Here is a 72,089-nt window from a genome sequence, read left to right on the forward strand (position 1 = left end):
TTGATATCAGTTTTGAATAGCACGCCTCTCATTGCGGCATAGTCAATTAGGCCATTTTGGCCATTTTTGAAGGGCTCTAGCGCCTTAAAAAGCAAAAATATCAAAAAAAGCAAAACGGTCCGACACACGACAAAAAATCATTGCTCTAGCTTCAAAACCCACGGAGGAAACAGTCGAGTACGTTTGTATGGAGAAATGACCACTCCTGTTGGCTCTTAACTGGGTTTTCAACCTGTTCATTTCGAGTCCGACTTCAAGACTTGCCGTGCTAAGATCTTGTAGCATTTTCTGTAGATGGGGTGCAGTGTGGGAGAATAGCACAATGTCGTCGGTGAAACGTAGGTTTGTCAACCTTTTTTCGCCGACGTCAATGCCCATTGTTTCCCACTTGGTCGCCAGCTTCTGGAAGATTTCCTGTAGGCAAGAGGTAAATAACTTTGGAGATAGCGGATCACCTTGTTTGACTCCTTTTTGGATGCGGAATTTAGGGCCGGGAACATGCAGTTTGATACTTGCAGTACTATTGCGGTATATGGTCTCAATAAGCTCAACATAAGTGTTGTCGATTTGTTGTTCACGCATAGCAGAAAATACGGCAGAGTGTTTAACACTGTCAAACGCCTTACTGTAATCCACAAATGCAAGGTAGAGTGGTATTTTGAACTCATTGGACTTCTCTATTATTTGATTGACGGTTTGCAGGTGGTCAGTTGTCGAGAAGCTGGGTCGGAAGCCAGCTTGTTCTGGGGGTTGGTGTTTATCCAACAGTGAGGCGATGCGGTTTTCGATGACTTTGATAAATAATTTATAAATGTGTGAAATTAAACTAATTGGTCTATAGTTTCCGATGTCGGATTTGTCGCCTTTTTTATGGAGAAGGATAATATTAGAGTGACAGAAATCTTGAGGAAATTCGCCGGTGTGCAAAATGGAGTTGAATAGATTTGTCAAGTGGGGTATTAGGGTGTTTTTCCCCGTTTTCAGAGTTTCAGTCGTTACACCATCATCTCCTGGGCTTCTTTGGTATTTTAAGCTCTTGAGAGCAGCATTGACCTCATTACCTGTTATGGGAGGGATGGTGCTAGGACATAAATAGTTATCACTCGTGTACGAGGCAGATGGATTCGAATACAAAATAAATAACTGTGGTATATTTAAGTTTATGTATTTAGTCAAAACAATCAATTGACTAGGTATTTACAATAAAGGTGGCAACATTATTACTCTTTGCTCCCGTAAAATGAAGAAGATTATCAATAAGAAGAAGTTTACAGATTTATCTAAAGTTAGTTGGCTACACACAAAAGAAATTAAGTTGGATAAAGATAAAATGTTTTCTATTTTTAAGCGGTCTACGATGGAAGACGATTTCAATGAGTTGAAAATTGATAAAAGAATAAAGCGAGAACTGCAATACATAAAAGAATCTGATTTTTAGGGTTCCGTAGCCAAATGGCAAAAAACGGAACCCTTATAGATTCGTCATGTCTGTCTGTCTGTCTGTCTGTCTGTCCGTCTGTCCGTGTATGTCACAGTCACTTTTCTCCAAAACTATAAGAACTATACTGTTGAAACTTGGTAAGTAGATGTATTCTGTGAACCGCAGTAAGATTTTCACACAAAAATAGAAAAAAAAACAATAAATTTTTAGAGTTCCCTATACTTAGAACTGAAACTCAAAATTTTTTTTTCATCAAACCTATACGTGTGGGGTATCTATGGATAGGTCTTCAAAAATGATATTGAGGTTTCTAATATCATTTTTTCTAAACTGAATAGTTTGCGCGAGAGACACTTCCAAAGTGGTAAAATGTGTGTCCCCCCCCTGTAACTTCTAAAATAACAGAATGATAAAACTAAAAAAAATAAACTCCAAACTCATACACGAATGCCACGAACGACTAATGGAGGTATGTCAGAACAACAAGATCACCTTACAATGGATCAAGGGACACAGTGGATCCCGAGGTAACGATGCTGCGGACGAGCTTGCCAGACAAGGATCGGGTGCGGGGGCGATTGGCCCGGAACCGACTCTCCCGATACCGTTTAGCAAGGTACGCTCAATGCTGCTGGCACGCACAGGGAAACTACACACAGAACACTGGCTAAACCAGACTGGATGCAGACAGGCCAAACTAGCCATGCCTAGCATCAACGGTAAGCTCACAAGGGCACTCCTTCAACTAGGAAAAGTTCGTCTGAGTATGGTAACCAGTGTCATAACAGGTCATGGACTTTTTAACAAACATCTTTTTATAACAGGTGTCACAGACAGTCCCCTATGCCGTGGATGCATGGAGAAGGAAGAAACAGCCTCTCACGTGGTGCTGGAATGCAGCGGAGTGGCCCCATACAGGGCAAAACATCTCGGATCCCCGAGAGATCTCCCCGAGGTCCTACTCAACATCAAAGGTTTGATAGGATTCCTCGAGGAGCTGGGCTGGCAGGACTAGCCCCTATCACGCAAAATAGGCGCAGGACGTCGAGTTGCGGAAAATCGCCCGTACTACAATACAATACAATACTAAAAAAAATATATGATGTACATTACCGTGTAAACTTCCACCGAAAATTGGTTTGAACGAGATCTAGTAAGTAGTTTTTTTTTAATACGTCATAAATCGCCTAAATACGGAACCCTTCATGGGCGAGTCCGACTCGCACTTGGCCGCTTTTTGTTTATTGTGGCCTAATGGCAAACCGATTGCTCCAGCGAAATTAGTGGACTTACAATCCATGTACCACTACATACCTGAGGATTGCCTTCAATTTTATAGAACGCTTCAAAGTTCTGAAGAAGCTACTGATGATGTTGATGGGTTTGGTGGAGTTCCGGACTTCGAGATCATAGAATACGATGATGATTGAATGTTTAATATAAGTTTTTGATAACTTTTGGAACCATATCAGCAAATTTTTGACATAGGTTCTAAGCTCAAAATATCACGTCCTATTTTTTTTGTAATACATTTTCAAGTTTTTTTTTGTTGTTTTTGTATGTTCCTCATTGTTATTTATTATTTTACATATTAAATTTATTTTAGATATATTTATAAAAATAAATAATACACTTAAATTCGTTTTGGAACGTTTATGCACAATTGCTATTTAACAAGGTTCATACAAAATTAAATTTAGCAAAAACGTTTCAAACTCGTTTTACCTATTTATATGCCCCTTGTATTATGTATTTACAAAAAATATGCATATCATTCAATAACCAGTTTGGCATTCCACAGTAAAACCAATAGTATTTGCCTGAAATAATTACAGGGAAAAAGTGTACCGCTAAAACACAAAACTGCGTTTATCTCAAAATGGGGTCGCTGTGGGTTGGAACGTTTTCGCGTAACTACGTCCAATTATGTAAATTAATTCGCGAAGGATAAAGTATCACTGACATTAATGATTCATTGGTGTACTTAGGTTATCGTAAGAAGTTGGTTGGTGTTGTTCAAATAAGTATTTTTAAAAAGCGGCCAAGTGCGAGTCGGACTCGCCCATGAAGGGTTCCGTATTTAGGCGATTTATGACGTATAAAAAAAAAACTACTTACTAGATCTCGTTCAAACCAATTTTCGGTGGAAGTTTACATGGTAATGTACATCATATATTTTTTTTAGTTTTATCATTCTCTTATTTTAGAAGTTACAGGGGGGGGGGGACACACATTTTACCACTTTGGAAGTGTCTCTCGCGCAAACTATTCAGGTTAGAAAAAAATGATATTAGAAACCTCAATATCATTTTTGAAGACCTATCCATAGATACCCCACACGTATGGGTTTGATGAAAAAAAAATTTTGTATTTCAGTTCGAAGTATGGGGAACCCCAAAAATTTATCGTTTTTTTTCTATTTTTGTGTGAAAATCTTAATGCGGTTCACAGAATACATCTACTTACCAAGTTTCAACAGTATAGTTATTATAGTTTCGGAGGAAAGTGGCTGTGACATACGGACGGACAGACAGACGGACAGACGGACAGACGGACAGACAGACAGACATGACGAATCTATAAGGGTTCCGTTTTTTGCCATTTGGCTACGGAACCCTAAAAACGGTCGAGTGCGAGCGCATCAAAAAACCCGTACAAAATGTGAACCTTTTAAATTGTTCTTTTTTTTGTTTGAAAGAAAAGAAAATACTATAAACAATAAAAAATTCTTAACTGTAAAAAAAGTCTGTAGTTTCATAATGTGACGTGAGCAGGCTTAACCCTACACACAGAGTACATGTACACGTATTTTACCATTTTGAGTAAAACAACCAAACATTTTCCTATTTTAATTTCTGTTAAGTAAAACAACACTGCAAAGTCCGTGCAGAGTAAGCTTGGTCCGATTCTAGATAGTAGAATTCAGTATAATTTTCCAAATTTACTTTGTCCTGATGTCGCAACATTGACCTTAAAGCGGGCTGTTGTTTTAACGAAGTGTAATACGTAGGCGAACAACACGCGAACGCGAAGCGAAGCGATGCGGCGCGGGGTGAATCAATCCTTTGATGCCTATAGAAGTGTCCTACGTGAGCGATCTCGTTGGGAACGCGAACGCCGTGGCGTGGGCCCGACGTGGCGCGCGGCGCCGCTTCGCTTCGCGTTCGTGGGTTGTTCGCTTTACGTAAGACGCAGCGTAAATGCGATAAACGCGATGCGTTTGCCGGCCGCACACCCATTTTACATCAATGACACTAAGTACATTGTTTTAAGAGGTAATAGAATAGCATTGTAATTTTTCCTACATTCCGTTGACGCATGCGTTCAACGCTGCGTTTATTTTCAGGTCATGTTTGGCCAGTTCAGAAGACTTTATAAATCGGTACCTACTTTAAAGCTCTGATCCGAGAAATAGCTGTTTAAAGCTAGAGCTGTGATAAAGATAGTCTTCACCTTTCAAAGATAAGTTAAGTGACACTCTTTAGAGAGAAAATTGTTAACTACGGGACTTGAAAAAGAAAATAAATTACAAATAGCACGTGAATTCTAATTTAAAAAGAGACTAATTGAACAGAACACACTCTTTCTAAATTTATCACAATCAATCTCAAAAATATGCACTAGCAACATAAGTACAAATTGAGATAGAATTTATTTTAAAATTGCAATTTCTAATGGCCAATACGTTCTTTTAGAATTACAATATTCTAATTGCCTAAGTGACTCGTTGTTAGTCAATTAAGGAAACTTTAAACATTTCAAGTCTTAATTATTTTTATTGTTAATCAAATTTATCAACATTTTTTTTATTTTTTTAATTGTATATTGTTCCCCTGCGTACCACACCATAGCAGTATAATAATAGTATAATAGTATTTTATGCAACGGTTGTTTAAGAGGGGTCAAAAAAGGCGAGTGGCGTGAGTAACAATTTGAGGCGAAGCCGAAAATTGTTAATAAAGACGCCACGAGTATTTTTTGACTCAGTTAAACAACGTTGCATACAATACTTTTTCTACGACCAAACACTTACTTTGAAATAAAATTGTAAATTTAACAAATATATTTCATGTCATCTAGTGGACTTCTACCTACGGTAACTACCTGTTTTTAGTGATTCTTGTGCTATTACTGATATTTCTTCAGGCATAGACACTAAGTTTTTGTCTTCATCCATTTTAACTTGAAAGACACACTGTTTTTTAACACAAAAGTTAAGTTTTCATTCGACATGCACAATAGTATTCATATTCAAGATTCACAATATTCAAGAAGTAGCAAAAAATGGAGGGTACGAGCGGGAAAAGATTTAATGAAATTAAAAAAAAACATGCCTATGGTTCACTTATTTGTCAGATATGACATTCACACCCATAAGCGAGAGCGAGAAAGATATATTTCTTTCTCGCTCTCACTTATGGGTGCGACGAACCAAGGTCGCGTTGCGGTGCGACAGTGTGTTACGACTATAAGGTTGGCAACAATTTATTTTTTAAGTGGCCATTACACAAAGTATTGTAAAAGTGCCAAAAAGATACTACGTGTATGCACGAATTCTTTTTTGGGGAATAGACTAAAGACTAGTCTTGACAACTATAAGATAGGGCTTTAAAGGTGTGTGTACGACCCTTTAAATGACAAATAAAAGTGCGGGAGTAGAAAAAATAGATAACGATATATAAATAGCTATCAGGATAACGTAAAAACCCGCGCGATGACCAAATCTACCTTCGCAAGGTTCGCGCGGCGCCATAATAATACCTATCTTGTTTTGTGAGTGGGACTAAGTGAACTTTAATGGGATACAAACGCAATGTTGCCTTAAAAGCTCTTTAATAAAACAACGCAACTTCACTAAGTGTAGGCTTGTCTGTCAGTCAGTCGTATAACAGTCTGCGATAAAAAAGTATCTGAAGTAAAAAAAAATATTATTGCATTTCCTAAAATTAAAAAAAATAAGATAATGTGTATGTATTCTGATGCCCTCCGGGAAATAGGCGTGATTATAATTATGTATGTTATGTATGTATGTATTCTGATGCAGCGACTATCACGACCATGTACGGAATTTATCCTCCATTGGCAAACAAAGGGTTAGCGTGAGCTTGGAATGGGATTTACGGTCTTATAAAACAAACATAACCTTTTTACGCGTACGCGGAATAAAGCAAAAAAATCGTAATTTACATTTTATTATGTTTGGTTTGGTTTTAATCTTATTACAAAATAACAATTTTGTTTTATTTCCAGATACCTAACCTATCGTGTCGTAAATTTTTAACCTGGAAAAAATCCTTGTTTGTTTTTCTTCGATTTTTTTCGCAGAATTAATTCCCATTTCCTGCTTGCTGCAAATGAATTTCTCAAAACGCTATTTTTGGATATAATTTGATTGGCCTATTACTATTATTATAAGTGTTTGTGTATTTCAAAGCGAGCTAACATGGAACGAAGCAAGTAAATGAGCCAATTATGTTTAATTGGCTCATTTTTCCATCACATCTATATATAAAAACGGGTCCCTATTACTAAGACTCCACTGTCCGTCTGTCTGTGACCAGGCTGGATCTCATGAACCTTGATAGCTAGACAGTTGAAATTTTCACAGATAATGTATTTCTGTTGCCGCTATAACAACAAATACTAAAAAGTACAAAACCCTCGGTGGGCGAGTCCGACTCGCACTTGTTTATTATCTTTGTCACCTTCACATGCATCGTCAACGAAATATTAATTTGAAATATATAAATCTGATAACGATTACGACACGACAGCTAAACATACAGGCCAAATCAGCAACGAAATGATATCTAAATGACATTGTCATTTAGTTGTCGTGCATTTCGCTTGTACTTGTCCGTACATGTATTGGCGGGACGTACCTACTATAACTAAATGACACCATTTAGATTTCATTTTGATGTCATTGTAGTCGAATATGCCTGCTATCTAAACGGCAACGAAGCTCAAAGCAATAACAATTCTATTCCAGTTTTATCTCTATACGTTCGGTAGCGTGTTGTAGAGCCTATACATCTTAGAAATGTGTAAATTCGTTAAATGCAATTTGAAATTATTTGATCAGAAATGTAACATTGGAAAGCGCACAGTCACACATAAAGCTTTAGTAGTCCCAAAATGTAGATTAGAAGTGAATAAGAAAAGTTGCTACCACATGGCTGTCCGTATTTCCAATGCTCTCCCTATGTCATGGACAGAGTTACCAAGCAACAAATTTTTCTCTAAGTTAAGAACTTTTCTGATAACTGAATGTTTTTACAATATCAATGATTTTTTTCTCAAGACAGAACCTGGACAGAACTAAATCGAACGCTTGACATGTGAATGACACCTACCTAATGAATACTGACCTTAATAACAATGTAAATTATACTAAAGTCAATTTTTTTATTCGGTAGACTAAAATGACATTTCATACTATGAAATGACACATGATGTTCATACTATGAAATGTCATTTTAGTCTACCGAATAAAAAAAATAGACTTTAATATTGAATTGACTCTTAGTTTATTTGAATTTTGTATTTTTTCCATTTATTAAATTTTTAGTGTATTTTGAATTGTACTATATGTATTTTAGGAATAAGGAAATTGTATACCGTAAACCGATTGATTGTGACACTCAGTAATCTAATAATTTTGTAACACCTGTAAACTGACATGCACAATCTGACAATAAATGATTACTTACTTACTTACTTTAGAGAATAACCCCTTAATAATGTAGTTTAACTCATATTATGTTAGTGCTCAGTGCATTATAATTAAGATGAGTTAAAAACACGTGGAAACCTAGATGTGCAGCCACGCGAGACGGTAAAGTAAGTCTTTACAAATAAACGGCTAATGGGACCTAGACTTTGTTCACGGGATTAAATTAAATTAGTTACTTATGCTTTTATTAGTGCAGAGGTTAATGCTAAAGTGAGCGTATTGTTTATTATAATGGTGTTTTAAAACTCGTATTTAATTAATATACCTTTAACTTTTTGGGAAACAATAAAGACCCATATACCACGTCGGTGGTAAACAAACATACGGACGGCTTAATGATAACAGTCACCGTAATATCAGGATAGTCATTGCCATTTCACTTTAAATTAGCGGTCTTAATTAAATACCTGTTAAGACTAATCAAGCCTTAGAAATTGATCCCTTAATACCTATTAAGACCTATCAAGCTTCAGAAATTGATTTAGCAAATCAAGTGTTTCATAGCGTGCTTCAAGATATACATACGTAAGAGTAGTTATATACTACAAGGATACACATGTTAGTGTTACATTGCTAACTGAACAATTACTTACCTGTGAGAAGCCATTTACTTCGACAACAGATTAAACTGTGGCAATCCCTCGGCACAAAGGTAGATCCCTTACAGATACGGACATCTAAATCACATTAATCAAACCGACATAATAGCAGTATTTGCCGAGAGCGATGAAATAGTAATCTATTTGCGTCTTATTAGTCATGAATAACATAATAACCGCCGCGTAAGTAAGAGCCGACGGGTACCCATACTCGTATCCCATACAACTTATTATTTATTAAGTTACGGCACTGATGTATGGAGTACACACTCCAAGCTTACTTCTTTCTCTACGATATAAGTAATGCTAAAAACCAACAACGTTGAGTAACTAAAATGGAATTCCGGGAAAGCAAACGCATTTCCTCAATCAATCAGGAGAAAGCAATAAGTAGATAAAACATGCGTTTACATAAAAAAAGTTACTTTCGCCTAGTCTGATCTCGTTTTATTACATCACACCGAAAACGTGGATCCAAGCATAATGCTGTTCGCGATAAATGCTCTGTGTCAAAGTTTCCAAGTCGGCATAGAGAATTTGACGCCTGAATGAAGGGGATTTGGATAAAAGGCGCCAAACACCGCCTTTTGTAGTCAGCGTGAATGTCTTAAAAGACAAACTTATGGCGGAAAATCCTAATGTCCCAGATCCTAATGTCGTTCAAACTAAATTCACAATACCATTTTCAGACATTCTACACATGCCTTTCTCCTAATTCAAAAATAGAATGAAACGAGATTATCGCTACGTATTTGAGCTCTCATCTCAAACCTTTTGAGGAAGGCTTCCGTACAATGTAACATTTTTTAACACGCTTTTATTAGGTCGACCTGTATGTAACTAACATGTAATGGAATCTTGCAAGTTAAATTTGATCCACTTCCCGGTTTCCGATTGAGCTGAAATTTTGCATACACATGTAAGTCGGGTGACAATGCAATATTATGGTACCATCGAGCTGATCTGATGATGGAGACAGGAGGTGGCCATAGGAACTCTGTGATGAAACAACGCAACCTAATTGTGTTAGGGATTTTTAGAATTGTCTCGATGAGTATTAGTTGTCTGTCGTAAGAAAAGTACAGTCAGCGGAAAAACGTGTAACAAAAATGAAATTTTTGCCAAAAACTTATTTAAATACCACGTCAGTGGTAAAGAAGCATACGGCCCGCCTAATCATAAGCGTTCACCGTAGCCTATGGACGCCTACATGTCCCAGGGGTGTTGCGCGTTGCTGACCCTTTAATAACCTGTGCTATACTTATTAAATTCATTCATTTATATGGACGCCATCCTAGAAAAATTCTACAGGATATGTAGGTACCCTGAAGTTGCATCATTTTAAATTATCTATAAATAATAATCTTTGTTACTCAGGAGTCTGGACACTAACACTTTATGAAGGGCGGCACTACATCGCAAGGCGTTCTGAATCCGGATGTCAATTTCCTCCTCCCGAGTAGGTGGTGTCGGTGACGGTGCAGCCTATCTAAATTTGGCCACCCCTTTATATATAATATCTCCCACATTAAAATCTTCTCTTTTGACGAGTTAAACACACACACAGAGATTAAGACGAAGCTTTCGGCTTGTGTTTTTCCTCAGGCTGTTCTGCCTTAACATATGCAACTGCTAATACCTTTGTACGTGCAATCGATCAATAAATACATACTATTTAAAGACCGCCATTTAATAAACAGAAGAAATAGAAAACTCGCTTCCGTCTGTGCATTGGGCCACCGCAATTTTAGAGGTTAATAATTCAACGTCAAGAGCAACTCACATCGATATTTCGTCGATGTGCCTTCTTGACAGTTGGGACTTCTCTGTCCCCGCTATATCCGCTTTCTCTTTCATTCCTGATTGTATTTTTTTTGAAATGGCAGTGACGGTTTTTTGCAGTGATCGAATTTAGTTTATGATGATGACTACAATTTTCTGATACCTTACCTTAGGTACTTTAAAAGTTCCTAGGTAGGGACCAAGTAGATTTTTTAATGTTATTTTTTTACCACAAAAATAAATCAAATCTTACCTGTGAGATGTAAAAATAAGAAATGAAGTTGCCATGTTGGACGGTATTATTATCATCAATAGTTTATAAAGTTGAACACTAGGGTTGTTGTCAGTAGACCCTAGACAAAGATTAAAATAAAAACGAAATACATAAGTAGTATGTATAAATTGTGATAGACCAAAAGAGTAGGTACCTTATCTAAGTATTATGAAAACTCAGAGTGATGATTAGGTATGGTATTATTTCTATCCATAACGCCTAGTGTAAATTTCATTCGATAGCGTGACGTGGCGTACGCGTAATCTGCGTTAAGTGTCATTTTGTATGATATTGAGTTTCCAAAACGTCCCGCTTGGCGCGCTATTCAAAATCACATACAAAATAGACAACGCAACCGCTCGTCACGCTATCGAATAAAATTTACACTAGGGGTTCTGATTTCTGAAACAAAAGCATTAACTTGAAGTCACATTTCAAATATCAGCAACTCAACAAAGGCTAAAGTATAATCGGAAGGAACGGAACATAGGTACTTAACAGAGATGTACAAAATGGTTTTAAAAAAGCATTTAAATACAAAATGCAAAATACTTTTCAGATTTACTATTTCAAATGCAAAATACCAAATAGTTTTGCGTTTTGTATTTCAAATGCTAAATGCAAAATAGGTATTTTCAAAATACTTTTTCAAAATAAAATACCTTTTGACCAAATCTCAGATATTTTTATTTATTTTAGGTATATATTTATCATGAGAATAGCCATAGAATAGATAATGTTCGTCATTTTCGTTTCACATTGACACTAATCAGACATAATAGCGAGCCGAGCCGTGAGTCTAACCCCCAATTTAGACTCTCGCGCGAGCCACGAGACAAGCCGCGAGCCGCGCCACGAGACGCGAGTGTAAGCGGTGGGCTCGTGGCTCGTCTCGTGGCTCGCAAGCTCGTCGAGCTAATATAATTTAAACACTAACGGCACGGCATAAGGTTTATAACCGAATGACAAGCCGAACGAGAGTGTAAGAGCTCGTTCCCACTATGTCGGATGTCGTGGCGATTTTTAATCGTGTGTCGTTGCCGCTGTTCTCACATGTCGGATGTCGGATCCGGATTTCAATCGGGTGTCGGCGGTACTGTTCCCACTAGTCGTCTGTCGTGCACGATCGCAGCTGGCGTGTATTTTTCGAGTGGGTAGCGAGGCTTAGTACAAGATGAACGTCGACGAAATGTTTGTGGTTTTGTATTATTTGCGAAAGAAACGATTAGAGGCAGTTAAAAAAAGGAGATATTGGGTACACCCAATTCTCAGGGAAAGATTTACCTTAGGAATATTTCAGAATTTGATAGCTGAATTAAGAAGTGATGAAGTGAAATTTTTCAATTATTTTAGAATGTCTATAAGTACATTCAACGATCTACTATCTCGGATATCAGGATGCATAAACTACACAAAACGCGGGCGAAATCGTTCCGACATCCGACAAAATGTGAACAGCGCTATATTCACTCGTACGCGAGCGAGACACGACACGATTTTTTTCCGGGCTGGGAGGGCTGGCAAAACGCACGACATTTTATGTCGTATCCGACACAAAATCGTTGTCGGACGAGTGTGAACAGCTTCATATAAAATGTTCTGCCAGTGGAACGTACGATTAAAAATCGCCACGACATCCGACATAGTGGGAACGAGCTCTAAGCGGTGGACTCGCGTCTCGTGGCGCGGCTCGCGGCTCGTCTCGTGGCTCGCGCGAGAGTCTAATTCGCCTATAAACGGCTATAAGGCGCGCATGGCTAGCAGACGCCTCTATCGGTCAAATTCGGCAATACAAGCGTCATTCGTTCATTTCATTTTGTTTGACTGGTAATGTTGGCTAAACTTAATCACAAAGTATTTTGCATTTTGAAATGAATATTAAAAATGCAAAATACATCTCGAAAAGTATTTCAAATAAAATACAAAATGTTTTTTACTAAAAGGCATTTAAATGCAAAATACAAAATAGGTATTTTGCATTTTGTATTTGCATTTTAAATAGAAGTATTTCAAATAAATCGCATCTCTGGTACTTAAGTTACTTTCATCAGTTTTAAGCCTTACACGTGTACTTATATAAATTTTCCACTGATTCCTTTATCCCTCGCCGAACAACGGAATGGAGTAAAAGTACAATAACGTGGGCAATAAAATGTAAAGGATAACATATTTATCCATAAACTAGGGCTGTTACAATAATTCTTTTACGGAAATTGAGCTGTTTATGTTTATAATGGCAGGATTGAAATAAACAGATTTCATTGTGGGTTAAAGAGAGCCGCAGATGCATATTCTGTGATAAGATTATTACGAGTTACGAGTAATGTCTTATAACAAAAAATTTGCAAGGTATATTCGGGTAGGGGTAGTCCAAATGACATCCGAATGTCGTAAATCGCCCATAAATCATCATTATCATCAATCAAGATGTATTATATATATTAAAAGCCGTGTTATGACCGGGTCGTGAGTGACCCGCTTTTAATATATTTAATACGTCTGTGTCTCACGGAAGTTTTGTTATTAAAATCAAGATGTATGGTGAAGTCTCATACAGAATAGGTATCGCTTAACTACCATGTTAAGCAATAATGAGCGCTTAAGATCAGGAAGGCAGTACGCTTGTATACAACCGCTCGCTGTGTATCAAATGTTGATTCCTTGTTTTACTAAAATAGCCCCAGTATATTTTGTTGAAGTTTAAAACAAAATAAACTCGGGCTATTTGTTTTACTTTTTTCATTAACAAAACAACCTAACCACAAAGAGGCACTTTGGCTCTCTAACCTGTCCCAAGAGTGACATCACTAACTTAAGATGAAAAATTAAAATTTTACAACAGAAAAACTTTAGTCATACCAGACTTCGAAATCTCAAATCTCAAACAAAACCGTATATCTCATTCGACATTCCGACTTATTCATTATTAAAGTTAACTCCTTAACTTTCTTTAACGCCTGTCTCGATAATTCTCTTTAAAAGCTCTGCTTAGGCAGCGCGTACGTACAGATTTGACAACCCTAATTAAGCTTCCTATCACAGCCTAAAATAATTTCTAACAAAATATTGTTATACTGCCAATTCCGTCTAAACTTGGTTAATACCGTGGTTTTCTAGGGTTCCCAGTTGTGATTACAACAAGTATGAGCGTGGAAGGGTTGTCATTTGACGGTGACACAAAAGTTACAACATAAAACAAGGGATCGTTTTTCCCAGAGGCGCCATCTGTTCGCCCTCTAATGAATTAACTTTGAAAACAACACGGCTTGTAGGGATGAGAAAATGTAACCTGAGTTTTATGTTTACTAGGTATCATAGGGCTTGTTTAATGAAAATAGTAGGTGTGTTCTGTGTTTGAAATGTTCAATGTTTGCCAGCGGCGTAGCGTGAACTAATCTAGCCGTAGAAGAATTCGCATCTGCGAGGCCCTTTTTTTTCACTGTGCCCGAAGGGCCTTACGCGAGGCCCCCTTGGGGCGCGAGGCCGTGGGCGACGGCCCATCGCCCACGCCTAGCTACGCCACTGAATTTGCCTATATAATATAAAAAGAGCTCTAGTCGCAACGCGTACACAAGGTGCTTGTGAAAACAGGGCAGTTTTAGTCTAGGCCAATATTTAAATTATATGAAAATATTCCATGATAAATGAACGCGATACATGGATGTAATCACGACTATTGTTGGTCTGAGGTCGTACCGACGAATGAATGTTTACTAAACATGCCCTCCGTAGCGAACGAAACGCAACTGTCACTGTCACACTAATATGGAAGAGTGAAAGAGAGACACAAATCGATTCGATGGCGAAGCGCAAGCGATCGTCACCTAGAATAACTAATGCTGTTTCTGAAAAAAGAAAACAAGCGGTCCCAACATCTATAAGTAGTTTAGTCTTTTTTGGATTTTCTCACAAACAGTTTTTTTATCGATTTCCCCAACATATACAGAAACCCTATAAATAACATAAGAATAGTAACTGTGATGGATAATAACGCTGCGATTAATTTCAGTTCGTAGTACTCGGCCCAGCCCATGCCGGCCGCGGGCGCTCGCAGATGGCGCGCGCCGCCGTGCCGCAGCACGTGCTCCGTCCACCACACCGCGCGCTCCAGCGCAGACATCGGCTGGTCCGCCATTAACGTACGGAGTTTCAACACGTTTTGACGGTAGCTGAAAACGTAATGATTGTTCAAAGTTATTGTGATGGGAAATCTTGAGATCAAAGATCATAATGTGGAGATCTCCTCAGAACCTATCATCGATCGAAACGCACTAAGGGATTTGAGTAAATCTTGAAATGTTTAAGTTAGTCATGAGTTCATAACTGTCAAAAACATAATAGGTAAACGGGTAAGATATAAAATATTATTTTTCTGAAATATTATACTATTTACATTTATGTTAATCCGTTTGTTTTTCAGATGTAATCAATTCTTAAATTATATACAAACAACAATGTATATTTGCAAAACATTGTCGAAACGAAAAACTACAGTAGGTAATTTTAAACAAACTATCCCAGAGGACCCGTATTATAGTAACCGTGCTACTCCCACTTGGCAATAACATCAATGCAAATTCATGCAAGATGAAACTGTAGAATACAGATTTGCATTAAGGCATTAAGAATGAAATCCGATAAAAAACGGATTATATCTGGGCACTGGCTACTTATAATTATGATACATTTATGATGAAATATCAATACTGAGTTGAGACTGTAGTAGGTATGGTTCTGAGAACCCAGCCTAGAATACCTATACGCATTTCTGCGGTGGACTTAACTGGCCGCATGTATATTGTAAATATGTGCCTTACCATGACTTGTCAAACATATAGAACATGTACAGTATTATCTAAGTGGTTCCGTGTATAGCCCCGGCTAACTACTATTTCTGGGATAAGGTTCGACCAATTTTCGACCTTTTTTAAGCACAACGGGCTAGTTCAGATATGTATTCGTTCTTAGGCAAACACTATAGCGCTTATTATGATGTCATTAGAAATACCGAAATTATCATAAAAACGAGCAAAAATAGTGAAAGCATAGCAAAGCAACATTATTTGATTATTTATGTATTTAATATCATTGATTTTTGACAGGTAAATCCTTCTATTATATCAGATCATACATACGATAATGCGCCAATACTTATCATTATCACGAGTAGGCTTAATGAATTTTACTGGTGCATAATTTTTTATCAGTTTTTATAATTGGGTTGATTAAACTCTGATAATCCACTCCGTCTACCGGCGCTGTCATATACAAAATATCGTCGTTCCCGTCACGGGTTTTAAATCATACGCCGTAGGTACTTACATATAATTGTTGCAACAAATCTACAAAAGTCAGTTTCACTACGGCTAAGTTCGAAGCAATATGAGCATCACATCGATCTTGGATAACGATAATATTAATACAACCCTATTTTTAAAATACCTGGCATCTTCCACAACTTTCAATATGGTGTTATAAAACTCCTCCTCTGTTAAAGTGTCCCAATTAAGTTTTTCGCCAATTTTGTGTTGTATATACTTCTCAGTATTGAAAAACTGGTCTGCTCGTAATGGTATACCTACGGCCAAAGAGGAACATTATAAAAATGCACGTTCCAAATAACGAATACCTATTTACTTAATTTTAAGATTAATAAATTACCTATTAATGGTACGCCAGCAACGATTGCCTCGTCTGTTGATTGCATTCCTCCTTGAGTAATGAAAAGTTTTATGTTTGGATGTCCTGGAAAAATATGCGAAATTTATTGGTGATAAATATGTTTCCTTCAAAGGCATTCATGTAATCCATGCCAGTATTTTTTATGAATCAGTTTCCATTATGGGTTCTTGGAATTACCCGAGTGAGTGTGAGCAAAAAAATTTAAACATTATCTTTTAATAATTTCATGTAAGTATGCACCACCATATTTTTAACGTTATTGTATTTATCAGAATTTGTGTAAAATGGTACATCCATTGCATTGAATAACCGCATTTTTGAATATTTTTTGCCTGCAATTGAAAAAACTAACTACCTACAACCATTCCATGTTCTGCGAAAAATCTCGCTGATTGTGAAAATGGTGTGCATTTTTAGGGTTCCGTAGCCAAATGGCAAAAAACGGAACCCTTATAGATTCGTCATGTCTGTCTGTCTGTCTGTCCGTCTGTCTGTCCGTCCGTATGTCACAGCCACTTTTCTCCGAAACTATAAGAACTATACTGTTGAAACTTGGTAAGTAGATGTATTCTGTAAACCGCATTAAGATTTTCACACAAAAATAGAAAAAAAAACAATAAATTTTTGGGGTTCCCCATACTTTGAACTGAAACTCAAAAATTTTTTTTCCATCAAACCCATACGTGTGGGGTATCTATGGATAGGTCTTCAAAAATGATATTGGGTTTCTAATATCATTTTTTTCTAAACTGAATAGTTTGCGCGAGAGACACTTCCAAAGTGGTAAAATGTGTGTCCCCCCCCCCCTGTAACTTCTAAAATAAGAGAATGATAAAAGTAAAAAAAATATATGATGTACATTACCATGTAAACTTCCACAGAAAATTGGTTTGAACGAGATCTAGTAAGTAGTTTTTTTTTATACGTCATAAATCGCCTAAATACGGAACCCTTCATGGGCGAGTCCGACTCGCACTTGGCCGCTTTTTAGCTTAACTTCGACTTCATATAACCCGGCAACCTTCAAATCAAGGGTGAACAGGCACCTTCTGGGCAGGCTCGCTCCATCGTAGGCCATGTCTTCGCCTCGGCTAGTCAGTGGCCATGAGTAAGCCCATTAATAATAAAAAAAAACAAGGAACAATGGTTGCACTCCGGGAGTGCCGATAGAAGTGAAAACTCACCTCACTATGTTACCGACGCCCGGTAACACGATACATACGTTTAGCGGAGGTATTCTATTTATTTATTATATATTATTATCATTCTCAAATAAGATCACACTTTTTCATTGACATGTTTATTTACATACTGCCATGACAACGCCAAACTATTTGAACGTAGGAATCTTGAAAAGGAGTCCGCAACATAAATGTCAAATAACATTGAGTTTTTCTTTATTGATTATAATTATGCCATCTAAATTATGAGTGGCCACCTTACGGGGCTTACGGTCACGTGATCGCCTTACGCCCCTTACGGTCACGTGATCGCCTTACGCTGCCTCGAGTTTATCATTTTTTCCCCACCTCAAAAAGTGCCCAGCGCCGCTAAAGTTTTCACTTCAAAAAAATCTCGCTAAAGTTTTAAGGGGCCCACTGATTAACAGTTCACCGAACGATATCGGTCTGTTAGTTGTTCGAAGCTGTCAACTTTTTGTTCTAACTGACAGGCCGATACCGTCCGGCGGACTGTTAATCAGTGGGCCCCTTTACAGAGAGGTGAATAACCGAAAATTCATAATTCTTACTCAGAAGGTCGTTTTGTGGCAGCCACTTTTTTATTTTCACATTACTCGGTAGTGCAGGCAGATCTTCAGTATCCCATTTGCATAGAACGTCATAAGGTAATTTCGAGAATACTGTTATCAGAAAACTAATTTTGTCTTCAGAGAGAGTCGACGGGCTAAAGTTGGAACCAAAACTAACATAAATTACTCCGCGCGACGAGTCGAGGTATGAATTGAGATCCTGAAAGCAAATAATAATATGTTTAAATCGTACAGGTTTAGTAAACATTTTCGCTAGAAAATACAAAATATTGTATACCTATGTAGTATTTACTGTTTGCTTCAAATAATATCGTAACAGAAGTAGCCATTTGGTTTAAGCGTACGACTTGAAACCGATAGCCAAACCCTAGTTTCTTAACAATTAATTATTACAAATATCTATAATTAGTTAATAACAACAACCCATGCTTTCAGATGCAACCAGAAAAGCGTTAATACTAATAACATTAACTGCAAACGCATGACTATTTCACAATTGCTTATATTTTATAAAACATTAGGTAGGGTAGGTACTTACTAGGCGTAGAAGGCCACATATGCGATGGGCTGACCAAATCAAATCTGACATCTAACCTCTAATGGCGAGAAATCGTACGGCAAGCAGCATCTGTGCCTGATGTCCACGACACGAGTTGACCACGACACTCTGCAAAGAGTGTAACGATAAAGAAGAGGTACTTACTTGTGGAAGATCTTTTACAGGTGGTATATGAAACTGTCCCAAATACACAACACCGGGAGGCACCGGTCTATTTCCTTCCCAAATAGGGTTTGTATTCACAAATAACATATCGACGTTACTTTCCAACTCGTGCAACTCAGGTGTATCCTCACCAAAATAAGTCTTTAGAATTCTATTTACTTCATTCTCATACCCAATGTAGGCAAATTTTAACACCAGAGTTATAAGTACGTCTTTTATTTTGTCTTTCATTGTTAGATTTACCAACTTTTTTCTATACAACGCAGGATACAAGAATAAATGCGTTGGAGCACCAATGCCTTCGAAATTGCTGCTTATTCCATAAAATGAACTAACTTGTATGACTGGGGCCTTGAATTTATGAGCGTAACCGAGAGCTGCTATAATACTTGCTTCTGTTAAAACAAGATCAAACTTTTGATTTTTGGCCATGAATTCTTTTACTTGTGGAGTTTCTAATTGTACTCTTACTAAGTCTGCCAAAACTTGCATCGTCGCCTTCAACTGTTTATATAAAGATGCTCCTGTTGCCTTTTCAACCATATCGTTCCAGACCTTGTATGACACATCATATACGTCAATTTCTGTGACATTCGCCGGTGCTATTTTTCCTTTAAAAGCCGGATCTGGTGTTATTATTACCAACTCGTGTCTTCTATTTGCTAATTCTTCAGTCAAAACACGAAACACAGCTGCATGACTTACAGACGGCGCTGGGAAAACGCAAAGTATTCTGTGACTTTCAATTGTATTTATTACACATAACACTAAAGCTAACGTAATAACTTTCGACATTTTCATGAATGATATTGAGAAGAATTTTAGTGAATGAATGATTTAGTAACTTAGTTATATTTCGTTGATATCGCCGATACGAGTATCAGCACCCGTTACCGCTTATCAATATGGAGCATCAAAATTTACTTTATATGGTTCCGTACCTCAACAGGAAAAAAACGGAACATAATATAATTATAATTGACATAAGTAATTTATTAAATGACCAAAACTAAACAAAAATAATCCAGTTTATAATATAGGTAAGTATGTATAATTTAAGTAGACAATTTTGTAGTTATTTCCCCACTCACAACCTCATCTCCAAAAGTATTGAGGCTAAAAAAAAGCTAAAAAATAGTTCATTACACAATCATGGATTACTGAAAATCCTATAAGAAAGGTCAATCTTGAGGCGATCTTGCATTATTTTGCAACAAAGTGTGATTACAGAACCCTTGGAGCGCACGCCCGACTGCAACTTGACTAGTTTTTTATTTGATTCTTGCCTAAGCAGAGATTAATGGAATTTATCAAACATAACATATTATTATTACATATTATTACATACTTACCTAATTTACTTGTTTGTGACTCTTACTCACAGTATGGCAAGATGAAATGACTTAAGTATTTTATTTATCATATTTTTTCATCTGCTCTTCGGCTTCCGTTATTGAATTTGTAGAAATAAAATACTTTCATTTCAGGAATTATTTAAAAATGCAATAATAATACAAAATTGTCAATTGAAGTGACCCCATTGTCGTTGGTCGAAATGAGCTGGCTTTGAGTTCGTGAATATATTCATCCTTCATAAGCTTGGAGACCAGAGCCGTTGGTGGTCGCGGATCCCCGCCTGGACATTTTGGGTACATCATGTTGAAGTTACAGTCCTGAAAAAAAAAGATATTAATAGGGTTTTGTCCATAGAATACGTCGTGCGGGGGTTGACCCTGATAATGATGGATGGCGCATTGTGGGCAATAACTACAATCTTTATTTAAAAGAATTATAAAAAGAAACTATTTTCAAAAATATTATGTACCTATATGACAAAATACATACTGTACATTTTGAAGACAATAAAATTCAAAGCTAATACATATATAATTATGTTCAAATATCAGTTTTGAATGATTCACGGTTAGTTTCACTAGACTTATATTTTATATTGACTGGGATATGGACCGTGATTACCTTTTGTCTTGTTTTCGAGCTCCCAAACAATACAAAAGGTAATCAGGTCGATATAAGTCAAGATGTTCAAAGTTTTACAACTTAACTACCCAAACCAAATAAATATTTACGTAATCTGTGACATCCTCACGCCATTATTTTAAAAGAACCGTCACTTAATCAAAAAAGAACTTTGAGTTCTTAGTATAAGGTTCAGAATAAAACAAAACTCTCCAGAAGGAATTGAAGTCACCCTAATAAACTAGAATTTCAAAGGAGTATGCTAACAACCTTCTTGAGAGTTAAGTGCGTGCACGCAGCAGTGCTTCGGAATATCATGAATAAAAATAGTAGTAAAATAAGATTTGTCCTTTTTCAACGTTGGAGTGATGCTTTTAGAAATCTTTGCTGGTCGAGAAACAAGGCGGATTTATGTTAGAATGATTTCTAAAACCACCGACCAATACCGGCTTAGCTTGCGCGCGCTTTAAACGACTCAAGAACTATAGTGAACCTATAGTATAAATTCAGTGGATCTAACAAATACCGTAATGTAACGAAAATCATTAAAAAATATAGGAAAACTACCCATTCAACCTGAGAGCTATCACCTCAACCTTGTGGTTAAAGATCTGAAAGCGTACTAGTGTTTGAATAAATAACTATGGTTGGCGTACATGCGTGCTACTTAATTTTTGCATAATCCACAGGTACTATACCTGAAAAACTTCACCCTCCGATATAATAGTTGAAAATTTCTGTAGCAAAATGGACTGTTGAGAAGTGCACTTGTGCAGAAACTTCAACAGGACCTCTAAAGTGCAGCGACGGAAACGGGTCCTTTCACTGCAACAAACCTGCCTTTTATAACGAATAAACGTTTCAAAAGTTTGTTTGAGAATCGCTGACAATCCAAAAAGGTACTGAATTGAACCTTTAGATACGTTTAAAGCGTGGCGAGGCGTTCAATCGGTTTTTAGAAATCGTTATAGTTGAGTCAACCAATTGAAAAAGAGACAGAACGCCGCAGATAGGTGTGACAGAGAGTACACTACGTATTGTGTGCAGCCAGTGTTTGATTAATAATCAATGATTAACCCTTAAATACATGATTTTTTCGTTTTGCCCGAAATTAATATATATATCACATAATTGTTTGCCGTTTCTAGGAAAAATAGTAAAAAAAATATATCATCGATTTTCACTGGGAAATCAGTGTTAAAAGTTGCATAGTCTAAATCATATTTTTGGAAATATATAGCTATTAGTAAGGGGTATAGGAAAAATCTTAACTGCCAACAGAAAGGTACACTATTTGTGATGTTCCTATGATAAAATTTGTAAATATAAAATAATTACAAACCCCGAAAAATCTGCCCAAAATCACATACTAAAAATCATCAACTTCCAGGTTTTTCCAAGTTTTCCGACATTTCGTCTATAAACAAATGTAACCTTTATAAATTAAAATACTGCGTAAATTTATGTAATAATTCGGAAAATTTATTAGTTTTACTATTGAAATAATATACAAGAACAAATAGAATTTGTTTAATAATGCATAACATTTGATGTTTATGTTGTGTGTATAAATGCATCACTATGCATTTAAGGGTTAATATACTATATTTCACATACCAGCACAAATAGAAGTGAGTTTCATAATGCGCCCAGTTATTTGTAGCAGCTTTACGTAGGTCTGTGTGGAATTTCATATTCACGAAACAAGCTGTCCAGTCCTTTGATACCGCCATGATGCATTTATCCAGGAGCATGTCGTAGTCTGGTAAAAGTAAATAATCTTATTACATTTCTAAAGGCAGTCGTAAAAATCATTTTTTACAAGTTTATTATTATACCTACTTATCTATTATGTTTATCACACTATGACCATAGATAAATAAATAACCTCAGAGTGCTCACTAGGTATAGCCTGACCAGTAATATATGATAATTGTCAAGAGGGCGCTGTTATTCTCATGTATAGGGTGACAATTCAGTGTAGTATGAAAAAAATAGTTCCAGTGAAATTCCGCAACATGGCGCACCCTCAATAGATCCTGGTTCACCTATACATTCATAGATAAAAACACATTAACAGCTTTACAAATACTTAAAATTCAAGCTTAATAAGTATTGAGCGAGTTTGAAAAGTTTCAAGTATTTTTAGTAAGGAACTAAAAATACCGTTTTACCATACCCGGATACAACTTATTATGTATGGAGTACTCTAAGCTTACTTATTTCTCTATGCTATGACTGAGGATCTTGCTAAAAAGGTAAGCCCATCTTGATAAAGGGCCGCCCGACACTAGCGTCTCCAGAGCGTCGGCGTTTAGTCAACTGCACAGCGACGACATTTTCTATAGCGTCTATTTGATAAACTCAGGAGCGAGGCTTTGTCTAGTCCAGAGAAATGAAAACCAATTTGACTTACGCACTGAAAACCCGTCGTCATGACATACTTTATCAATAACGTGCAGTTGGCCCTGGATTGTGAACTCGTTGAAATTCTTCTCTGTGACGTCTTTGCAATCCGTGTTCCAATCGTGTTCACAGGTTGCCAGTTGCTTCAATGCTCTGTAAAAGCAAAAGCATTTTACATATCCTACTGTTAACTATTTTGACAACAAAATATTTTTATAGACCAAAGTATTGTAGTAATTTGAATAAATAATAATTATTTTGTATGCGTAAACCTAGTGGTCATTTGACACCGAAAATAATATCCCAGGATTGCCCACTTGGCTTCGAGCAATACCAGTTTCTGACAAGTGATATATCTTACCGTACAAATCGACGACACAAATACATAGAAAATGACACACGTTAAAGACAAATCTTGCACAACTAGATCACGCACCGCGCTAGTTGTGTGCATGCCCAGTCGGGCATGTGCTTCGGCAGAGGGGAAAAAGTGCAAATGTCGACCCCCTACCCAGTGTTGCTCGAAGCCACTTGGTGATCTTTTAGGTTATAAGAATCCAACAAAATGAACCCGTATGATAATGATTACTTACTTGCACCAATTTCTAAATTCATTAGACATAGGCATAGGTATCGTCGGGTCATAAATCTTTCTAGCTTGAAAAGTACAATTGCTAGAGTAGTCTTCAAAATCCTCGCACAGAATATTCTTGCTCTCTAGTGGTATTATTGAGGTCTGTTTCGTATTGTTTTGCCGTGATGAGGACCGATGAAACGGATTAATTGGCTCGGGCTCATCTATGATATAGCAAAATAATATGTATTACTCCTACTTTTAGGATCTTTTTAACCGACTTCCAAATCTAAAAGGAGGAGGTTATCAATTCGATTGTATGTTTTATTTTTTTTATTTTTTTTTATGTTTGTTACTCCATATCTCCGTCATTACTGGACCGATTTTGAAAATTATTTTTTTGATTGTATGTATATGCATACAGATTGGTCCCGTTTTTGTCAAAACCCAGTTCTGATGATGGGATCCATGAGGAATCGAGGGAACTCCTCAAATCTTAAAGGCACACATATAGTGATTTTTGTAATTTTATCAACAAATCAAGCATATACATTCAAAAAAGTGACATTTGATGAAGTGGAACTGCTGATGATGATCAGAACGGAACTCTTCAACGATGCATAGCACACGTCTGACGATTTGTCCTCTTCGTTATGTTTGTTAAGCAAGTTAAGTTTTTAAGCTACATTTTTGTCAAACTCGAGTGCTGATGATGGGATCCATGAGGAATCGAGGGAACTCCTCAAATCTTAAAGGCATGCGTATAGAGATTTTTGTATTTTCATCAACAAATCAAGCATATACATAAAAAAAAGTGACATTTGATGAAGTGGAACTGCTGATGATGATCAGAACAGAACTCTTCAACGACGCATAGTTCACGTTTGGCGATTTGTCCTCTTCGTTATGTTTGTTAAGCAAGTTAAGTTTTTAAGCCACAATTTTGTCAAGCTCGAGTTCTGATGATGGGATCCACGAGGAATCGAGGGAACTCCTCCAATCTTAAAGGCATGCGTATAGAGATTTTTGTATTTTCATCAGAAAATCGAGCATTTTCATTCAAAACTGTCGCATTTGATGAAGTGGAACTGCTGATGATGATCATAACGGAACTCTTCAACGACGCATAGCTCGCATTTGGCGATTTGTCCTTTTCGTTATGTTTGTTAAGCAAGTTAGGTTTTTAGGCACATTTATGTCAATCTCAAGTCCTGAACATGGTATCCATGAGGAATCGAGGGAACTTCTCAAATCTTAAAGGCATCCGTATAGAATTTTATATATTTTCATCAGAAAATCAAGCATTTACTTTAAAAACTGTGGCATTTGATGAAGTGGAACTGCTGATGATGATCAGAACAGAACTCCTCAACGACGCATAGTACACGTTTTGTGATTTTCAATTTCGATTTTGACTTGGATTGGGCCCCGGACTCCGGACTCGGACCCGTACTCGGACTCGGACCCAGACCCGGACCTTGACCCGGAAAACCACTATGATACCTAAACTAAATCAACCACTATGATTACCATAAAATGTATACATATTACCAAATAAAGTATAAGCACCGTTAAGTGGGTTAGGCTAGTAGTTAGAGAAGTCGGTTTTTTTCTATTAAAGATTATCATATATACCTTTTGACACTGACATATCCGATCCATGTCGTATCTTTAGCAAATTTTTGACGTATATTAAAGTTCGAATCAGGCCGTTAGCTTAGCATATAAATAGACACGAAACATTCTTAGATAATAAGATAGGTAATTAAACATGTAACTGACAAATACCTTCATTATCGTCTAGTTCATTGAGTTTCTCGATAAACTGTCTCGGCGTATTTTCATCATAGTCACTAGTGTCTGAAAAAACATAATTGGCGTGTCAACATAGTTATCCTTCATTAACCTGTTAATTATTTACCAGACTAAATTATATTTTATTCTAAAATCGCGGGACACCATTGCTCACTACATACTTTATACGTTAAGAGGGTATCATCCGTCCACTGGCGCCCTCATTAGGGGGATTGTGTTTTCTAATAAAATTTATATGTAGTCCAGTACATTAATGTCGTAGTTCTACTGATTCCCAACTTTAGGTCTATGTGATATAGTTTTATATTACTTACTTTTGACTTCATCACCTAAACGGAAAAAAGTGGCCACCATTTACCGTTTAGGTGATGTAGCTAAAAATAAGAAAAATAAAACTACATAATATGTGACATGGGGAATCAGTAGGACTATAACATTAATATACTGAATTATACAGAAATGAAATGGCTTATTAGAAAACACAACCCCCTAATGAGGGCGCCACTAGGATCTGGCCTCTGTAGTCAACAAGGAAACTTAATCCCATCAAAAACATTACATGTAAAAAGATGCAAGTCTCGCAACGCAATTCTTCTACTACAAAAAAGTTTTGAGATGTAATGTGAAAGAAAGTCGGTTATTTTAGTCAGTGCCAGGGGGTAAAAAAATCGTATCAATAAGATATCTTAAATTTTTAGTACGTATAATGACTGGGATGACATGGAAATCAAAACCGACGAATTGACGACGATCCCGGACGGTTCACTGTATTATTTATGATTATGATACAATGAAATAAAATAGTCACTCACAGTAACTGTTAACAGAGCAAATAATTAATATTGAAATAATTATAACTCGATGCATCTTGTCTTGGGATATTCTTAGTGTTCATAATTGTTATAACATAATTTCAAATAAAACCAAAAGTTTATTTACAAAACACAAAATTCTTACGTTGACAAATTTGACAGTAGGTAATGTTAGACAATCTGCCATAGACTTTGACGAGAGACGTTTGAGTTTCTAACACAGGAGGATGAATAAGATCTTTGTGCTGGATTCATCCCAATTCGATCCTGACAATCGACGAAAAGAGACAGAACATTTAAACATAGTTCTAGTTTTTACGTGCATCCCTTATATACTATAGACCAGGATCTCTAGAACTGTGTCGTATGCATAATTGTTAGACCGCAGTTTGACTTCTGATCCTTGTAGCGGTGCTCCCAGGCTTCAAGGAACTCGATGTTGCCGGGCTGAAAAGTGGTGCCGTTTCCACCATCAGCCCTTTGAATTTTCCCCTTACAATTCTCATACATTCGCTGTCGAAAAAAATAAACTTTTTTTACAAATAGGACTTATGTGGGTGTAGCTCTTAGCGTATTTGCACTACCTAATTAAAAATGATATCAATTGAAAGTACGTTTAATCACCTTTACAATGATATATTTTTTGTGTGCAAAAAATATTATTTATTTGAGTTTTGGACTTTAAAAAAAAGTTGCAAATACAAGTTTGGAGGGCCGGTGTTGTGTATGTTTGCAAAAGCAGAGGCCCGTATGAAATGTGCATCATAGGAACCTTTTTTTAGCATTTTGAAATGTAGTTATCAATTTATTTAGACCACTGAAAACCTGATAAATGCCAAAACGGCTGAATTCACTTACCATAAACATATTACACGACCCAACTCTTATTAGAACAAGTCCACCATTTTAACTGATATAGCTCCAGTAGTTTCTATTATTAATGATAATTTTCTGGCTTGAGTTATAAAACGAACATTAAACACAACTTTATCTAACATCTGTTAAGTGCATAATATACAAATCTTAATTAGGTAGTGCCAATACCCTAAGATCTAGACCCACATAAGTCCTATTTGAGAAAAAAGTTAAATTTTTTCTACAGCGATTGTATGAGAATTGTAAGGGGAAAATTCAAGGGGCTGGTGGTGGAAACTGCACCACTTTTCAGCCCGGCAACATCGAGTTCCTTAAAGCCTGGGAGCACCGCTACAGAAGTCAAACTGCGGTCTAACAATTATGCATACGACACAGTTCTAGAGATCCTGGTCTACTACTACTGGTGTATATTCTGATGAATATATAGTGGTGGTATATAAATAGTAGTCAAATGGAATGGAAAGCATAGTATTTTCACTCAATTACACCAATGCTGCAGGCTGAAAACGTACAAGCCGGATTTTCTCGAACCCGGCTCTGCAGAGCACCGCGGTACCTAATTCCCTGGTAGGTAAGTACAAGTACCTGGGACGAGAATAGTTCCGACCTTATTTACATAGAATTAAACCCACTTCCAGGCACTAACAGATGCGGTAAGATGCTGCTAAGTTAATAATTGTTTCGTGAAATTGTAACAATGTATCCAAGTAGCGAATGCACATGAGCAGCTGTTGCAGTCAATTTCATCCAAACGCGCGTTTCACAGTGACAAACATTTTAGTAGATATTATAAAATTTGTTAGGTATCATGCGTATTCTTAAACCATCGCATAAATATGTCATTGTGGCAGGTATAAATAAAGAAATCTCATTTAATTACTTTTTAATAAAATATAAAATTGAATGACTTCTGAAATGTCCAGTCCAGTCCTTACTAGCCCAGCTTACCCTTAACACAACCGCCTAGCCGCCCGCCTTATTTTTAAGTCATAATTAAAATACGTCTGCATAATAATTAATAACATGGATAAATATATGTTGGATATATAATCCCTTTGTTTGCATCGGGGTTAAACACACGTTCTTTGATGCAAATCACCTCGTTACTGCAACTGAAAAATATCACCAGTCTCATGAACATACCATCACATGCACTTCCCAGACAATATGTCTTTTGTACCGCTGATCATTCGCCCGACAATGCAACCCCTCTACCGACCAATAAAACACCGAGAGACCCTTTCCCACACTCAATAGAGTTCGAAATTCTTTGACAGCTTTTCTCCATTCAGTGACATGGTGAATCGAGATCAAGTGCCGATGAGCTTTATTTAGAAGGAGATAAGGATGACATTCGTTTAGTAGTTTAAAAGTAATAAAGACTAGATCCGAAGACTGGAATCTCATTAGCGGTTGACCTAAATCGATGGTAGCATTGCAAGTAGGGTAAATGCACCGTTTGGCGGTTTTCATGTAATTAGTGAAATGCGTGAGTAAAGCAACGTCAAAGCGTTTTGAGGACTCTTAATTTATATTGCAATGTAGAGTGAACATTTCTGGAGTTTAGCTTGAACTGGCTGATACTCGGTATTGCGTCGCTATTGACATTTTACTAGTACAGTGTATTTTAACCTGTCTTTTGTACAATAGTGTTTACATACATACATATATACTCGTACAGTTTTGTGATACAGCATACGAGGTACCTAAATTGCAACAAAACAAGTAGAGTCCATCTAATCTAACTTTGCACGGACTTGAACAGAACAAATGGAAAAAGTATCATTATAAACGTCATATTTTCATAGAAATTTCACATTAATAATGACAACTTCACACTTTGACATTGCAAATGGACTTTGTTATTTCTAAACCGATTGGAAATTTTATTTTGTGTGCAAGTTTATTTTGTGTGTATGTAAGTAAGTAAGTAAATATTCTTTATTACACCAATAATTATATTAATTATACGTTTTACATACATGTAAATATTTGGCATGGCACTGAATTCAAACATATCAGTTGCAAGCGCATACAAAAGGGATACTGTTTTATTTTATCCTTTCCCAAGTCGGTTCTACGATTAATGGACCCAATTAAGACAAAGTAATTGCTTCTCCAGTCCAGTCGCATACGTATTCAAAGCACATACTTGGCAATTATACAGGGTGTCCCAAGAAGTAGTGATATACTGAAGCTGGGAGGTAGAGGACCTAGAGGGCTATCTGAATCACCCCCATGTATGTTCCGCGATTTTTCGTATTTTCGGAGTTATGATTTTTTTTAATTTTTCACCTATCGCCGAGTACGATGAGATTTTTATTTATGGTGACGTGAATTATTGCGGTAGACGCTTGATTTTTTTTGTGTGCTAAGCTGATAGATAGGCCAATTCAGTATGGTAACATTTACTATCGTTAGATCTCTGAATGGAATTAAAAAAAAATTAATGCCAAGAAAGATAAAATTACCCAGTATGTTTTATTTTTCTAAGCGCCCTTGAAGTTGTGAACATACTGGGTAATTTTATCTTTCTTGGCATTATTTTTTTTTTAATTCCATTCAAAGATCTAACGATAGTAAATGTTACCATACTGAATTGGCCTATCTATCAGCGTAGCACACAAAAAAAATCAAGCATCTACCGCAATAATTCACGTCACCATAAATAAAAATCTCATCGTACTCGGCGATAGGTGAAAAATTAAAAAAAATCATAACTCCGAAAATACGAAATATCGCGGAACATACATGGGGGTGATTCAGATAGCCCTCTAGGTCCTCTACCTCCCAGCTTCAGTATATCACTACTTCTTGGGACACCCTGTATATATATGTTTGCCAAATATATGCTATTTATTAACTGTATGTAACTTTGGTAGGAAGAGCGGGATCTCCTGCCACAAGTATAATTTTACTTACTTGGAGATTCCAACCATAATTTACTGTACACATTATTGTACATATTTTTTTAAACTGTATTATTAACGAAATTTATTGAATAAATTATCTATTTCAATATTGTAACCAATAAACGCTTTTTCATTGTTCATTTCATTTTCATTATTCGTGACTCCAACTCTAAAGTCGTCGCAGGATCACATTTGGCTTACATTCGCGAGCTGTGGCTGTGACGAATACTCCCGGTACCAATAAACATTTTTCTAATCTCTCCGTGTCATCTGGCGCCCGAATAATCCCTTATTAAATTCCGTGCGTGCTTTTCGATTTGCTCTCTGTCAGTGTTTCATGATAATGCCGCTTTTATTGCTTATATTGCACGACTGGTGGTCTATTGCAGATTTAAAAAGCAGCCAAGTGCGAGTCGGACTCGCCCATGAAGGGTTCCGTATTTAGGCGATTTATGACGTATAAAAAAAAACTACTTACTAGATCTCGTTCAAACCAATTTTCGGTGGAAGTTTACATGGTAATGTACATCATATATATTTTTTAGTTTTATCATTATCTTATTTTAGAAGTTACAGGGGGGGGGGACACACATTTTACCACTTTGGAAGTGTCTCTCGCGCAAACTATTCAGTTTAGAAAAAAATGATATTAGAAACCTCAATATCATTTTTGAAGACCTATCCATAGATACCCCACACGTATGGGTTTGATGAAAAAAAAAATTTTTGAGTTTCAGTTCGAAGTATGGGGAACCCCAAAAATGTATCGTTTTTTTTTCTATTTATGTGTGAAAATCTTAATGCGGTTTACAGAATACATCTACTTACCAAGTTTCAACAGTATAGTTCTTATAGTTTCGGAGAAAAGTGGCTGTGACATACGGACGGACAGACAGACGGACAAACGGACAGATGGACAGACAGACAGACATGACGAATCTATAATCATTTGGCTACGGAACCCTAAAAACCGGCCAAGTGCGAGTCGGACTCGCGCACGGAGGGTTCCGCACCATCAACAAAAAATAGAGCAAAACAAGCAAAAAAACGGTCACCCATCCAAATACTGACCCCGCCCGACGTTGCTTAACTTCGGTCAAAAATCACGTTTGTTGTATGGGAGCCCCACTTAAATCTTTATTTTATTCTGTTGTTATAGCGGCAACAGAAATACATCATCTGTGAAAATTTCAACTGTCTAGCTATCACGGTTCATGAGATACAGCCTGGTGACAGACGGACGGACGGACGGACGGACGGACGGACAGCGGAGTCTTAGTAATAGGGTCCCGTTTTTACCCTTTGGGTACGGAACCCTGAAAATCATACCAACAATCCTCTAGGTAGGTATATACTTATATTCGTGTCAGCGACATCCAGATATTAATATCATGTACAGCGACATGCAAAATTACGTGGACACATTATGTAAGAATGAATTCATAAACTGGCCATGCTATTTTGCGGCTGGCAGTACGTGTCATATTTCAGGTCTTAATAATTTATCCCTCCTACTCTTGTTCAAAACCCGACTTGACGGGAAACATTGTGTATACGGAATTCCTGTCGTTTTTATAGTGCGAGGGCAAGTAACGATAAAAACGATGGCGATAAAATTATGATGTAAGTAGATAGTGTAAGTACCACCAAAACCGCGAAAAAAAGTAGAGTGTTTAACTCGGGTAAAAGTAACCATGTCACCCTCGAACTATTATAAAATATCTCGGGTGATATGGTTCACTTTCCACCCTTGGTTAACAATCTACTATTTCGTAGTGTCAATATCTAAGAAAAAAATCTATAGGTATCTTAGAAATGGCCGACCAGAACACTATCCTCTTCAAATATGAGAAGTGAGAACTATTGAGAACAAAAGTCCTATGTCGTCCGGCACGCTCTCTAGCTAATGTCTAGACTGCAATTAACAACGCTTACCGCGCAATGCCACTTCAACCAATTGTATCTGACCTCGGCTTGCACACAATGGAAGTGAAGCTCGGGGTCAACTTATATGTACTCGTATATGTACTATGAAGTAAGTCATAGACGGGAACAATAGAGAACAAGATAATCACATTTTAACTGCTTGCAGATTGCACGAACAAACTGTAACTGGATCACAACGACATTAAGCTTTTGTTAGGTAAGCTTCAGATATTGTACGCTAAAACAAAAACATTTCTGGATTATCATATTAATATTTACATTTACATGTTTTGAATGATAATTAGGTAAATACGTACATGGAACTTAGCTATCTCTGGATGGCATTAATGTAAAATTTCTATGAGAATGTGACGTTTATAATGAACTAGCAACCTCCCCGGCTTTGTACGGGTTAAAAAATTATACATTAACCTTCTTCTTGAATCACTCTATCTATTAAAAAAAACCGCATCAAAATCCGTTGCGTAGTTTTAAAGATCTAAGCATATATAGGGACAGACAGACAGCGGGAGATTTTATGGTTCTACGGAATGTTTAAATTCGAAAAGAATATTAATATATCCGCTTTATTGGAAGCCAAATCCAAACTTGAATTTCACCACCATAATCCTAGGTAGCTGCTCTCAACTACCCACGACGCATAGGTATATATGTCTTATGTAGTAAGTCAATGAAAGCCAGTTTGAACTTGGAATTTACTACGTGGCAATACGATAAACATTAGAATGCATTTTCAATTGTCACTTGCGGTTGTTACATATTAGGGAAGTATTATAGGTACTCTAGTACTATTGTGCCGTCTTAGTTTACCTCTTGTTGCTCGTATTACCTGAGGGAATCTCTAGTACAGTCAGCAGCAGAAGTTGCTAAGCGAGCGATGTGTTCAAAATTACCTTAACACGCTCTTATTCTCTTAACAATAAAGTCACGTCAAGATCATTTTGAACACCTCGCCCGCTTAGCAACTTCTGCTGCTGACTGTACCTGAATCGCTTACGTATCTCGGTCCTGCAGTCCTTTGTTAACATTATTGTTAGGTCTCAAGCTGGACGCAAGTCATAATTGGATGTTTGCTACACCGATGTTAACAACATCGAGGTCATCTGGACATGACTCCTTTATAAAAATACAGGATATAAAAAAATACAAATAATTTATTGAAAAAAACCGGCCAAGTGCGAGTCGCACTCGCGCACGGAGGGTTCCGCACCATCAACAAAAAATAGAGCAAAACAAGCAAATAAACGGTCACCCATCCAAGTACTGACCCCGCCCGACGTTGCTTAACTTCGGTCAAAAATCACGTTTGTTGTATGGGAGCCCCACTTAAATCTTTATTTTATTCTGTTTTTAGTATTTGTTGTTATAGCGGCAACAGAAATACATCATCTGTGAAAATTTCAACTGGCTATCACGGTTCGTGAGATACAGCCTGGTGACAGACGGACGGACGGACGGACGGACGGACAGCGGAGTCTTAGTAATAGGGTCCCGTTTTTACCCTTTAGGTACGGAACCCTAAAAAGTATTGTAGTCTGTGCGGAAAAAGAAGAGCCGTGAAATGTATGGGAGCCAATACATTCTACTACTCTTCTCTTTCCGCACAGACTCAACAGTGGTTGCTCTTACAGACTGAGAATTGTTTATTGTAGAAAAGTAGTTCACACATTTCTGAACTAGAATTTCCTGTGTTTCAGGTAGAAAAAGAGAAGCGGCCGTCCCCTTTCCTCTTAATATTGCGATCTAAAGTCTCGATGAACCTACCTATAAATTAAAGGAGCCAATAGCAAAAACATGTCGAGCGTTGTATTGTATGCCTAAATACCCTTATAGGCCGAAAACTTATAAGGAAATATATTAAAGCGCTAATTTGTGGTGACCACAAAGTCATCTTATAATACAATGCACATAATATATTACGGTCCGTCTATTAATACGTAAGTGATCAATGATTCCAAGTCACGCTTTGTTTATGTATTGCGCTTATACAGGGTGCTTCCTGTAACAGGAGCAATACATTAAACTGTAGGCTTTCGACCACTCGCTTTTAAATTCGAACGTTCGAAATTCAAAAATCGGCCCCTGTACTCTTCAAACTGACCAACATTTGTTCAGCAATTTTTTAAAATAAGTCATGTTTTGATTTTTATTACTTACACTTTTAAGTTTATTCTAAGACGCAATGTATTGCAAATTTAGTTATGTATAAAGCGTGACAAGCAACGTTAAACACACTGATGTCAGCGTACTTACTAGTTTTTCTAAGTACTTACCTACTAGTTTTTTACAAAGTACAAAAGAAATGTTTAAGCCAATGTCGCTTATATGTGATTATTACAGAAATGAAAGTACTTTTCTGATTTCCATATTGTTTGACTTTACTTTGCAAGATCCACCCACGAGCTAATCTCACTCCGGAAATCGGGCCTCAAAAGGTGAAACAGTCATACTTTTACGATATCTTAAAAATATATTACATATAATGTTACTACATTTCCGCGACAATATGCCGTTAAAATTCCGTTTTATAGGACGAAATAAGTGAATCTGAGAATGAAAAAGGTGGTTTTTAGGGTTCCGTACCCAAAGGGTAAAAACGGGACCCTATTACTAAGACTTCGCTGTCCGTCCGTCCGTCCGTCCGTCTGTCACCAGGCTGTATCTGAAAACTGAATAAAATAAAGATTTAAGTGGGGCTCCCATACAACAAACGTGATTTTAGACCGAAGTTAAGCAACGTCGGGCGGGGTCAGTACTTGGATGGGTGACCGTTTTTTTGCTTGTTTTGCTCTATTTTTTGTTGATGGTGCGGAACCCTCCGTGCGCGAGTCCGACTCGCACTTGGCCGGGTTTTTTTTTTCATTACGGCTGCTTGGACTAATGTTATGGTAATGTCGTTATGTTATCTGACTGGGTGAGATTACAGATGCAGAGCAATTTAATAAGGCATGTTTTTGCTACAAGAGTGCCTTTTCACTCGTACACTTAATTATTAGTTTATGATAAAATACATCATGACTATCATGAGCTCCCAAAGGTCGGTGCGTCAAACAATGTTAAAAGCGTTGGTTAAAAGAGATCACAAGTTAACATGTAATATATGTTGACGACTGGTCTGGCCTAGTGGGTAGTGACCGTGCCTGTGAAGCCGCGGTCCTGGGTTCGAATCCCGGTAAGGGCATTCATTTGTGTGATGAGCACAGATATTTGTTCCCGAGTCTTGGGTGTTTTCTATTTATTTATGTATTTGTATATTATATATATAGTTGTCTGAGTACCCACAACACAAGCCTTCTCAAGCTTACTGTGGGACTTAGTCAATCTGTGTAAGAATGTCCTATAATATTTATTTATTTAATATAAAAAACATGTTTTATATAATATAAGGTTCTATAATAACTATGTAGATTGTATCTTGATTTCAAATATGTAAGTATATAATAACTTGGATTTCTTTTTCTTTTATTATAATTAACAATTACCGTCAAAAATATGTTTCATACAAACTTTTACAGTCGACTGTACTTTCTCTCCCTTGAATATCTTACTAATGAGCCTATACTCAAGGTGTTTATGTTTTTCCATCGAAGAGTTCCTTATGCTATCTACCTTCCGGCTGCTTCATCAGATCAGCTCCATGTTAACATTATTATTAAATTGCCGTCGTAAATACGGAAATGTTTATGGGCGTTTTTTTTTGTTGTCCCCTACACTTTTTTTTCAAATTTGGGATTGTTTATGTTATTTCTTCTCAGAATCACGAGCTCTTTCTATCCTAATAGGAGAAAAAAAGTGTCCCAAACTTTCCATACATTTTTCGATCTTTCCATTCCGCGACCGCCATACAAATCTATGAAAAATGGTGACGTAATGGAAATAAAAACCTTAGGACACTTTTTTTCTCCTATTAGGATAGGAAGAGCTCGTGATTCTGAGTAGATATAACATAAACAATCCCATATTTGAAAAAAAAGTGTAGGTGACAACAAAAAAAACGCCCTTATGCCAAAATTCAGCTCAATGAGACACCGGGAAGTAGTTCAAATTAAGTTACAAGATTTGAAACTCATACCTATACATATATTCATACAAATATTATACGCGGTGAAGCTAAATAAAGGTTTCTTCCTATAACCAGTTTAGCTTTCAACTTTGTGGATCTATATCTAAATCCCTAAAGTATTTTCTCCTATATTTGCATTCCCTAATATTGTTTGTCATAATGATCAGTTGTCCTAACACTAAAAACCCTAATTTTGGTTTCCCTAATTATTGATTGCTTATCCTAATGTTATTAAGCATATTTTCTTTTTTGCGAGGGTCGCAGTTCTAACCCTAACCTAACCCACTTTTGTGGCAGTAAGTTCTAAAACCTAACCATTTTTCAGAACTTTACATTATGGAAAATAATCGTTATTGATTGTTAGGGCATGTGCCCATTAGGACAAACCAGTTAGGGCAAGTGACTTTAGGACAAACGATGTTAGGGATTCAGAATGACACCCCAACTTTGTTGCAACTAGATTTTAAGTCAAAATGAAAATCTTGTAACACTCATCCTTATCGTAACAAATGGTTACAGCTCTATCGGAACACCACCATTTACGAAACAGTTATTACTATGTTCCTTGTTAAATTTCTCTTTACAATTTTATCAGGCTTTATTTTTGCTTTCTTAAATGCCTTATATTACGCTGGTAAGGTACAGTTTTCCATAGCAGGATGGTAAGATAGCGTAAGTGAATTTTACGCAAGTATTTTCTGGTCAAAAGTACGCTTGAAGAGGTCATGGGAAGGGACAATGGGCGGCAGAACTGTTATTCCCTGCAATTTATGTGTGAGTAAGTATGGCTTTATGGTATCTTGAAGGTTCCTGTTGGTTTTAATGTTACGCAGTAAGAGAACAACAGTTGCCCTATTTGTGTAGTTAATTGAGATTAACTACTTGCTTTCCTTAGATGATAATTTGAGATATCATTTTCTGTTTTGGGTTGTTTTCCTCGTCATTAAGTATTAGTTAAGTACCTTTCTTGAAATGAAGGCTTCGGGATTGAAACTTAAACAATGCCCTTTCGCGCATGAGAGGAGCCTGTGCCCAGCAGTTGGACATAATAATATAATATAATGAATCATTAATTATTATTATGTCAACGTCAAATATAAACTACATACATAATGGACACAATCATGTGGCAAAAAGAGATGGAAGTATGAATATTTGCATCATGTGTTGCCTGTTGAAGCTCAGTGGCGCCCTCAATATATTTCAAGAATTTCTTGTCGGTCTGTAAGTGATCTTTAACATACTGCATTTCTTTTTACCGTTCTAAAAGAGAAAAATATTATGACCCGCCCACATCTGGTTTTTATTAGCTGTTCAGATATTTCCACATTCTAATGACGTTTATCTGACAAAGTATTTGCATATAGAAATTCCTTTTTAGTAGGCAAATGGCACAATTTCCAAACTTTACCGCCAGACGTAATATTTATTTTTACGCATGAGAGATTGGTATGTCGAAGAAAATGGAAATCAAGGTTTATAATGTAGGTAGGCTGTCTGTGTTTTATTATTAAGCCAAACGGCAAAGAATATCCGACAAAAACAAAGCTAGGTATAAAACGCTTGATGATTTTGCTTTCTTAATATTTGGCCCATATCAGATTATAATCTACCAAACTAACGGGAGGTGGATTACTTCAAATAAACACGTGTAACGTTAATAATTTTATTTAACTTCGACAAACAGATTTACAATTTATTACGTAAATACGAATGGTCTATCTCGCCTATGCTTCGCCCATGAAATCCCAGAAAAAAAAGAGAGCTCTGATGCCTTCGTCGGCCTATTTAATAACCGTTGGTTCTACCCCTTCCTCTGCTCCTAACCAGTCTTGAAGCAGTTTCCTTCGTAGTCGGGTAGATGGCGCCTTCGAGCCATCGTTTGGTGTGTTGACATTTCGTGTAGTTACGCGCTCCTCCGCAAGGTGGCGCCACCGCTGCACTCGATTGCCAACACGGCCGTCCTGCATGGCGCCTGCCGCAGGCGCCTCACGAGTTAAGATACATGCTGAAACATACACGTAGGTTAAGAATGTGTAAAATTATCAAAACATACATAGCTGTTTGATTACTCATACCTGAGTGATAGCCACAGTGTAAGTTACTTTTATAGGCCGCCTATGTTCAAAGAGGTTTTCTCACTTAAACACGTTCGCCTTGGTTTCACATCGGTTGATACCTACTTAAAAGCTTGCCACGCAACATTTAAGATTTTACGTGTATCCAACTCGATTTTTACCAATAACAACCTCCACTGTGACTTCATCAAGTTTTGACAGCGCATGTCATACGTAAAGCAGATTCATATTATATGTTGAAGCATTTATCTTAACTCTGAACTTAATTTAAGCCATTCTAAATTTGTAAGGGACTATGTATAAATTAACTTTATATGTAACTGTAGTTTAAAAAAAAAAAATGAAATGTTATTATTATTTATGAAATAAATAGAATAGCACTGAAATTGAAAATAGGTGTAAGTTTTATTTAGTATTTATCATAAAAAAAATAAAGGGAATCTAGAGAAAGCAAGGTTGTTTTACTTATAATCTTACCTTGCCAACACGGTTATATACACATTGAATATTACCTAATTAATACTCCAATCATCAATATTGATCCACCGTTTCATATTTTCAGCCGCAGTTACTCCAGTGTACTTTTTATTACTCCTTTCACTCCCAATTACCTCCGTCACCTCATACCTATCGTTTCCCATAATCTTGCTGACTTGAAACGGACCCTTGTATACAGGTAACAACTTTTTGCTTTTACCATCATTACTCTGACTTTGAATGGTTACCATAACCAGGTCTCCCACACTGTATGCAGGTGCTTTACTTCGAGATCGGTCAAACCTCTCTTTCTGATACTGTGCATTGGACTTAATATTACTATCTACATTCTCACGCAACCTTGTCACGTCTATCAGGTTATCGTCGTATCCTGGCGCTAAACTATCGCTATCTGTACGTAACCTATATCCGAAGAAAACTTCACTAGGGACTGCTTGTATAGTTTTGTGTATGGTACTATTTAAACCTTGCTGTAATATTTTTACGTACTGATCCCATCTGTCATCGGTTGTATTGGCGCCTAGTGTTTTTAACGAATCAAGGATAGTTTTATTAAAACGCTCCGCTTGGCCATTCGAACGAGGCATGCCAGTTGCCACCGTATGCAAATGTATGTTCTTATTAGTGCAATATTGTGTAAACTCGTTTGAGGTAAAACTACTACCGGCATCGGTTATTATACGTTTTGGGTTACCAAACGTTTTTGACAGGGTTTCAAGTTCTTTAATAACACACGAAGTTTTTGTTGATTTTACCGCAAAAATAAACACAAACTTCGTGAAAGCATCCACAGCGACTAATAAATATTGATTTTTACTTTTAGTTTTAACAAATGGGCCTAAATGATCAAGATGAAGTGTGTGGTATGGTCTTGCATATTTTGGCAACGGGTACAGCTCACCTTCTTTAGCCCCCCCTTTCTTTTTGTAATAAATACAGTTAATGCAATTTTTGATATATTTTTTTAAGACGTGTCTCATCCTAGGAAACCAATACTGCGAGCTTATTCGTTCAATGGTTTTGTCTACAGAAAAATGACCCAAATCGTCGTGGTTACATCTAATGATCTGCCATATGCAGTTTTTTGGGACCACCCAACGACGGCCTTGGGACGTTCTTCTGTAGACTTTGCCTCCTAAAACCTCATAGTTAGTAAAAATGTCTTTATTGTTATCGGCGTCTCCTGATTCAATTATCGTCCTAATACGTTTCAATTCAGGATCTTGTAATTGAACCGTTAATAACCAATCTGCTTCGGTTATCGATAAAACTACTTCAATCTCTGATTATCTTTCTGTCAGCATGAGATGCCCTAAAGGGTCTGCATTGAATAGGTTGCGGGTTAGTAACCTCAATAATCATTTCATGGTTAGCCACCTTTCCTAACTCTTTAGTGTTAGACGCAACGCAGTCTCTATAAGTCCTAAAGAGTGCTGTCAATTCGCTTTGATGAGAGTCCGCGTCCAATTCAAATTCTGCGATATTGTTACAAAACTCTGTAAATGTTTTCGCATAATCAAACAGGAGGCGGTTCCCTACCCGCGAGTATACCAAGTCAGCTCGTTCAGTCACGTTTCGCCCAATTAACATTTCACGATCGTCTAAATCATTACTTATATAGAAATCAATATTCTTTAAACACACCGAATCCAATTTAAAATCAAGTACTACCTTTTGTTGAACGTATTCTGAAATACCCTTTTTATAACCATGCAGCAAGACGGGGGATGGCAAAGGAATACTTTTAAGAGAGTATTTGTTCACCAGTGATGGTGTTATTAATGAACAACTACTCCCCATGTCTATAAATGCATCATAATAGTAGGTGTCATTAACGTAAATCTTTTTTATAAATTTATCGCGTGAATTGACGGTAGAAATCGCTCCCGACCCGTGGTCCAACCGCTATGTCCAACTGGTTGTGCCACGGGTAAGTACAATTATCCATAGTCCAACCGATTGTACCACGAGGAAGCAAGTTTACCCGTGGTCTAATCGGTTGGACTACGGGACACTAAGTTTATCGGTAGTCCAACACTAAAAAAAATTTTTACCCGTCGTCCAACTGTTGCACCACGGAAACGCACGTTTACCCATGGACCAACTCACATAAAGGCAAAAAGGTTATCTTAGTCAATTAATTGATTGCAACCTTGTTTCGATGACGATTAGAAATTGACACCAGTGTTGTTGTCAAACAAGCTTGCATTTGTTTGTTTGCTGAGGTTTGCTGTGATTATACGGGTAAGAAATGGCAGAAAATGGAGATTATAGAATAATTCAGAGAAAAGGCGGATGTGTTCTATTATTTTGCGGACGGCAGTTCTACAGAGTTAAATCTTTAAAAGAAAAGTCTCGCGGATCATATTGGCGGTGTTCCTTATATAAAAAAGAAAAATGTACGGGATCCGTTACCATTAAGGTATGTTGGTGCTTATGTTATATATACAGTCAGCAGCAGAAGTTGCTAAGCGGGCCAGGTGTTCAAAATTATCTTGACGCGACTTTATTGTTAAGAGAATAAGAGCGCGTCAAGGTAATTTTGAACACCTCGCCAGCTTAGCAACTTCTGCTGCTGACTTTACCTAATTCGCCTTTTTACCTATGTACCTCCAAGGTGTAACGTGTGTCCTACGCATTTAAAAGAGGGAAATTGGAAGGAGTTGTCTGCAGCTTCGCATAATATTAGTCAGTTTAACGAAGAGTATGCTGCGGACATTGTTCGCATTTTTAAGGCAGTAATACACCCGATAAACTTTTCGGTACAGAATGTCATATGCCAACTTAACAATTGTTAATTACTGGTAAATAAATAGTTATTTGTTTTACAAGGGGGCAAAGTTGTTGTTTAACCGCTCGTGCTAATATTGATAAACGAGCAAGCGAAATATTTAAAAATTGAACCACGAGCGTAGCGAGTGGTTAGAAAAATGGAATCTTGAACGTTGCTAGGGTTTCAAAGCACGAGGGTTAAACAAAATTTACCTCCGAGTGAAACCCAAAATTTTTCACCACAGCAACCCGAAGAATATATTAACTGTAAAATATCAAACAAAATCAAACCAAATCAAATCCAAATGAATGTTATTAAATATTTATCATTCAAAATCATCATTCAGAACTCATTTCTACCAGCAAATATAAGAAAACAATTCAATATTTACATTTGATTACTTTTGCCTCATAAAATTCAACTTTGCTATCAGTTTTTGAACAATCAAGAGAGCCTTTATCAGTTGGTGTGGTGAAAATAACTTAATTACATCGTTCGTACTTTTCTTACCTAAACCTATAAATGAATTTATCCTATTTATGTAAAATTTTTGCTACAGGACACGCAAATAATTCAAGGAAAAGAGCACTCTTGTCAACCTAATTACGAAAAAAATGAAGTAGCCGAAACTCTTATGGATTTGAAAAACGAAGCATCAAGCACAGATATCCCGATGCCACAACTTTACAAAAAACACGAGGCAAAATTAATAGATAAAGGTTTTCATTTGATAGATAGCATACCAAATTTTGACAACATTAAACACTCTTTATATAACGCAAGGCATAAATCAATGGGAGTAACAAAATCTGTTTACTCAGCTGCACAAGAGGTGGTCGTTCCGGAGCAGTATGTTGATTTCATTCTGGGTGATTATTGTGATAGCGATAAAAGAATAATTATATTTTGCACCCCAGACGCAAAAAATATGGTTCAAAATATTGATGAATATTTCGGAGATGGAACTTTTAAAAGTTGCCCGCATCCATTCGTACAATTATTTATCTTGCACGGAGACATTGGGAGTGACAACGGAACTACAAATGTTGTTCCTTTAATTTATGCGTTACTGACTAATAAAAAGAAAAGCACGTATTTGACAATGATTAATATCATCAAGTCAGCAATCCCAACATGGCAGCTTAGGAAATATCATTGCGACTATGAAGCCGCAGCTATCAACGCATTTTTAGAAGGTTTCCCGAACGTTGATATAAAGGGCTGCTATATGCATTTTTCCAAAAATATATGGAAAACCGCTAAGCAATTAAGACATAACAAGTCCAAACCTGAAAAAAGAATAATAGGAATGTGTGCCGTACTGCCGCTACTTCCAGCCGAAAACATTACTGAGGCCTGGAAATACATAAAAAGTGAGCTAGTTGCTTTAAAATTTTTGAAAATGAAGAAGTTCGTCAGATATATGAATCGCGTTTGGTTAAACAAAAGAATAAAAAAGTTTATAACCGTTTTTGGAGAACGCCATAGAACGAATAATGTGGCCGAATCTTTTAATGGCAGCTTAAACAAGTTGGTTAACAAAAACAATGTTAATTTGATGAGGCTGTTAAATGCTCTACGTACAATGGGCAATTTATCAAAGGGACCCCCGCGGAAGAAGCGAATTGGTGTAAAAAGACGGTTACAGTATATAATGACTGACGATTACATAAGACATGTACAATTACAGATAATAAAGGGTCATATTACTGTTGGCAACGCTCTTGACAAATTAAGATGAAGCAGATGTTAAACACAAAAGAAGTTTACTTTTTTGCAGAGGTGCAATTTAATTTTCTTTATTCAAATACAATAAATTGTTCTGACTGCGGACTGAAGGACTTACTAATAATACATAATACTTTACTTATACTTTGTGCACTCGTATTTGCATTATTTGACACATGTCACTCACAACAGCAATACAACTTAAAATGTCTTGCCTATCGAAATTACAAAGGAAGACAATTGCACTGCGAACGTTTACTTTCTACGTCTCTTTTTTTAAATTTAGGGTTGGCCGGACACCACCGTTATAAATCGGTAGTCGTCTAAGTAAATCGATATAAATTTTTCATTTTAGGTCGCAACAATTCAATTCAATTCAATGTTTTATTCATAAAATATACATTTTACACGTCAAATTTTTAAACATTATTAAATCTATTAAGCTTCGAAATAAATTAAAAGTGGAAAATTCACTGTCTTGGGTGGGACTTGAACCCACGACCAATGGATCACTAGCAGTGTTGGCATCAATCGGAACTAAATCAATCCGGGTTGATCAATCGAATTGACGCGTCAATCCGAATTGATCAATTCGAATTGATTCAATTCTGATTGACGCGTCAATCAGATTAAATCAATTGGAATTAATGCATCAATCCTCAATTCGGATTAAATCAATTCTCAATCTAGATTGACCATTGATCGTTGGCACTTTAAAACGATATCTGAGATTTCCAAAGGTTCCGTAACATGTTTCCGACGGCAATACAGACGGAGTTTCCTTTTTTTTTGGACATTGATGGGACATTTCTTAAAATTATCTATTGCGTTTAAAATCGATATCTGAGGTGCCCAAAGGTTTCGAAACATGTTTCTGACGGTAATACCGAGAAATGACCTTTTTTGGGACATTTTAGGACGTTTCTAGAAATTAACCGATTGACAAGGGTTGAAGACCGAATGTCTTATCTCTACTGGACTCAAACTGGACACCACTAGAACAATAAAATGATTAGAATCATGCTATCTCTTTCGCACTCGTACGTTCTTAGAACGCATCTTGTTATCAGTAGGGTGGCGTAATGCAGGTAGTAAAGTAAGTAGAGTCAGACCGAGAAAAGTCTGCAGCGATTTTGATAGCCCACGCAGTGCAAGTGTAATTTTAAACGTCAATCTTCTATGAATTTATGACGTGTAAATAACACTTGCACTGCGTGGGCTATCAAAATCGCTGCAGACTTTTCTTGGTCTAACTCTACGCGGCTAAAGTGTAGAATCTAAATATTGCCGTTGAAACCATGTTTTGCACCTCAGATATCGATTTTGAATGCCATCAGTCACTTTCAAAGAATGTCACTAAAATGTCCCAAAATAGGACACCTTTCAATATTGCAGTTGAAAAGATGTTTAGAATCCTCTGGTTACCTCAGATATCGATTTAAAACGCAATCGGGTAATTTCTAGAAATGTCCCAAAAAAGGTCATCTCAATATTTCCCTCGGAAACAAGTTTCGAAACCATTGGGCAACCCCAGATATCGATTTTGAACGCTATCGGTTAATTTCAAGGAAAGTCCCGAAAATGTTCCAAAAAGGACATCCTTCATATTGCCGTCGGAAACATGTTTCGGAACCTTTGGTAAACTCAGACACCGCTTTTGAATGCATTTGGTCAGTTTTTGAAAAATGGCCTAAATAAAAAGGACATTAGGTAGGTAAGATACATACAAAGTAATCGTCAATACGAATTGATGATTGAGGATTGAGGATTGACCGATCAATTCGAATTAACGATTAGTAATCTTCAATCTTCAATCAGTAGATTTAGAATTAGTTTCGTCAATCGTCAATCGTCAATTCTAATTGATCAGTCAATCCTCAGTCATCAATCGTCAATTCGAATTGATTTTTTACCAACAGTGATCACTAGTACAGTGCTCTGCCATCTGAGCAGCTCATCTGGTAGCTCAGATGGCAAAGCACTGTACTAGTGATCCAGTGGTCGTGGGTTCAAGTCCCACCCAAGACAGTGAATTTTTCCACTTTTAATTTATTTCGAAGCTTAATAGCATCGTTCGCAGACGTTTCTGCTTAATACAAAATTAATTATTAAATCTAGGTAAATTTTGTTATAAATCATTCATATTACAATAGTTATTAGAGATTTATAACAAAGCATTATTAAATTTATTATATCTTCTTATTATTATTTATTAACCATATAATTGTAGCTTTATTTAAATCGGAAATAAAAATTCATTAAACGTCACAATTCGATACCTCAGTCTAGGTGTCCTCCAATCGTAATCGCTTTCTGTGACAATCGATTTGGGTTAGTTACATCTCTATATACGTCAGTCATAATGTGTCAAATAATGCAAATACGAATAATCCCACTATAGTTAATTATTAGGTAACAACTTTAGAATAATAAGGTTAAAAAGAATAAGATTTATTCTGTTGCGAGTAGCGAGAATATTTTGTTTATTAAAGTTATATTTTTAGGTTTGTATTTTGTATGTGTTTGTTTTTTGAATTCGCATACCTACAAATTCCAAAAAATGCTAAAGATCCAAAAAATGCAAGTCTTTATTTCAGATTTGTTAGATGTATTTTCCGATATTTTTTTTTTCTTGTATAATAAATTCCGATCGTCTTTTTTCCCTGTATAAAAATTTCCGCACGCCTTTTTTCCCTATAGATATATTTCCTGGTATATTTTTTTTCTTGTATATATAAATCTGAACGCCTTCTTTCCGTATAGACATATTTTCCGATAGATTTATTTTCTTATACACAAATATCTGAACGCCTTCTTTCCCTGTATTTTTGTTGTTTAACGAAAAATTTCATGGTCATTCATTTTACTAGGGGCAAAACTTCTTATTTGCTTGGACCCTGTTTGCAATCTTGTGTGGAATATTTTGTGTATCATGGTTAGTTATCTTTAAAGGAATTTTACCAATCAGTAATCAAATCAAACGAGTGAAACGTTGTACTTAGTTAGGCACTTGACAGAAGTACGCCTATTAATCCTCTATACAGTTTATACGTGTAGATAACTTTCTGTCTATTTAGTTTATTACATTGCGAATACATATTATATAATTTTCTATCAAGAATCATATCTATTTTAAAATTTCTGATCAGGAAAAAAGACAGCCGGGAATTTGTCCCCTAGTAAAATTAAGGACTATAAAATATTGCATTATGTTAAAAAAATACAGGGAAAGAAGGCGTTCAGATATTTGTGTATAAGAAAATAAATCTATCGGAAAATATGTCTATACGGAAAGAAGGCGTTCAGATTTATATATACCAGGAAATATATCTATAGGGAAAAAAGGCGTGCGGAAATTTTTATACAGGGAAAAAAGACGATCGGAATTTATTATACAAGAAAAAAAAATATCGGAAAATACATCTAACAAATCTGTGTGTCTGTGTGTCTGTCTGTGTCTGTGTACATCAACTGTGATCTACCTATTTAGTACCTAGTAGTAAAACACCTTATTGAACTGAATAATGTATAATAGTTAAAGGATTGTTTTTTTTTTACAAAATTTTACGCTTAGTAGTTTTGGAGATAAGTATTAGACCTCAGCAGAGCACTACCCGTCCCTCTCTAATTAATACCGCTACAAAAAGACGGGTTATCTATCTTTCGGGCGATATACTGTCGCGCCACTCCTCCTGTAGTCCTGTGCTAGGCCGGAAGGTTTTTTAGCCCATATCTCAAATTACTTTTAAACTATTTATCTTTAAATTATAAATTAGAGATTCTCTCAATGAGATATTTCCACTTCATATTGTAACACGATAATTATAGTTTGCAAAACATATTTTTTTAATTTTTAAGAGTAAATTTACGTTTCATGTCCGTCTTTGGGCTACAGACTTAGGTACCTACTTCAATATCTGTACCAAATTTTAACTGTAGTTTTTAACTGGTCGCGTAGTTTCGGAGCAAATAGGCTACAGACGGACAGATAGGCAGACGTTTTTTCCTTTTGTGGTACGGAACCCTAAAAATCGGTACAATGCGTCTCGGGTGATGGAGAGTTTCGTATCTTGCTTCTAATTCTTTTGAATCTCTATAAAAAAATGTAGTAATTTATGCTTAGAGTTTCCTACTGAACAATAGATGCCGCTACATGTCATAACTGTACGAACTGCACCTACTTAAATATTGACAATTAGGAAAGACGTTAATGCCGTCGGTCTTACTCAAGTCTTACTCCATCATTTAATTAAAGGTAATTAATAGGCAACGATTATCTATGCATGATAAAAAAAATAGCTGTCACCTTATGTCATATAGAATACAATCCAAAATGACATTTTAAATAATCATTAATAAACAATTTGCTTATAAAATATACAGTCGTGATATATTAAATTTCATCATCTTGGTAATTGTATAATTTTCCTGCAAATTAATTAATTTTTATATTAAATGTATAAGAAAAAAAATTAAATACCCAACCACGACTTCATAAACATTGTGCGATTTATATTTTAACTATAATAATATTCTTAAAACGCTGTAGCTACGTTCAAGAAATGTAGCGAATATAAAGAAAAATTGCGTCACTCGTCCTATCGTCCCTGATAATGTAGGGCTATATTGGAGTTGAAGTAGAACTAGCATGTTGACGCTGACAATAAGAGACCATTTGAGAATATCGTTGAGCCCGGCGTGCCTGTTGTGTTCGAAGGCATTGTCGGACCTCCGAGGACCTCGGCCCGAAGACGTCATTACCGCAGTGGTACATACCCGGACGCCAAATCGTAGGCAGGTCGCAAAGCGCTAAGTGTGATGTTCCAACAGAGTACCGGTGTGTAACGACTGAAGGGCGTGTAGCCCGCGCCAGATTCCCTGCTACTAAGCGTCTGGCGTATCCAGAACCGGTGCTGTGTGATATATATGCCGGAGAAAATAAATTCATTGAAGTTATGCTGACAATCAATCTTCAAACGAGAACGAACGGGAGAAGGTAACGTGGTGGCGGTTCCTGGGCCGAACCCACTGGTTTGCTTTGGATAAGAAGTGTAACGTCTGCTATGATTTGTAATCAGTCTCGTCCAGTAATGAGTTGAATATCGTATTTAATTGAAAGCCCTCGTCATCCACGATTGAAGGTTCTGATGTACTGTCTCTAGTATACATATAATAAATAAGTGACATTAATACATATATGCTTTCAATCAATTAATGAGAAAGGAAAGGAGAAAATAGTGCTAGGGGGCTATTCATAAATTACGTCATTTCAAATTGGGAAACCGTGGGGGGGGGGGGTCTGAACATCGGATGATGGTAGCATGACGTAGGAGGAAACGGGGTCATTCGAAGCATGATTTTTGAATGATTTTAGGGAGGGGTCAGAAATCGTCAAAAATAGATGACGTAATTTATGAACAGCCCCTAGGCTGAAATTAGTTATTTAGTTAAGGTTTCCGACATATGGATTGATTATAAGATTGCTGAAGTGAGACCTGAGAGTGCACCAGCGATGCTCTTAGCCAGCGGTCGGCAACCCGTGGCCCGTGAAGCTGTCACTTGCGGCCCGCGAAGCCTCCCTGTCGTTTTTTTGTATGTAATATTGACAAACGACAATGTCTGATAAAGTCATAAATATTAATAATGTGCGGCCCGCGTCAACTTCGTTAAGTACTATGTGGCCCTTGAATGCTAAAAGGTTGCCGACCGCTGCCTTAGCGGTAGAAAGCACTCGCTGTGGCCGAAAACGGCTAGATGATGATTTGATTTGATGACCTATATATTATGTATTAATTATTTTACCCTAGAATAGTTGGTCAAACCAATTTGTCAGTAACTTACAAATAAAACTATACTCATTCTTTTCTTTTGGGTGCTAGTACCAGTGTAAGACATAGATAGTATTATTATCTCTGTCTATGTTTGAAATGAGACAGTCCTTTGACAAACTATACCACCTAACACCAGCGTTTATATTAAAATAAACGTTTGTTTTGCTATTGTCTATGATTTTGGTAAAATACAAAGAGCATATAATCACTACGTTCTAAAACAAAAAAACATAAAACAGTGACATTGTCACTGCAATAAACTGTCATTTCAATATACCTATTTCTTTCAAAAGCAGTGATATTGTATTCATAAAATGTATTTAAAAAGTATTAATAAAATAAAATAATGATTTATAGAAATAAGAAAAGTGTCTGCACCGTATTCTTCAGTATTTTGGTCACATTGCTCGCAGAAGCTCTGACAATCTAGAGCGCCTTATAGTCACCGAGCAAATCTGGTTCCAACCACCCTGGAGATGCAAGTGGACATATATATACATTTATTACCAGGGATATATACAAGAGAACATGTTGAAATACCTTGAGATAAGTATTTTATAGTTATTGTGGACAACTGGCCTGTGTTTTTTTTAATAGGTGTGTAGTCTATGTAATTTTAAGCGTGGTGTAACTACGCCCTACTACACAATGTTATAAATGCGATAGCAACTTTTCCTGTATGTCACCCAGCTCTTCACGCTTAAACTATTAGAACTGATTAAGATAACATTTGACAGGGAAATAACATAGAATAAGGAATGGAATGGTTGTATACCTAGTGCTTATTCTACACAAACAAAGCGACCAGTAATACATAGTTATATTATTAACAACAGACTCCTAGCCTAGGCGGTAGTGACCCTATGAAGCTAGAGGCCCTGGGTTCGAACCCCGGTGAGAGCATTCATGTATTTGGGTGTTTCTAGACAAAAAAGCCTTTGGGCCTTTTTCCATGCGTACCAAACCCAATCAGTACTTCAAATGCATAGTATACCTACAGTAATAGTAGTATTAGTTTGCAGATTTCAATACAAGAATCATCCTTTCACTTTAATAGGTACCTAACTTTTGCAGCATTACATAAAAGTAATCGCAGTGCACGTAGGTATGTATGTAATTATATAGTTAAGGGTGTATGTATGTTAGTACCTATATTACGATAATATGAATTACCTACTAATTTACAAAATAATGACGAAGATGAGGATATTTGTGAATATAAACGATGCTTATATGTACATACTCGTACAAACTACTTAAAATTGAGACCAAGACTGCTTTCACCCTAGTTAATAGCGACCCTAAGTTATGCTACTTTAGAAGTAAATAGGTGGCCGGCCCCGGGTTCGCATCCTGGTATAAAAAAAATCCTATTGTTGAGACTTGGAGCTGTTTTCTATCCACTTAATTGGCCACTAGAGTTGAGACTAAAACGAAGACAATGGATTGTGGGCTAATCGATAGAGTCCCTGGCTAAGAAGTTGGCAGCCTCTGGTTCGAATCCTGGTTGGGTACTTTATTTGTGAGATTTGAGAAGTTATTTATGCACTATATTTCCACTACCTAATCGTTTGAATCAAATGTAACAAAAACGATGTTAAAGAAAAAAGTACTAAACGGTATTTTAAAAGCTAAATAGAACTGATACCTACGACGATTCAACGGAGCCCGTTTTGTCGCCTAAATATTAGTGTTTAGTTTTTTTTATTTATGCCTTTTGGTATTAAGTCCCCCATTAGTTCAAGAAAATGATAGATGTGATAAAAAAATAAAACCTACATATTTTATTCTACTTGCAGTGAAAATTTGCGTAATTATATGGAAACGACACCGCAATGAACTATTCTGCGAAACTGCTCCTGAAAGAAGGATTGTTGTCATAAGGTATGTTTATTAAATAATACTATTCTGGTAATTTTGCTATGTTCAGTGTGTTGCCCCGCGTGACTGATGAGAGACAAATGAGAATAATTCATATGAATGTATCTATTCCCATTTACCTAATGCCATGAGAATGGGAAAATAGGAACACACCGTCAACTCGCTGTTATAGTTATCGGCCCTATCGCTCGTTCTATAATCCCAGGGTAATCTCTTTAGGCTTTAAGCACCTTTGAAAACATACTTATTACCGTGTCTTACTATTTTAGTCAGTCTCGGTACAAAAAGTACTGAAGTTGATTGAAGTAGCACGACTATTTAATACAAACGTTTCGAAGGATTACAATTATGCACTACATCTGTACAATATGTAATTTTATTTACCATTTCTCAGAAATAAAGATTCCGTTTGATTAACCAATATGTACTCATAGAGTTAACGTTAATATTTCATACAAAAAAAGTTGATCAGCTAAAAATTGGGCCTGAAAATGCAAAAAAGTAACTTGTTTTATTATAAATCAGGATGATAGCCACCCAAGAGTATGGCCAAGGGTTTTGTTATTAAATCAAGAAAAACATATATAATATATGTTATACTTACAGAGGTACATGGGATAGTATGTACATAGGCGACCTGTCTGGCCTAGTGGATAGTGACCCTTCCAGCGAAGCCGATGTTCCCGGATTCGAATCCCGGTAAGAGCATTTATTTGTGTGATGAGCACGGATATTATTTGTTCCTGAGTCACGGGTGTTTTTTATGTATAATATCTGGGAGACCGAGCTATGCTCGGAAAACATACAAAAACTCAAAAATAAGCGTTTTCCCAGAGATAAAACCTACCTAGATCGATTGTTTTCCCCCGAAAACCCCCATGTAGCTAATTTCATCGAAATCGTTAGAGCCGTTTCCGAGATCCCCGAAATATATATATAAATAAATAAATAAACAAGAATTGCTCGTTTAAAGGTATAAGATAGGTATGTATGTATCTATTTAAGTATATATATCGTCGCCTATTACCCATAGTAGTCACCTGCAATAATAATATTACCCTTCGAAGGCCGCATTAATATGTGACACGCTCTTATGGCTCTATAAATAAAATCGTACACTGACTGTACAAGCTTTGCGTAGTTTGGGTCTAGGTCGATCTGTGTAAGATTGTCCCCAAATATTTATTTATATTTAACAAACCAACGTGGAGACTTTCTGAAAGTCTTTCCCCATGACCAGATTTTTGGCCCACATATCGGTATATGTGGGCCAAAAATGTGGGTGTTGTCGGTACAAGCAGCTGTTTTGCCTTTTGGTATGTACCTAACTGATATTTAAATAAATTTTGACTTATTGTGTTTTACGCTTTTAGGTAAGTAGGTATAAAGTAACTTGACGTTATTCGCGATTTCGGTAAGGTCAGTGTCAAAAAGACCATATAAAGTATAAGGGAAGACCATTTACAAGCTCTTTCCTCGCTTTTAACTGCTTTTAATTTTGCCAGTCGGAGTCTAAAAGACTTCAGCGTCGTTTGAATTGTTGCCTTTTGCGCATGCCACAAACTATGTGTTTTTCAGTTTATCACTACATAGTATAAAACAAAGTCGCTTCCCGCTGTCTGTCTGTCTGTCTGTTTGTATGTATGCTTAGATCTTTTTTCTAAACTACGCAACGGATTTTGATGCGGTTTTTTTTAATAGAGTGGTTCAAGAGGAAGGTTTATGTATAATTTATTAACCCGTGCAAAGCCGGGGCGGGTCGCTAGTAATTCATATCACTGTAAATACTTAAAAAACACACACACAAATAAAACTATTTCATAAAATAATTTGATTTGTTCCCAAAGTTGTAGGTATTATGTATGTTACTTTATTCTATGTAAGGTACCTACGTTTTCATGTGTTTGTGTGCTTGGTTGCAAATAAATAATTTGAAATTAAAATATAACAGAGCACGTATTTCGAAATGCTTGTTTATTTAATGTATGGAAATAAAGTAAGTAGGTAAGCGTAATCAAAACTAAAACGCACAATTACTTTTTCAGAGATGCAAGTATGTACGACTTTCAATATGTACGACAAGCCTACGACAATATGTACGACTAAATCTGAAGCAAACAAGACGAAATTTATCCTCATATTTATCAGTATAAGTTTTCTGATTATTATGTATTCTCGATATTGACTAATAAATTAAACTATGTTGTGCATTAGAATGCCAGTATCATCCGGAATGCGTGTTATATCTCTGGTGGATATTGTGTATTCTAATGCACAGAATTTTTTGTTGTGTGCTGAATCTGAACAAAAATTCATGGGATCCATAAATTGAAATTATTAAAATAAACCTAATGAGGATTGCCCATAGTTTTTGTTTGGTTAGGAGTAAGAGAAGCATTCCTTTTTACCAATTGAGAAATGCCCTTGTTTCTTGCATCGTCCTGATTTAGGTCAACCGTAAACTTGTATGTAGTATTAAGATCATCTCTAGGGCACTTTTGGAGGTTTTATCCTACTTACTATGACAATGTATGAATTTGGAAAGTAAAAAAAATGGTAAGGAGTCGCCGTACATAGCCGCCGCCATACAAACGTATTTTATAACGACATGCTAAAATAAATGAAATTTGGCATTAACATTGAAGTAGCATATATTTAACAATTATTACCCCTGTCTGCCCTTCCGTCCGTCTGTCTGTATGTCTGTCTGTCTGTCTGTCTGCCTCTCTCCGTCTGTCTGTCATTCAGTTGAATAAGTCATACATTGTTCTATACGAACATTGAGCAGATTTAACAATTTTTACACTTGTCAGCCATTTGTTCGTTTGACTAGTGTAAAAATTTGTGTCTCTACGTATGTCTGTCTTTCAGTCCATCCGACCGTCTGTCTGTCAGTCAGTACGTCCGTCCATCTGTATCTCAGTCCGTGAGTCCGTCTGTTTGACCGCCCGTCCGTCTGCCTGTTAGTTTGTGTCTCTTTTTGTCTGTCTGTCCGTCCGTCCGTCCGTCTGCCTATTAGTTTGTGTCTCTTTTTGTCTTTCTGTCTGTTTGTCCGCCTGTGTATATGTCTACCTGTAAGTTTGTGTCTCTGTTTTTCTGTCTCTCTCTCCGTCTGTCTGTCCGTCCGTACGTCTGCCTGTCTATATATCTTCATGGCAGTTTGTGTCTCTGTCTGTCTCTCCGTCTGTCTTTCTGTCTGTCTGTTTGTCTGTCTGTCTGTCCGTCCGTCCGTCCTTCCGTCTGAGTGTATGCCTGTCTGTCTGTCCGTCCCTCTGCCTGTCTATATGTCTTCATGTCAGTTTGTGTCTCTGTATGTCTCTCTCTCCGTCTGTCTTTCTGTCTGTCTGTATGTCTGTCCGTCCGTCCGTCCGTCCGTCCTTCCGTCTGAGTGTATGTCTGTCTGTCTGTCTGTCCGTCCGTCCGTCCTTCCGTCTGAGTGTATGCCTGTCTGTCTGTCCGTCCGTCTGCCTGTCTATATGTCTTCATGTCAGTTTGTGTCTCTGTCTGTCTCTCTCTCCGCCTGTTTTTCTGTCTGTCTGTCTGTCTGTCTGTCTGTCCGTCCGTCCGTCCGTCCGTCCGTCCGTCCGTCCGTCCGTCCTTCCGTCTGAGTGTATGTCTGTCTGTCTGACTGTCTGTCCGTCCGTCCGTCCTTCCGTCTGAGTGTATGCCTGTCTGTCCGTCCGTCTGCCTGTCTATATGTCTTCATGTCAGTTTGTGTCTCTGTCTGTCTCTCTCTCCGTCTGCCTATTAGTTTGTGTCTCTTTTTGTCTTTCTGTCTGTTTGTCCGCCTGTGTATATGTCTACCTGTAAGTTTGTGTCTCTGTTTTTCTGTCTCTCTCTCCGTCTGTCTGTCCGTCCGTACGTCTGCCTGTCTATATATCTTCATGGCAGTTTGTGTCTCTGTCTGTCTCTCCGTCTGTCTTTCTGTCTGTCTGTTTGTCTGTCTGTCTGTCCGTCCGTCCGTCCTTCCGTCTGAGTGTATGCCTGTCTGTCTGTCCGTCCCTCTGCCTGTCTATATGTCTTCATGTCAGTTTGTGTCTCTGTATGTCTCTCTCTCCGTCTGTCTTTCTGTCTGTCTGTCTGTCTGTCTGTCCGTCCGTCCGTCCGTCCGTCCGTCCTTCCGTCTGAGTGTATGTCTGTCTGTCTGTCTGTCCGTCCGTCCTTCCTTCCGTCTGAGTGTATGCCTGTCTGTCTCTCCGTCTGTCTTTCTGTCTGTCTGTTTGTCTGTCTGTCTGTCCGTCCGTCCGTCCGTCCTTCCGTCAGAGTGTATGCCTGTCTGTCTCTCCGTCTGTCTTTCTGTCCGTCCGTCTGTCTGTCTATCCGTCCGTCTGTCTGTCTGTCCGTCCGTCCGTCCGTCTGTCTGTCCGTCCGTCCGTCCGTCTGAGTGTATGTCTGTCTGTCTGGTAGTCCATCCATCCATCTGTCTGTCTTTCTGTCCGTCCGTCTGTCTGTCTGTCCGTCCGTCTGTCTGTCTGTCTGTCCGTCTGTCTGTCCGTCCGTCTGTCTGTCTGTTTAAAGCTTAACTTAAACTGCTGCTTATAGAAAAAGCATGTTATTATAGCATTGACGAATTTATAAATACTCGATGAGGTCGTTGACTACTGCATCATAATTAAAATATTACCTAATGTTTACAATATGAAACGTAAATGAGTAATTTAAAGAACATATGTAAGTACCTACCAACATATATTTTGTGTAAATAGTGTATAAAATGTGACCTGTAAAATCTGCTTTTACCAATAAAGATCTGTATTCTGTATTAATAGATTAGATAACAAGATGTACCTTTATTGGATGGTTTCAATATAAAGTACCTAGGTAGAGGCATGTGTCGAAGAATAAAATATGAATATTTATACGTCGCGTAGCACATATTTACCCGGAACATTTTGGGCATATACTGGAAGGATAGGGTCACGAACGAGAGGGTGCTTGAGATTTCTCAGCTGCCCATCAGCCTCTTTGCGCTGCTAAAGCAAAAACGCTTATGCTGGACCATGTGCATCGAATGCAACCACAATGCAACCTTCTCGTTTGCCGCGGCATGTTTTGCTTAGCGCCATAGCTGATGCCAAGAGAAGCGTCGTTCGGCCAATGCTACGACATAAGGACTGCGCCTGGCGAGACATGCACGCCTTCAACATACCAGTTCAAAATGGGAGGAGCTTGCCGAGGACAGAGTCAAGAGGCGCAAAATGGTATTCAACGGATACGTCTATACGGAAATTCACGACGACGCATGGTTTAAGACAATCGCAAGTAAGTGAGCCAATCGTCATCAGCCCGACACCTGTTCGCCACGGGCACACTACACCTGCCAGGCCTGTGGTCATGTTTGCCGCTCCCGTATTGGCTTACACAGCCATGAAAACGTTGTCGGCCTACCTGACACTGCTTGTATAGTCTTTAATAGACTCGAAGGCCAATGATGATGATAGGTACGTGTACCAGAGTCCCTGAAAATTGCACTTATAATATAATAACTATAGCTATAATTATGTAATATACATATATGGCCTGTGATATATCGATGACTTATAGATGTGATGCGGTTGGCGAGAAAATGCAAAGTATTAATAATTATACGATATGATTGTGAAAGGCTGAAAGAGAAGAGGTAAACTAATTACGTAAGAAGAAAATGAATGAATGATATAACTGGTAACAGAGTGCAGAGGTCTGAAGCAATACTAATAAATAAGTGCCAGTTGCACCAACCGCTATTAGCGAACTGATTAAGTCACTCACTAGTGAACTATGAAATTTTCCATACAATAAAATTTAGCGAACGCTTTAACGGTGATAGACGGTCTGGTGCAAGTTCCGACCCTATGTAAGATAAACAAATGGATAACAAACGTCCTAAAGTAGAATCAAGGGCCTAAGGGTTTGTAAACTATTTATTATTTAGTTCCCATAGTAGGTAGTGTTACAAAATCTTATAAGGAATATGGTAAAACGGAGTGCAGTGTTAAAAACCAAACGATGACACGGTCGTTCAAAATAATACAGCAGGCTTAAGGCTCTACACAGGAGCGCCACGACACCGCTTTACCGCGACACGATTACCGCGAGATAGGTCTAAGTTAGAAGCCTTAACTGAATTGGTAACGGCTTTGTAATTGAGGTTTGCCATAACTCATATACGGGGCACGGATTGAACGTGTAATAGTATTTTTCACATAGCTTGGGTACGGTGACAGCTGTCATCTGAATACAAATATGCGGAGTGTATACTATGATTTCTGGAAACCGTTTTTCTAAGTTGCGAATTCTGGTTTGTTCCTGGTTCGTCGTATTCCTGTTTCGTCGTATTCCTGTATCGTCGGATTTCTGATTCGTCGTATTCTTATTTCGTCGGAATTATATACATATAATTAAATATGTCGTGCAGTAAACCAGTATTTACTACCTAAATATGAAGATTTAATGTAATCACCAGTGATCGTACTTTTTATAGCATTTTTAGCACATGTCGACGAATCAGGAATCCGACGAAACAGGAATACGACGAAACAGGAATACGACGATACAGGAACAAACCCGAATTCTGCCATTCGCAATTTACCACTTTATTTTTTCTCAATAGCCTTCTTTCCCGAAAGCATGTCTAACCTATCGCATAAGTTTCCCATTATATTTATGTTACAGGAGCCTATCTCCACCGACAGGTGGAGACAGACATAAGACGGAAGACATTCCGTGATTGTAAGGAAATGAAACATAGTGGCAAATCAAGTAAATAAGCTATTGAATAATAAATATAATGGGATATTATGCGTATGGTGAGAAATGCTTTTGGAAAAGGAAGCTATTGAGAGAAAATAAAGTGTTAAAAATTGCGAATGGAACAAATCGCAACTTGGAAAAAACACATTTAACTGATTTGCAAGACCGATGTGATCCCATAAGTGTACCGCGAACAAAGTTTGTGCGGTACACTAAAAACGACTTCCGGAAACAACAGTACAGCTCATTATGCAATTTAAAGTCTGTCAAGCTATTTCCGCCAGTAGAAAAAAGCAAGCTTTCCTCCTCTTTTCAAATTTAAAAAATGTAGGCGCGAAGGGTAATCTTCTTATACTTAGAAGATTAAAATTTCGCTCCCTTTTCTACTGACAAAGTTGTTTGACAGGCTATAATTAATGTGATGTCGGCTATCAGCTGTCATCGTCACTAAGCTAGTGCGACATAAAAGTCGTAACACACTATCGCACCGCACCGCGACCTGTGCCGCACACATATTTTTTTCTCGCTCTCATAAGTGCGACGCACCACCAAGGTGCGATAGTATGTTACCACTTTAAAATAGTAGAAATTAAATAAAATGGAACTAAAAAGGTCCATACTAAATTGTTGCCCTCAATAATTTTCTACAATTACTTATCGGACTATATGTGAACAATGCTATGCTATTGCTGTCGGCTGACAGCAAAATGTCGGGTTTGAGCATGGTTTGAGTGTCGTTAAGACCAAAGAGTTATGAATTCTGGTGCGCTGTGTATAATTTCTGTTAGGCAACTCTAAAGAGGTTGTTACATCTATCCTTTTGCCAAATACTGCTGTTGAGAAAGACAGGAAAACAAACTGTGCCTTTGTGTCCCTCTTAGGGCCGGTACAGACGAACTGCAACCCGACTGCTATAGCTGGTCAACCAAATCTTGTCAGTAAAAAAAGGCGCGAAATTCAAATTTTCTATGGGACGATATCCCTTCGCACCTACATTTTTCAAATTTGCCGCCTTTTTCTACTGTCAAGATCTGGTTGACCAAGTATACTTGGGCGTGCAGTTGCCATACAAATTGCAGTCGGGTTGCAGTCCGTCTGTACCGGCCCTAAAGAAGACACTGTCCTGAAAAAGGATAGATGTGTAATAATCCCTCAAGGCACATCCCACACGGTACAGTATGTATGAAGTTATAGCCTGTCAAACAACTTTGTCAATGGGAAAAGGCGCGAAATTAAAATGTTCAATGAGACAATTACCCTTCGCGCCTAAATTTTTTTTTAATTTGCTGCGTTTTTCTACTGACGGAAATGGCTTGACAGACTATAAGAATAGGGGAATATTACTGCAATGTTCTGCCGTCAGAGTGCAGCATTAGTGCAGTTCAGGTTGATTTGCCCAGCTCGTCTGGACACGGTTTATAACTGGAGGTTTTAGTGACTTTTTAGCATCTGTTTAGTAAGGAATTGTAGGAAACACCCATATTCCTGTAAAATAAGTGTTTAACAGCGATTAAACAATGGCAAAATTTTACCATAAACAAATATAATTTAAGTTGGACGTTTCATTAATTTGTCTGATTTAAAAACACCCACGCCCAGTACGCCCACCCCTCATGCCGAGGGCCTACCGCGAACCACGGTGTGCGTCAGGAAGTCTGGATGCCGGGTGGACCTCAGCGAATTATTAGCAATATAAACATATTGTACCTTCGGTGTACCTTAGTGTAGGTACCTACCTTAATAGAATCCAGTGTACTTCTCCCGGAAACGAGATATTCAACAAAAAAGGTCCACCCGAACCACGTTCGACGTGTTGCCTCCCTGTCACACTTACGGCCGCATTTACAAGCGCGACAAAGAGGGAACACGTCGAACGTGGTTCGCGGTAGACCTTCTGATTCAGTTAGGTATAGACCGACAAGAAATTGTAGAAATTAAAAAGTGGCAACATCGTAGTATCGTCCCGTTTTCTTAGATTGATTTGAAAGGGACGACTATATACTAGAATCATGAGTTAGCTTTGCTGGCAACATGACCCAAAAACGACCTACGTAATTTAATCGTGTTCAACAATGTAACGTCCTAGCTGCTTCCTTACGCATACTTTTTTCGGACGTGTAAAGTCATTATGTGGAGCTAGCATTATTGTCATAATATCGTTAGTTCTGCTACTCGCCACCTCAAACAATACAGTTTGAGTTCTTCTATCGCATACAAGATGTCACTAGCTAAACCATATTATTAAAAAAAAACTTGAAGTACGACAGAAACCATAATACTGGAATCGTTTTTTGTCCAGTATTACGTTTTCTTACACATGATACTTTCCGCTAAGGGGCAAAGCTTTTATGTATTTTACTGGACCTAGAAGCGATCTTACGAGCATTTCAAATACAAAATTCAGCAAGGTTTACAAGTTCAATGAACTGGTGATTCTTTACCATTACTGCCTCATTCTGTGTTACCTCACACTAGGCGATGAGTGCTCTCTTAGAAAATCCTTCATTTTGGATATATCCATGATGCTGTGGCCGTTTCATTGTAATTATAATACTGGTTGTCTGTACCGGTTCTATAATTTAGTAATAATAGTTCAATGAGTAGAACATAACAAACTACTTTCCAACTGCGAAATTCTATCCTCCTAGTCCTATTCTATTATGAATATGTTTATTTTAGGTAAACTTACCAACTTTTAGGAACTAATTTAATACCTTACCCTGATAGGGAAACTAAATCGAAGAAATTATACTTGGTGCATGGTAAATTAACCGTTAATATATTTAAAATGAAATTTAAGTCAGCTTAATTCATCTGCATTTGGTCATAATCAAATAAACTTTAAGTAAACTTAGTTCACCTGCAGTTGGTCACAAGTACATTAAATGAACTTTTAGTTAACCTTATGCACCTTGGGTGAACAGAGTAAACGAAAAATACATTACATGTGTTAGTGTCAGTATAAACTCAAATCTAGCTATAGTATAAACAGAGTTTTATTTCTACATACAGTATAATATTGGCTTGCCTGTCAGCACATGTATTCTGATAAACGGACATGACGAATAGACAATAATATCGCAGAAAAAAAATAATTCTGACAGTTGAACTACGGATAGTTTTACTTACCCGTGGTACCACCAGTTGGACATAGCGGTGGTTCATTATACTAGTTGGACAATTGCCCCTCAGTTGTACCACGGGTCATAAAAATATATCACAGAAAAAAAAATATTCTGACAGTCGAACTACGGATAGTTTTACTTACTCGTGGTGCAACCAGTTGGACATAGCGGTTGGACCACGGGTCGGGAGCGGTAGAAATGAGTTTAGTCTCTTCCTGTTTTTCGGTTTTAGTTGAATGTTTTTTATGAAAACACGCGGCTTCATCATGCCCCCGTTTGCCACAAAATTCACATTTTCGATTTAACTTGTCGCAATTTGTTTTCTTATGATTACCACCACATACGTAACATTCAATTGGTTTTCGTTGAGTTTGGTTAAGAGCCTGATTGTTATTGGACGGAGCGGTCTGACTCGAGCCTGACTGACCTGTAGGTATCTTTGCAGAATTACTAGGCTGTGTGGTAGTGACATGTGTACCTATCTTGCCTTGTCCATCGCGTATATTTGAACTAAATTGTTTCGAGGTTCTGGATTTGTAAGTACGTCCGTGAAGAAAACTTGCCAAGCTATCACACGTTGTAAAATTGCTTGCTTCGATTGACGCGCCTATCCCAGAATCTCCTATATTGCCAACAATTATTGATACAACATCCATTTCCGAGAAATTTAATGACAAACGATCGATTTTGCTCTTCTGTTCGAAATAAAACTCGTACAATGATTGGTTATCGGTCGGTTTCTTGTCTACTACTTCTTTCAAAAGTTGAAACATATCACGTCTTATTTGAAAGCTAGATGCTAACCTACGGCGCCAGTCCGCCCAACGCCACGAAGGCCACTCTTGTTCCGTACGCAATAAAGAATCGTACCAGGTCTTAGCGGACCCTTTTAGTTTGTTAAGCGCTTGAAATTTAACCACACCATCTGACCATGAAAAAGTTTTAGCGTAAGATTGAATAATATTAAGCCAAGCACCTATGTCGTCTCGTAAAGGATCAAATTCCGGTATAATATTGTTCACCACAGTAGAAGCTTTATCTGTACTTACAGTTGAGGTATCAGCCTTACGTGATACCTTTGTTTTCTTCTTTTCCTTTCTTGTTTGTTTCGGTGGAGGTGACGGAGTTCTCGTCCGACCACTGCTGCTACTTGAAGTAGAAGTTGAACGCGCACGCACGTGCTTGGCGCGTTTCCGTTTTCCCATGGTGGGCGTTGATTATCCCCAGTTCTGATATAATCTACCAAACTAACGGGAGGTGGATTACTTCAAATAAACACGTGTAACGTTAATAATTTTATTTAACTTCGACAAACAGATTTACAATTTATTACGTAAATACGAATGGTCTATCTCGCCTATGCTTCGCCCATGAAATCCCAGAAAAAAAAGAGAGCTCTGATGCCTTCGTCGGCCTATTTAATAACCGTTGGTTCTACCCCTTCCTCTGCTCCTAACCAGTCTTGAAGCAGTTTCCTTCGTAGTCGGGTAGATGGCGCCTTCGAGCCATCGTTTGGTGTGTTGACATTTCGTGTAGTTACGCGCTCCTCCGCAAGGTGGCGCCACCGCTGCACTCGATTGCCAACAAGATAGACAAAGCTATCTATCATTGCGTTATACCTAATGAAAATGGATAAAATGAAGCTTAGTACTAATCAAACCAGGAAAAGTGACATGTCCCTTCAGGAATCTTTTGTAAGAAAAAGTACTAGCTTTCAAGAAAAAGTACTAGCTTTCATAAGCTCTAGTTGAACTAAGCCCATCATGCACGTCTCGACAAATACAATCCATTGGGTAAAGACTACAGCCTTGAGGGACTTCATTAATTAACAACTTTGGAACTCTAATAGTATTTGCTGACAAACGTACCTAAGTGTCGTCCAAGTTAGATGGAGACAATGATAGACGGGTCACAATTTTAAAGTTGATCTTGATCTCACTAACTATCAATGCACCAACGAAAAAAGGTTGATATAGTAACAACATTATGCTTATTCCTTACTGAAAGTTTAGTTCAGTACAGTGGGTAGGTAATATTTATGAAATGTCCGAGTAGGAATGTAATATTTTGGTGAGGTCGGAACCAAAGTGTTTTTGGGGTTATACCTCAAAAGGAAAAAACGGAACCCTTATAGGATCACTTTGTTGTCCATCCGTCTGTCTGTCTGTCAAGACCCTATATCTCGGGAACGCGTTGAGGTATCGAGTTGAAATTAAAACCATAAGATAATTATTATACTCAGGTCTATCAGGAGAACCTAATCAAATAACAGTAAAAAAAATACGCTTAATAAAAATAACAATAATAACATCTTTATTTAACAATAAAAGTTTAACAGAGGCATATTGCAGTGAACCCCGCACTAGGCATGGCCTGTATCGCGGGGGTCAAGGTCATCACGAGTTACCAATATTATAATATTTATAATTATATTAAGCATAAGCATAGAAAAGAAAGAGGAGTGTGAACTTGTATGTGTGTAAGCTTGTTGTGAGGAGGGAGCGAAAAGTGTGTGAATGAAGTCTAAAAATGTAATTAATGTAAAATTTTGTTTAGATTTAAAATAAACTTTAAAATACACAATACCTAAGATACCAAAATTAATATATTGACTGATATCATTATTATGTATGTTGCTTGCTCATAAATTAATGCAAAAATTAGATGGTTTGACATGTGCTTCATCTAACTTGGAACGATTGTAATTCGATCTGTTCATGCTACATTACATTCCAATTAACGTATGACATCCCTAAGGTTGAAACACTCCTAGCCCCCTCTAATTAACTAGACGATCACGGCCCAATATTCTAAATGATTACCCCATCAAATTCTAAGAACTTACTTAACCCTTTAATAAAAACATTAGAAAGTTAACCTAGTATTTACCAAATACTTACCAATTACTGAATACTTACCATATCTGAGGATCCTATTAGCTTATTAAACTTAACCCTATGAAGTCCAGAGCTCCATGCATGTGTGGCTTATCTTACAAACTAATTTGGCCAGGCTTGTGATCAAGTGGTAGGACCCAACATTGTAACGAATAGTAACTCAGGTACTTTAAAGAGAGAGAGGCATATTATTAAAGCAAACAACAGAATAACGTTTAAGGCATTTATTAACTAAAAGTTGATTTTATGTTATTTGAGTTTTGTTTTTGAGTGTATTTATTTTAACCCTAACCTTACCTGCCTATCAATTACCCTATCAAGTCTTTACCATGGGTTCGTAACTTACAGGACTGGCAGAAAGAACCCACAAGAAAACTGCCAGTGTGACTGGAACTAAAATCTAAAGCTCAAACTAAAAATTTATAACTCTCTGTTAAGAATCAAAAGCTAAGCACATAGAAATCGCAATTGCTTCAAATCTGTGAGTCCCTATTTAGATTGAATATAAAATAAAATCATATAATTTGAGTTTCTTTGATGGGAGGTCTCGTAGGAGTGGAGATACCATGATGACACAGACCCTGTAAATTATTAATCCGGTAGTATTCCGAAAGAGAACACCTAACCCTTAAATTTATGCTTCTACATGCTTTTATTTATAATTGTAACTATCAAACATGAACCAGAGTAAAGCCCACATATAAATACATTACAATTTCTTATATTCAGTTCAAGATTCATTTTCTTTTATTTGGTTTTGAACACAGAGTACAGATGAGGTTTCATTACATCTGTAAACCTTCGGAATCGCTCAGCTATCCGATGTTCACCAAATATGAAAACTGAACAGAATTTTGGTATACTTTTCTATACCTAGCCTTATCATTTAGTCTAGGCTTCACCCTAAATTTTATTCATATTTCATAAGTCTCTCAAATTCTTAGAGCAAAAGCATTTTATTCTCATTTAAATCAGTTTCAATATCTTTGAATGCAAGGTTTCTTTGTACCTTATCAATATATTGCTCATAAATTCATAATGCCAAAGCTGAAGATTATTTAATTAATTATCTCTATATTTAATCAGTCCCTAGATTTCAATAAATAATTCGCATTGCCAAGATCTTATTTTCTTATTCTAATAAGTTCATATTCTATATTCATTTTATTCCCTGAAATTATCTCATTCAGCTTTTCAGTAACATGATAGGTACTAGTTTTCCCAAACGACCTAGAATAAAAATCACATAATAACACAATTCATATGAATAAGTAAGCACTCACCCGGAGATTAGAAGGCTTCGAAGAATTCAGGAACCTCTGCTTCCCACTCCGACGCTCTGCAACCTGCTCCCGGAGCTCTGCAACCAGCTCCCGTCGCCGAAGTTGTTCGGAGAATGCCCGCTTAGGGCTCGCAGTCTTCCTCGGTGTCCGTAGGGCCGCCGGAGTCCGTAGGGCTTCGTGTTCGAAGAATGCCCGCTTAGGGCTCGCAGTCTTCCTCAGTGTCCGTAGGGCCGCCGGAGTCCGTAGGGCTTCGTGTTCGGAGAATGCCCGCTTAGGGCTCCGCAGTCTTCCTCGGTGTCCGCAGGGCCGCCGGAGTCCGTAGGGCTTCGCTCTTCTGCTTCCTGGATCCTCTTCTGGTGCTTCTTCTGGTCCTTTTTCTTCGTTCTTTTTAGGAGGTCCTCTCTGGTCCGCTGCCGTAGACTGAATGTCCCCACCTTGGCTCTCACGCTCCTTTTATACCCAATATTTTGTGGTTCTCTCTATGCGAGAATGCTTACTTCGAATTTTTAGTCACTTTAGTCAACTAAAACAATTGCCACCCTTTGTTTGTTACGTCAAACCATTTTTTTAGGCTAAGGTGCAAACGATTTTGAACCTTTTGTATATGAACTTAAGGTCCATTTTCCAATGAACTTGTATACTGAAAATTTTCTTATGGAAAATGTTTTTTCTGAATTTTGAGTAAAATACTTGTTTTTGTTTGTCCTTTTATACAAAAATGGATGTATTTATTTTTTATCTACATATTCCAATAAGCTTCTTTCGTCCAAACTCTATATTTTCGAAGTTTTGATCATAAATAACCTAACATTTTTATTTACAAATTTCTTCGATTTTTCCAATGTTTTCACTATTAAAACTGGCCAAAATTATCTTTTAAACATATATTCTAATTTTCTACAGCATCAATCAATATCAAAACATAACTTTCTTGATTTTTACGTACTTTTGATTTCGTCAAATACGAAGTTTACCTAACAAATTATTTTCTATCCTTTCTCAAATTTTCGAACATTTCCACTATCAATCATGGCTAAAACTATTCCTTAAACATCTTATTTACCTTGTTATAACATTCAGTGATAACAATAACCCTAACTTTACCATAATTTTTAGTGTCTAAACTTTTATTGTTCAAATTTTTACTAATAAGGAGAAATGATTTTTCCTTAATTAAACGTCTAAATTTATATACATTATATTAAATAAATTGATTGAAATATTCTCCCCTTAAGCCTTAGAGTCCCTAATCTCTCAATTGCAATCTAAATCAGACTTTTTCCAGGTGCATATTCTTGCATACAATCAACAGATTTTCCTTTGTAAATTTTAGACTATAATTATATCATAAAGTTTCATTACCTTACTTAAATACATTCTACATAATCAATTCATAATTTGTTTCTCTAATTTTACAATTTTCTTACTAGATGGATTGTCATTTTACAATTTATTTGCTTATCCTACTTATGTATAAATAGGTACCTGAGTGCTTATAATGAAAACAATTATTTTACATTAAATAATTAATTGACTAAATCTTTCATAAAGAGTACATACAGGGACTCGTTTTATATTAAAATAATGTATAACGGTACTCTAGTTTTGTAGTAATTAACAAAATTAAGTTTTTATTTATTAAGCGAGCTTCTATATGTTATATAATTTTTTTGACAAACAAAGTTTCTTACATCTGAGTAGTAATACATCAAATTTCTCTTATTTCCTTTTACAGTAATTATTCTTAATGAATATTCTTGTTTTATAATTAATTATAATTATAATTCTACAACGCTTAATGTGAAACATTTGTCTTCCTATCAAGTTATTTATTCTTTCAATCCATGTAAAACAACTCTGCATATAACCAAGCATATATAATTAATTAATCTAATAAAATCTGAGAACATTTTTGTGATTAAATTTGTTTTCCCAACAAATCCAATTTATGTAAAAACATTCCTATATGTAATTATATGCCCATAACTTTAATGAACGATGACAGAGAACATCGGTATCGTTTCAAGGTCGTATGGCAAATATTACTTAATACAGCTTATTGAATAAAGTTAGCTCACTATCTACATAAAGACGAATGATTTACCTACAACTTTGCATTTGCAATTTTTTCTTGTACTAATGAGCTCGATCAGAGTTCTCCGGAACAACTAGCCCCTTTAGAAGGGAACATCTGGCCCGAAGCAATTAGTATGAAGCATGACGTAGATACCGAAAAACTTATACAATTAATTTAATAAATACTCAAATTATAAGATTTATAAGATATCGTACTAGTGGCAGTAGAGTTCAGAAAAGTAACGCATGAATCGGTCCATAACAAATATTATTATAGACGAATCAGTTTAAACATAGACGGACGTGTAACATTTTGACAGCTAGGTACTGAAAACAGTCACTCAACCGTCGTTTCCAATGCCATTATTTAACAAAAGGCCACTTTAATTGTTTTAACGGTTAACTCCGAGTTAGGTGGCTAACCCTGGAATGCGCAAATGGCCCAACCACACTGGAAATTGGAGCTTTTTTAAAATTATTATTATATTTTTAACAACCTAGATAGATTTTAGCATTAAATATATACCGACCATTTCTCACTTCTCTCTTCATCGACTCTCATGTGTTTTACGTGGTTTTCCTTAATGCATACGAGTCGAAGTGTATTTACTGTTTTTATCTAAGTTATTATATAACTTTAATCACCATATCCAAGTTTGTATTCGGAATTCACGAGTTACTTGCTTCGGTGTCTGTCAAACGATACATTATTTATACTTAATCATCAGCAGCGATTTGATTTAGGCCAATTAGTGTTTAATGGGGAAGTTAAGTTACGAAAATCTTTAACGTATGTACTTAAATGTGCTCACTCGTGTTAACATTCTTACACGTGTCAGAATTTCGATGTGGATTGAATATAAAACAGAGTTTAACCATGTATTCCTAGCGGTATTATGAGTAAATATTGGTATAGATGTGGGTCAACTGCAGCAACTTTAATATTACTTTTTCCTGAAACAAAAGTAATTTCATCTCGTTCAGTAGCTTTTTGCAAGCTGCGCGCGTTAGGTCGCGGTACGATAATAATAATTGACGACGATAGCGAGTGGCATATGACAGTCGATTGATTGATGAGGTTTCCTTTAAATACATAAAAGACTCAACTATTTAAATTACTTGCTCAGCTCTCACGTTAAAAAAGTAATGTTTTTGAAGTGAAAACTTCTTTAGCGGCGCTGTGCACTTTTTAGGTGGGGAAAAAATATTAAACTCGAGACAGCGTAAGACAATCATGTGACCGTAAGATTTAGATGGCCACTCATTTAGATGGCATTTAAATCAATAAAGAAAAACTCATTTACATCAGATGAAAAACTGTTACATGTATTAATGTCATTGAGATTTTCTTTATTGATTTAAATGCCATCTAGTGATTTTCGCTCTAACTGGTATTAATATAACTCGAGTACTAACAGTGATGTGCTTAGGGGTTTCAAGTAATTAACGCTAACGCTAGATGGCGTTAACCTCAATTATACATAGTGCATTTTGCACTAGTCATTGAGTTTTCACTTCTGCCGGCACTCCCTGAGTGCAACCCGTTGTTTTTTTTTCTTATATCAGATTGGAAGCAATCAACCGTACGGTCTACTTGACGGATACCATATTCAGTGGTTTAGCCGGAGTATGTCTCTTTCTTAGGAGGTCACTTTCGAGTTAGGTCACGTTCTGAGGACGTCACTTTCTGAGTTCGTCACTTTCTGAGGTCGCCACATTCTGAGTACTTCATTTTCTGAGAACGCCACTTTTTGATAGTAAATCCTCAAGCATGCTAGTTAATTAAATTTTTGGCGAGTAGAGAATGCGAGCAAACTGATAAAGGTGTTAACACATAGGAATGCCTACATAAAGAAACAAAACAATGTTAAATGAATGACCTCTATCTAACGAATAGTGTTATTTACGATAACTGCTGAATTCCTGAACAGTATTGTCAAAGTTATCGCCCATAATTTGGTGTTATTGTGCTAATTCAGTAATCAACTAGTCACGAATCAGTGAAAAGAATGAACATTTCTTTCAAAATATTCCTAGAATTTGTGTTTAAATAGAAGATAAACTTACTCAAATTGACGGAATTTTATTTGAATTCCTCTTAAAAAGAAAACCAAGAAATTCCTGCCCACTTACACCTTACACCACTCAGCGTGTCAAAAAAGTCCGCAATACACAACCGCTGTACATCTTGATGGCAGTAAATTAATTAGGGAAGAAGGATTTCCTCCTTAAGATAAATGGCTTCTCGAGAGATAAAAAAATGGACCCTTAGCTAGATAAATGAGTTTATTTAATGTACTGTTATGAATTAGCAGACCCTCACCGATATTATAAATAAGAAAATTTGTTTAGGTATTTTGTCTTTGTTGAAGCTGGGAGCTTATTTTAGATCATTAGTATCATTACATACAATTACTTAGAAACGAAAGTAGACAGATAGGAATAAGACTTGCGTGATGACATTATCAAAGTTTGATTGGCCAATTTACTAGCCATAGCCAATCGTCCGTCTTTTTTTTTTATTAAGTTTTTTTATTTTGATACACTAAGTATAAGTTAGCAGCTCTTGGAGGCTGGAGCTGATGCGTGTATCGAAGCACTTGTATTTTATTTTGCACTGTTTAAAATTCTAATATGTTTATCCAGTCTATTTTTGAAAGTACATATTCACCGACGGCGCACTAACAACAGTTTCTGGTAGAGAGTATTTTGTACCAATATTTGTACTAAAGTTCGTTCGAACCATATGTGATGAAAATTGGATCAATATAGTGTAATACTATTATAGTCCAACAAATATTTGAAACATGAAAACGTGGAAGGAGATACCTAGTAGTGACTGAGTGTGATTAATGTTACATGATTTATTATAAAACTAGCGACCCGCCCCGGCTTTGCACGGGTTAACAAATTATACATAAACCTTCCTCTTGAATCACTCTATGTATTAAAAAAAATCGCATCAAAATCCGTTGCGTAGTTTTAAAGATCTAAGCATACATAAGGACAGATAGACAGCGGGAAGCGACTTTGTTTTATACTATTTAGTGATTCTTCTTATTTCAATGGTGTTACAGGGATTACATAATTTTGATTATTTCCACTACAGTACTATTTATAACAAACTGCACGTGCCTAACATTCTCAAACAAGAACTGTCTGGTTCTTAACCGAATGTGTAATCGCACAGACCGCAGCATCTGTGCTGTATCATTCCAATGGCACTCCGTAACACAGAGAGGTTTCGTTAGGAGCAAAATAACCTCATCGAAAACTGAAAAAATCTGAATTAAGTTTTGTAAAAAAAAAATCTGTGTATGTAGCTCTATTTTGTTTTTGAAGTTGACTTTTGATAGATTTATGTTGTTAGCAGACTCCCTCGTCCTTAGCGACTTGATTGTTTCGTTTCACTCGATATAGGTAGCAACACAATGGCATAATTTTGCAGGATTAAAGTATTTTTTAGGTAACATAATTAAATAACTATCGATACCTTAGTTCACTTTACACTCGTATTAATCACGCGGAAAATGTTATTGCATTCAGGATTTTTGACTTAAAAGTATTACGACATTTTACTGAAGAGTGTAAATTAGGGTATCGCAGACGGCTGTGGCAGACGGACGGATATATAAGGGTTCCTTTTTTCTTTTGAGATACCTACAGAACCCTAAAAACCTTTTTCATAATATAACGGGTACTTGCTACATCTAGGTACTTAAACATCTGGTTATATTTGGTATCGTTAGACTTTTTTCTCCAAAATGTTGGAATTATCCAACTAAATATATACTGGTTTCTCAAAAATGACCCGCGCTCGCGCTTTGATACGTAATACATGGCCTGCAGATTGGTGCGGACTGACTAATTGCACGGACGCTTCGCCTTTGTACCTAAAATTATAATTATTATACTAGTTCCTGTCCGCAACTTTGGCCGCCTCAGAGTAACTGCTAAACCTATCAATAAGAAACCTCTCTAGCTATTGCCTATACTCACTAGGAATTCCCGGTAATCACATAACTACGAATGTCCACACACTAAAATACACTAGCTCGATATGTCAAAAACTTATAAAGTACCTAATATAGTATACCTATCAAAGGTTATAAAGTAATACACAATTACTTATCACAATTTAATCTTAACTATTCTCGGCAATAAGTAAATAGTTCCTTAGTTCCCGGGAAAGCATTTGAATATTCGAAACGGAATCTTTAAATGTAACAAATCATTAACGATTTTGTTTATCGAAGTGAAAGTTTGAAAGGGTTTACGTGTTTGTATTATGTATAGGGTGATTTAGGACACGGTAATCGGAATTTGATAGATAACAAAATGCTATTAATAACTTTGTGAAGGAAACATAGTCCAGTTGTATCTAACTATATAAAGTTTATTATAATTTCGTAATTGAAAATCGTTTTACCGTAAACGAAGGTGTTATGTATAAATAGTTTAGTTAGGGTTGTAGAGAGATCATTTTTAAGGTTCCGTACCCAAAGGGTAAAAACGGGACCACCATCGCACCATCAACAAAAAACAAGCAAAAAACGGTCACCCATCCAAGTACTGACCCCGCCCGACGTTGCTTAACTTCGGTCAAAAATCACGTTTGTTGTATGGGAGCCCCACTTAAATCTTTATTTTATTATGTTTTTAGTATTTGTTGTTATAGCGGCAACAGAAATACATCATCTGTGAAAATTTCAACTGTCTAGCTATCACGGTTCGTGAGATACAGCCTGGTGACAGACGGACGGACAGCGGAGTCTTAGTAATAGGGTCCCGTTTTT

At 36.9% G+C, this 72,089-nt stretch overlaps 3 protein-coding genes across 3 annotated transcripts; all 3 read right to left on the reverse strand.

Moving 5' to 3' along the window:
• Window positions 1-14,718: 14,718 nt before the first annotated feature.
• Window positions 14,719-19,804, reverse strand: LOC134655434 (UDP-glucosyltransferase 2-like). The gene is made up of 5 exons (XM_063510906.1): window positions 18,989-19,804; window positions 18,265-18,484; window positions 16,494-16,577; window positions 16,275-16,410; window positions 14,719-15,001 (listed from the first exon to the last, which is right to left on the reverse strand). The coding sequence occupies exons 1-5, from the start codon at window positions 19,802-19,804 to the stop codon at window positions 14,719-14,721; spliced, it is 1,539 nt and encodes a 512-aa protein (XP_063366976.1).
• A 260-nt stretch (window positions 19,805-20,064) lies between these two features.
• On the reverse strand, window positions 20,065-27,460 carry LOC134655445 (uncharacterized). The gene is made up of 7 exons (XM_063510914.1): window positions 27,452-27,460; window positions 26,988-27,106; window positions 23,403-23,545; window positions 22,604-22,748; window positions 21,685-21,811; window positions 20,546-20,682; window positions 20,065-20,125 (listed from the first exon to the last, which is right to left on the reverse strand). Exons 1-7 carry the CDS (start codon window positions 27,458-27,460, stop codon window positions 20,065-20,067), a joined length of 741 nt encoding a protein of 246 aa, XP_063366984.1.
• Window positions 27,461-60,763: 33,303 nt separating this feature from the next.
• Window positions 60,764-62,310, reverse strand: LOC134661274 (uncharacterized). The gene is made up of 2 exons (XM_063517264.1): window positions 61,181-62,310; window positions 60,764-60,772 (listed from the first exon to the last, which is right to left on the reverse strand). Exons 1-2 carry the CDS (start codon window positions 62,240-62,242, stop codon window positions 60,764-60,766), a joined length of 1,071 nt encoding a protein of 356 aa, XP_063373334.1. The 5' UTR covers window positions 62,243-62,310.
• Between the last annotated feature and the right edge of the window lie 9,779 nt (window positions 62,311-72,089).

This window comes from Cydia amplana, chromosome 2 (genome assembly GCF_948474715.1).
Source record: "Cydia amplana chromosome 2, ilCydAmpl1.1, whole genome shotgun sequence".
In the NCBI taxonomy this organism is placed as follows: Eukaryota; Metazoa; Arthropoda; class Insecta; order Lepidoptera; family Tortricidae; genus Cydia; species Cydia amplana.

What these genes read in the sequence shown, in the direction of transcription:
- LOC134655434 (XM_063510906.1), bottom strand. Translation starts at nt 19,804, where the DNA reads ATGTCGAAAGTTATTACGTTAGCTTTAGTGTTATGTGTAATAAATACA. An exon ending in GCCACAAAACGACCTTCTGA is followed by an intron (nt 16,578 to 18,264) that starts GTAAGAATTATG and finishes ATATTTTTCCAG; the next exon opens with GACATCCAAACATAAAACTT. An exon ending in AAAGTTGTGGAAGATGCCAG is followed by an intron (nt 15,002 to 16,274) that starts GTATTTTAAAAA and finishes TTACGTTTTCAG; the next exon opens with CTACCGTCAAAACGTGTTGA.
- LOC134655445 (XM_063510914.1), bottom strand. An exon ending in ACTCACTTCTATTTGTGCTG is followed by an intron (nt 21,812 to 22,603) that starts GTATGTGAAATA and finishes GGTTTGTTGCAG; the next exon opens with TGAAAGGACCCGTTTCCGTC. An exon ending in TTTCGACCAACGACAATGGG is followed by an intron (nt 20,126 to 20,545) that starts GTCACTTCAATT and finishes GCTTTTTTTTAG; the next exon opens with CCTCAATACTTTTGGAGATG.
- LOC134661274 (XM_063517264.1), bottom strand. Translation starts at nt 62,242, where the DNA reads ATGGGAAAACGGAAACGCGCCAAGCACGTGCGTGCGCGTTCAACTTCT.